The following is a 60,948-nucleotide window of genomic DNA, read 5'->3' on the forward strand; positions in this document are numbered from 1 at the left end:
AATTTTTCCCTCAGGCGTACGTCAGTAGAGGTGATACATGGGTGGTTTTTCCATTAAGGGTAGTAGTGCATTTAATTTTTCCCTTCAAGCTTTAAAAGTCACATAAAACTCCGAAACGGGGCAAAATGGGAGCTAGTTGCAGCGAAATTCATTCAATCCAAATATTGATGTTTGAACTTGAAAAAAAATACAATACAGGGAAATTGAGTAAACTGAAACATTATGTTTGAAAATGAGTCGTTTAATTTTGCGGTCACTTCATAATATTATTAGATTTTTAAATTTAAAAACATTTTACTTGCCAGAGTCAAGCCAATAAATACACCCTGGCAACATTAATTGCCGAATGACTAATTAAGTACAAAAATTCCTTTTCTGTGCTCAAAATAATTGAGCCTAGGTTTGCGTCAAGGTTTTATCACTTCTAAGAACAATTAGAAGCATCTTACGAACCCGGAAAGTCCAAAATGTCTTCAGTTATACACCTGTTTTGGTATTGATTAGTCGTTTTCTTAGAGTATCCGTATTTTATCAAATTTCGTTAGAAAAAAATAGTTATTGTTGCGTTATCTAAAAAATTTTGACTTTTACTTATAATATGTACACAATTACGTATTATATAACAAAATAACTTAAAATTTTTTTTCCATACATATTTTGTTTGACTATTGACCGGGTCCGGGTGACAGACAGGACTCGGCAATGACAACACCTGGTCACTGGTCAAATAAAATATATTTGGGAAAAACTGTTTATAATATTTGTTATTTTATTATTTAAAATTCAGTTACACTAAGAAATGTAGGTGCTACAAAAATTTAATAAATGAGTAATGTAAAATATGCCCTTGGCACGTGAAAACTCAGTTAGGGCACATTTTTGTAATCAGTAATTTGTAATATTGTATATGATAAATATATTAATCAGTTAAAATAATTCACAAATAAATTCATTCTATCCGAGATAATCTTAGATCGATGTAAGAAAAAAAATTAAGCTTGAACATATATTTCACCTATTATTTTACGTACGTACAAAGTATACCAGGATTTTTAATGAATAACTGAAAGATGAAGAAAAGTTTTTTAACATGATAAAGAAATATTTAAAAAAATTTGTATCAGTACGGTTTAATGGCGCCTCACGATCAGGAACAGTACTGTAGGTCGTATGCTCATAAAAGGGCTTCGATTTCGACAAAATTACAGAAATTCTCAATGGGCTCCTGATACGGTAAAAGTTTTCCTGTTCAGGATCCAATAAAAATGTAAAACATCCCCTACCTGCAGCCCCATGACTATATAGACCTCTCGAGTTCTGGAAATTCACCCCAACATTTTAAACGGTACGTGAAAGGGGTTGGATATTTACGGTTGAAAAAGTGAAAAGATTTCATTAACAAATTGTGAAAGGTTTTTTCGGAAACCTATTGAAAGTAATGAAACTTTTCGGAACGATCTCGTTTATAGAGTAATATATTCTTAAGCGTGCAACTTTTTTCGTTACATGCACTCTATTTTCTTCTTTTTTGTTGTTGAAAATCTGCACTTTATGGTGTATAGGGCACTATCTCGATAATGCATAAAGACAGGGTGATTTAATAAATGACAGTGGAAACTACTTATATTCATTTTTATCCCACTGGAAATTGAACTTGGAACCACCAGTATAGTAGACAAATGCGTTGACTACAACACTACGAAGTCGAATAAAGTTTCACCAATAATTGCGTTTATTGGGAATACGATGATAGATCAAAGGCGACCGATTGCATTATTATATATTTTTTTATTTATTTCAAATAACTTACATTTAATACGTTACCTTTATATATACTCGTTTTTAATAAAGTTATTAGGGTTTTGTATTTTTTTTAAAGATTTATAAATAACAGAAGTATTTGGGAAATATGATGTTGAGGAATAATTTCACTGATAAAAAAATATTTATTCAAAAAACGTTAGACATGAGAAATAAAGGCAATTGAGATAAATCGGAAATAGTAAAACAAAGGCAAAACGTTAATTTGGAAAATCTTTTGCTAATGACCAAAAAATTATAAATCAAATCATATATTAGGTACAAGTGAAGTATATATTAATTCCTTATGTGTATATAAACGTAAAAATACTTCCTTTTTGTAAGGTTTTCGTAACTAATACAAAATGGTGAACAGTAAACTATTACATCTTCACAAATGTTTTTTTTTGTTTTTTATGATAAATTGATGAATTAGTACTTAGACGACGTAAAAATGATGCATGAATAAAGCTACTCACTGAATCGTAAAATATACGAATATAGAATTTTTTATTTTATAAATCGTTAAGAAAATGTGTTTTTAATTTTTATTTTATTGAGTAGACCAGTCCACCCAGTGAAAGAATGTTTCTGCCTTTGTTTTAAGAAATAGTGGTATTTAATAAGTGAAACTTAAATAAACCAAGGTTTGAGTCAAAAAATGTTTAAAATGAAGGTAACACTTATTTTTATACCACTTGAGATTCTTTATGGCAACTAGTTTCGGAAGCTAAGCTTCAATCTTGAGGTCTGAATAATAACTAATAATAGTTATTATGCAGACCTGAAGATGGAAGCTTAGCTTCCGAATCTAGTAGTCATAAATAAACTCAAGTGGTATACAAACAAGTGTAACCTTAAACATTTTGACATGTCTTACCACAAAGTAAATGCCTAAAAACAAATAAAATAAAAAAAAATGGTTAATGGTGACTGTATGTTAGATATACGATAATTGTCATAAATATAATTATTAAAAAAAAACTTACAAACGTACAATATAATAATAAAACCCTTATCCGCACCCCAATGGTGCATAGGGCACTGCTTCATGTAAAGACAGTGTTATCTTGATCGTTTACACATGAAGGAAAGGTGATCAGCCCTCCGCTTCAGGTACCAGTCCAGGGTAATATTGAATAAATATTACAGTGAAAAAATCACTTATATTTATTTGACCCCCCCTGGGAATCAAAACCGGGACCTCCAGATCGGTAGCCGGGCGTGCTGACCATTACACTACAGAGGCGGACAAACGTATAAACAAACTTTTGCTAGTAAATTTATAAAATGACTATTTAAATTTTGTAAACGATAACAGAACTCCGCTTTATCGGGACTTTAGCCACGTGATCTTCAACACCGGTTTACCATAACCCTTTAACTGCTGCCCCCACCCTCGCTGTATACTAGTAAAGCAGACGGTAAAGTTTTGTAATTGGTTTCGGTTCGGGCTCCAATGATTTAATGATTTCTCGGTCGGGATGGGAGGGTTAAGGTGATGTACCGGCATACTAATTAGGGACACCGTCGGAAAATTCACTTTCAAAATCAATTTGTAATGGCGTATTGTTCTCAAAGTGTCTGAATATTCAAAAATTATTTTGAATATTTAGACATTTTCAGGCAAATTGATTTTGAAATGTCTAAATATTCATATATATATGTATTTATATAATAGCATTTTTAGTGTGTTCACAAAATCTGGATTATCTTCAATTACAAGAGTTATTTTCATATTATTTTTTGACATCTCATCAAATATGAAGAAGAATATGGAAGTCTGGGGATTTACGGGGCTGACGACCGTCATAGGCTGGTTTAAGTGATCACTTTACACACGTGTAACATTCACCAATTTTACCCATTATTGACAACCACACTACTCAAATTCTTGGAAGTTCTATATATATGAACCAATTTAAAAACCTTGTTCTTGAATCACTAGAACTTCACTAGAGACATCCATTGGTGAGATGTTCATATATATATTTGGAATATTAAGACATTTCGAAGCTTCACGGCAGTAGAAACCAATAAGGGGAAATTGAACAAAGTAATGTTTTGAATATTGAAAGCATTAAGTATATTATTTCGAGAAATAAAAATACTTTGTGTTCTGATCCACTCACATTATTATTAACCAACTAGTTTCGGCAACAACCTGTTGCCCTCTTCAGGGTTTAATAAGAAATAAATTAAACCCTGAATAGGGCAACAGGTTGTTGCCGAAACTAGTTGGTTAGTAAAAATGTGGATCAGAACACAAAGTATTTTTATTTCTCGAAATAATATGAACAAACTAAACCTATATTTGACGATAAGTCATTTATTGTTGCGGTAACTTCATAACACTATAGATTATTAAATTTAAAAACATTTTAACTGACTAACTAACTTACTATCACACATATTTACTGGCATAATTAATGTCATCACAAAAAGTCACATCCTTGGAAGACCACTACTGGACTCTGAGAAGGTGAAGCTCTTACCACCAAGACAGGTCGTGAGTTACATGACTCATGTAGGTCTTGGCAGTGAGCTGTAATACAGAGGGAAGTCACAATAGACCTAATATGGTCGCTTTGACATAAAGGATGCAAGATCCCTTGACCAAAAAAAAAACTTGCTTTCACCCAGCTTCTTCTCAGGCAGAGAGAATAGAACGCCATACACTCTGTCTTTGCAAACATACTTCTCTTCTTCCGAATTCATACATCTTCTCATACATACCCACTGATGATTCCAACTCCTGTATTTAACAATAAGCAAGTTTAAGCATTCCAAGGCTAACGACTTGGCATTTTGCTGGATTAATTGATCACTTTGTTCACATATTTAATCACTGTACTAACATCATTATATTTTTCTTTTCAAAGTTATTGATTTTTACAGAATAAAAAACAGGAAAGCAGTACCGACATTTCTATTAGTTAACCTTAAAAAAACATTTGAATTTTGTTCTGTAAATCCATAATGGCTTTATGGGCATTGACATTACACAACATACTCACACACAGGCGTTCCTTTCTTTAATACCACGTTTGTGTCAACTCTGATAGGAATATCTGTACGCTAATAAAATTCGATTTACGATTATCTTCCTTGTACTTAAAAAAATGTTTTATGTCTGAGATTTTTAGCAAATGTTTACGGACTAACTAACTAACTAACTAACCATCACGCCGCTTCGTCGCAGGGGTAGGCAGAGAGAATAGAGCGCCACACCACTCTGTCCTTGCAAACATTCTTCGCCTCATTCACGTTCATGCATCTCCTCATACATACCCGCCGATTGTTACGACTCCTAACCTGACCACTTTCATTATTTTACGGACGAGATTAAATAAAACACATTATTGTAAAACATGTATTTATGGAGTGGAAGATTTTACGAAACATCTTTTTTCATTTCTACAGTATTTAAAATAATTTGTATTAGTAGTTTTAAAGAGAGATTTTAAAATTTATGTATTCAAGTCTTTCCTGTGGATGAAATAATTAGTTTCTCTTAGTTAAGGGTACTTTCAAAGAATTTTATAATTTTATATAATTTTATAGAATTAACGAGACGAAAGAGTCAAGCTTATAAACTGCTGAAACTTTTCTTTTTTGACATGAATATGGACATCATATTTTCGCATAGTCCGGGATGGACTAAAGCACTTACGAGCCTGGCAGGGTACTAGGGTGGGGCGACCGGAACAGCCATTATCGTCAAATTGGAAATTTCCTATTTTGACAGTTAAAAAAACAATTCTATTCTATTTTGTAGAAAAAAAGTGACCATCAACATTCACAATTTATTTTGCTTTATTTATTTCATTTACGTTCCGTATTTATGAATGAACTTACCAGTCATAATATTTGTCGAAATGTTCAATTACAATTTTTCATATCAAAACTATTTCGTAAAGCGACCGTCACACATTATAAATAAATAAAAAAATACAAACACAATATTATACAAGTTTGAACATGCATGTCCTAGCCATTTATGATATTTTCCGTGTCTTCTTATTATCAAATCGTACTCACTAATCTTCCTCCATTTCCTTTTCCATATAGCAGTACTACCATCCTGACCACAAGAACTCACATCATGTAGGTATCCTTTCAAATATATTGCACTCCTAGATCCAAGAATCCGCAGGATAAAAATTAAAAGTTACCTTCACATTTATCCGATGCAGTAGTTTCTTTAAATATTTTTTTTAATTCTTTAAAATTTTTTATGGTTTCATTATTTTTTATTTATTTATTTTTATTATTATATTTTATTTAACGTGTATGCCATGTGAACCTTAGAGGCTTGCATACTTCACTAGGAATAAAGATATATAAATAAATGACCATTTATTATTTGGTATTATTTGGCATATATAAGAGTCAGAATTAGAAATTGGAAATGGAAGGTATATATTTTTTAAAATTCTATATATAGGCATATTATAAAAAAATTACTTTTATTAAGTTTTGAATATTGAAAGCATTAACTTTGTGGATCATATTGATATATTATTTGGAGAAATAAAAATAATTTGTGTTCTGATCCACTCAATTTTTTTTATTAACCAACTAGTTTCGGCAACAACCTATTGCCCTCTTCAGGGTTTCATTTATTACTCTAATAAATGAATAAGTAATAAATGAAACCCTGAAGAGAGCAATAGGTTGTTACCAAAACTAGTTGGTTAATAAAAAAATGTGAGTGGATCAGAACACAAAGTATTTTTATTTCTCGAAATAACATACTTTTATTATATTACATATACAATCCTTCAATGCAGTTATTGCGAGGGATGACATACATACATAAAATAAACTATAATAAAGGCAGTAGAACCTTAATTACAAATAATAACTTTACAACAAGCTTTAAGTGTCATTTTTTTGTGCATCGTTAAACAACAATTTTAGATTATTTGGATGTTGAATCTATTTAAGATTATACTAAATACACATTTACATAAAGTTGTATGAAAAACCATAAAGAGAGAAACGAGGGATGAAACCGATATTCATTTTTAAACCCTTGTAAAACTTGCTATTGGCTTGAGATTCGCAATATTAGATACTGATATATACGTTACATACATATAGTACTAACTCAAAGTTTAGTTTATCACAGCCATATTTTGGGATTCTCTCAAACTCTAATTCAGTTATCAGGGAGATGAAAACTTTCACGGTGTTTATAATTTAAGTCGTTTCAGAAATCTGAAAACAAAAGCAATACGACTGAAGAAAAGTTTAACTAACTCAATTGTAGCCGGTGTAAAAAGAGCACAGCGTCTTCCCGTCCAGAACCGGGAAGATAAATTAAAAGATAGCCGAGTTCTGGGCTTAGTTCTGGAATTCCAGAGACTTCCCCCTGGAATTGTTTTAATCCAAAATTAATCTTTTCAGTTTTCTGCCACCCGGGGCAACGGTCCGCTGCCACACTGTTGGAGTACTGTGCACTTAATTAAAATGCAGCTGAAATATTATATACGTGAATTCTACTTTGAACTGCAAAGAAAGATTTTTGTCTACTGCGGAAACCGGACTGATTAATTCGTAAATAATTTTAATTATCATGTTTTCAAACTTCTCGATCTTCACTGTTGTTTCTCCGGGTGATTGTTTATTTATTTATAAAGCCTCGTATACACATAAAAGCACATCGGTGGGCTTGTTGCTATACTTATTGCTATATCCATATATTTCAAATAAAAACAGATTGTCGATAGTGTCCAAGTTCGAATCTTTACTACTGTTTGAAATTAATGGGCAGATAATGCTGGTAGACAAGTGTAAACGGAAAAAATGCAGTATGAATGTCATATGAGTATAATTTTGTTACATGTTCTCGTACAATCGAATGTGATATAGAATTTTCGCCTTCATATTCGGCTACAAAACACCGATAATTTTGTTAATTTTTTTTTTATAATGAGCAATATATTTTGAGGATAAGTGTTATCATTACATGCAGGAAAAGACGGCCCTACGTTAAACGCAACGAATATCTGAAAGGTTTTCATAAAATACTAAGGCTTCCTTAATTCAAATTTTTGGCATTTGTTTTTTTTTTAATATATATTTTTTTAATTCATGCAAAGTAATGTTATTTTCTTACCTAGCCATATCTACTGTCTTCATGGAGCATATGAAGTCCACAAACTGCCTCTAGGTTCATCTGTCGACTGGCAGCTACCTTGCATCCTCTTAAGTCAAATCCGCGTCTAATAAGGAGCTTTTTATATTACGATACAACAAAGTCAACAATGCTTTTAAAATACAAAATATGTATCCTAACATTTTCTCTGCAATCCTCAAATCTAGAGCGCAGAACTGATCACCTTGTCCTCGTGTTATTAAAAACTACCTGTGTTGCAAGAAAATCAAGTCAATGCTTACGAATCCTTAATTTCAAATCCCGATATGTATGAGTGGCTTTCAGGATAATAATAGTAGTTTCTTTATGTGAACTTTGGTATTTGTGAACGCTGAAAGAAAATTTATGATCGTAATAACAAAATATGAACGTTAAACTGTTGGGTAATATTTCACTGTCACTCATTCTGTTTTATGAATGTTCTATTTACTATAATACGATGTTTTTTAAACAATCCGTTTAAAAAGCAAAACGTTTAAATTGGACAAGTGCTTCAAACCTAAAAGCGAAGCCTTTAAATAGAGTCTATTCGTTGGAAAAAAACTGGAAACAAATATTCAATTCACAATGAATTTTAATTTGGGAATTCGATACATTTAATAATATACTTATATTTAAGATATTTATTTAAAAGGCATGGAGTTGGCAAAAGAAGGATGAAAGCAGACTGAATGCAGTCGAAATGCGATCCCTCAGACGAATGTGTGGCAAAACGATGTTTGATAGATGTTCGAATGATGTTCGAATGATGAAATAAGGAAAGAATGTAAGGCTGAGATAAGCATTATCGATAAAATTAAGAAAGGTGTGTTGAGATGGTTTGGACATGTGGAGCGTATAAGTGAAGAAAGAACAGTTAAACAAATTTACGGGGCGAATGTAGTTGGAAAAAGAAGCAGAGGACGACCGAGGAAAACTTGGCACAATCAGGTATGTCAAATACTTAAAAGCGGCCGGGTCAGGAGTCGTAATAATCGTCGGGTATGTATGAGGAGATGCATGAATGTAGAAGAGGCAAAGAATGTTTGCAAAGACAGAGTGGTGTGGCGTTCGATTCTCTCTGCCTACCCCTGCGGGGAAGCGGCGTGATGGTTAGTTAGTTAGTTTTTATTTAAAAGTGGTTCTTAAAATCATTTGTTGTTTTGTATTTGAAATGTTTTTCAAATGAATCTGTGAAAATAAATTAAGTGAATAATTTTAATTTTTCTTATAACACAATTATACGTAAATTATGCTTTTCTTCTTCTTCTTATTGGTGTGGGCCTTGTGGCCTGTTTTTAAGGGAGATTAGCTTCATACGATGTTGATTCCTAGCTGTCAGGCTATCTCTTTGGTGGTCTGCCCGGGAGTCGTATACGTAGGAGTATATATGTAGGAGAGTCTGGATGGTTACATTCTCCTCACATGGTATGCGCACCATTGTCTTCTTCGTTATCTTCGTTATCTTCTTCATCCAACGACGTCTTGGATCTCGCATAATTCTTATTATGGTGTTCCTTATTCTATCTCGTAGACTCTTCCGTGTCTGTCTGCTGTGCTGGTCAGCGTCTGTGTACCGGCTAACGTTGGTTCGGAATCGAATCTAGCTGACTTATTGAACTAAATACTAATCCCTTTTACTGCCTACACCGGGGTACTTCTAGAAATTAGATTTACAAACTTGTATTTATTTAGATTGGCAGTGATAGGTATATTGAAAGCTTTTAAATGTAAACTCACAGTTAAATCGGGATAAAATTTAATGTTGTTTCACATTTTCAATAAATTTCGCAACTTAGTTTAAAAAAAATTGCTTTGCAAGAGCAGATCTGTCAGGAAGCCTAGATGCTTCTGTATCAGATCTGGGCATGCGGTGGGACAGCTTTCAATATATCTCGAAGACTGTTGCCAGATATGTATGTTCCTTAGAGTCTATAGTCTCCTTGTGTTATTTAAATTAAACCTGAACCTATTTTAAAACATATACCAAATGTGATTTATTAGTAAAATTGGTATGTCAAACATTTATCTTTATTTCTAAAGTGAAATATTTGTAAAATTCAAATATTTACCTTTAACTCTCCAAAGGTAAAAATGGTTGTAAAATTGGTATGTCAAATATTTACCTTTATCTCTCCGAAGGTGAAATATCGGTAAAATTGGTATGTCAAATATTTACCTTTAACTCTCGAAAGGTAAAAATGGTTGTAAAATTGGTATGTCGAATATTTACCTTTTTCTCTCCAAAGGTGAAATATTGGAAAAACCGGTATGTCAAATTTTTACCGTCTCACAAAATGGCCACCAGTGATACTGTGTTCACACTGTATCGCGGTGCACGTTGTCGACTTGGATAAATTGATATTGAACGTCACTCTAGCGACGTAATAGATGAAGTTATCCGATACCTCCACAACGCTTCACCCTACTCCCTTATGTTATCCTGGTAGATCGATTTGTCGTACGAGAAATAAATTGATGGTTATTCAACCGGGAAACCGATCTTAAATAAAGCTAACTCAATATTTATTGACTTACTTTTTATGTTACTCAGTTGACATGACTTCCAAAATAAATAATTTTCAGTAAAAATTAAAATACGAATTATTTATTTATCTTTAATCTATACCATGAAGTGGAAATAAACAAGTGAACATTCTTAAAATAAAGGTTTAAAACTATTCACACACACACACACACCCTCTTACACACTTCACACATGCACATTTTTTCTCATAAATACGTGTTCATTTGCTAGTTCTACACTAAATATTTTGTACTAATCATTATGTTTCTGTTATCTATATATGTTATACTATATGTTTATGTGGTTATCTATAATTGACTTGTTTAATGTATATTTTTTAATGTTTTGTTTTACATATGTTGCTGTTATTAACCCAAAAAAAACGACTGCTTTATGTATTTGTATTCATATTGTTATCTCCACGAAGGAATTTAATTTTATGTTTTTCGACATCTCAACGTAGATGAAGAAGAATATCGAATTCTGGGCATTTACAGGGCTTACGTCTGTCATAGGCTTGATTAAATGATTACTTTACACACGTGTAACATTTACCAATTCCACCCATGATTGACAACCATACTACGTAATTTTTTGGAACTTATAGATCTAGATATAATGATAACACTCGTCACACAGTATGTACGAGTTCAAAACAGCCGTCTATTTTGGAATTTTTCCTCGTGGAAGATTATGATTATCGATTTCTGATGATCAAGCGTCAAAAAGTATTCCTGTGATTTATCACGCACCTCAGCGACACTTTACTATAATTTGTACGAATTTCCCGAGGATTACGCTTTTCTTCCCCTTTCGGAACAGCCCTTATAATAATGTCGTTAAACTTTGAGCGATTTAAGCCGAACCGCGCAGTCCAGTCCTGTGCTCATTCGCAAGGAGCCATTTCCTTTTAAAATGTCGGCAACGTCGCCAGTGATATTTCATAATAGCATCGCAGATGATGAACGACCGTAGCATCGCTCTGTTCGGCCCCCTGATCATTATTCCGGTCATGCGAGATACCGAGTATAATGTCTGTTTCATGGGATCCAAAAGTCGCGAATTCGAAAGGAGTGTAGAAATTTGCTAAAGCGTTTTGACTCGGCTGGAAAGTCGGACGTGTCCTGGGGAATATAAGGACAATTTTCCGGAACCCCCGTTTAATGCCACTTTAACTTACAAACTTTCAATAAGGGTCGGGAACTTTGATCTTTGCTTAGTATTTTTTATAGGAAAAATTCTCGAACATTTTTAATATTGTCTGCCTCTGTTGATTAATGGGTAACATTTTGAGGGTATACTAGCAAAACGCATTCAGACATTTTTCATTCGAGTTTTACATGTACATGAATACCACTATTTCTATGTATTTACTAAGTAAAACTTGCATTATTATCTTGACATCTCAATATAAATGATGAACAATATGGAAATCTGGGCATTTACAGGGCTTACGACTCTTTTCAAAAACCTTAAATTTAGTCACATTTTAATTTTACTCACAATATTCTGCTCAATAAAAAGCTTCTCTCAATCTCACCATAGATGTCTCTAGTGAAATCCTATTGAATTCAAACACTTTGTTTCGAATTTGAACAATATATAAATAAAAATTCCCAGAATTTGAGTAGTTTGGTTTTCAATCATGGGTAGAATTGGTGAAAGTGTGTAAAGGTACTTAAACCAGTCTATGGTGGTCGTAAGCCCCGTAAACGACCAGACTTCCATATTCTTCTTTATCTTTGTTGAGATTTCAAAAAATAATATGCAAATTACAATAGTTCAACTGTATACAAATTATTTCTTAGAAATTATTTGTATGCTAATTTCGTGTTTTGGAGATCATATCTTATTTTTTTAAGTATTACTTTGACAGTATCATACAAATGCCTTTTATATAAAAGATATATACAAAATACAAATATGCTAATATAATTTCATCATTTTCGATAATTCATGAGTAGGTGGGATTAGTTTACAGAAACCATTCAGCGTGAATAACGATCAATTTCTCCACAGGTGCGATGTTTCTTAGTAATTACGGCCTGTTATTACGAGTTATCTCCAATAACAACATGTTAACCAATTCAACAACATATTTTAACCTATTCAGCTCAACTTCTATGTTATATGAATTTGTTTGAAGTTACTTGACACAGGTAAAGCTTTTCTCAATCAATACAACGCTTTTGAAACTTCACAAGTGTTTTCAGAGTTTCAGGATATCAATTTTATTGATGTCTAAACTTGATATGAAATATATATAGTTTTTCGTTTGGAATAATATAAATGTCTGAGCATCCTAGGGCTTACTACCTGGCTTAATTGATTTCTTTATACACCTGTATAACGTTCACCATTCAGACCATTATTAAACGTCCATATTACATTATGCAATTGTAGATTCCTTTACAATTACGTATCGGGTTGTGGTCCCGTGGTTAGTGTCTCTTTTAAGTCAGAGATTCTAGGTTCGAACCCACTCGACCACAATTTGATACCTGTTTCTAATAATGAGCCGCCTAGGCTCACAGAAATAGTATGAACTTGAAATATTTTTGTAAATAATAAAAACACAAATATTTCTCTTGAATTCAAAAAAAGGTTTGCCAAGAGTCGCGCCATCAGTTGAGAAATTTGTTTCATAACTAATATCAGTTATAAAACTTAACTTAACGGTTTGTGATACAAATTAATTTCTGGCGAAACAATATTCGTAGTGTATTTAGTTGATTTCGACTTTGTTTCTCTTCGGAAAAAATAAATGTTCATCTTTTACATTTTTGACATAGCAATAAAAATGAAAAAGAAAACTGAAGTATGGGTATTTTTACAGGGCATACTACTTATTAAAAGCTGGTTGTAGTGATCACTTTATACACGTGTAACATTCACCATTCTACCAATTGTTGAACAAGATTTCTGAACAAAACAAATTCGTGAACAAATATTTGTATACACTCAAAATATTGTAGATTCATCTTAGTGTCGACTCTTGAATCAGAGTTTCTGGGATCGAACCCACTGTACCTCAATTTGATACCTTTTTTTAATTGATTTTTTTTGTAAATAATAAAAACAAAAATATTTATCTTAAAAAAAAAAATATTCGGAAATTACCTTATTCTCGGTATATTATTTCGAGAAATAACAAAAACTTTGTGTTTTGATCCACTCACATTTTTACTAACCAGCTAGTTTCGGCAACAAACTGTTGCCCTCTTCAGGGTTTAATTTATGACTACTTTGATGAAACTAGTTGGTTAGTAAAAATGTGAGTGGATCAAAACACAAAGTATTTTTATTTCTCGAAATAATATATTATATATAGGGAAATATGCGAGATCGAAGATGTCGTTAGGTGGGGAAGGCAACGAAGAAGACAATGGTATGCGCACGTGAGGAGAATGGAACCATCCAGACTCCCCCACATCGCATTGTACGGCCAACCCCATGGTAGACGACTCCCGGGCAGACCACCAAAGAGATGGGCCGATAGCTGGGAATCGACGTCGCAGGAGGCTAATCCCTCTTAAAAACAGGCCGTAAGGCCTACAATAAGAAGAAGAAGAAGAAGAAGAAGATGAAGAAAAAGAAGAAGAAGAAGAAGAAGAAGAAGAAGAAGAAGAAGAAGAAGAAGAAGAAGAAGAAATAATAAATCAATATGATCCACAAAGTTAATGCTTTCAATATTCAAAACTTATTATTCGGAATTACATGAGGTTTCAAAATCCCATAGTCGTAAGATATTAACGGCCAGAAGTTATGTTAAGGTTATCCCAAAAATTAGATTACTCTGATAACTAGGTTTGAAGTAATCACATGTAAGTTCGCTCGGTTTCTGCGTTCCGCAATTTCTAAAGTGTATTAATCCTCGAATAGTTTTTCGATTATTGCGCTTCGTACACATTATATTACAATTTCTTCATTATAACACGATGTTTGCCTATTTCCCGACCGCCGTACAATGAGAGACTTCTCACACAATGGCGGAACTCGGTTATATCGTATTAAAGCTTTTAAATTGAGAAAGTTTTCAGCGTTCTGGTGGCTCCGAGAGGTCGACATTTTCTATACACGTAGTTATATGTCATATGTATATATATATACTAGGTACGAGATACTTGGCACGTTGTCCTCGGTATTAGGAAGGTACTTGGCATTAATCTAAGCCTTTTCTCCCATCCTATACCGCAGAGTTCCAGTAGAAGGTTATACTGCTAGAAATATAAAATAAAACAACCCTTATTTGATGTGAAGGAGGCGAGGAGTGTGTCAGGACAGAATAGTGTGGCGTTCAATCCTTTTTGTCTACCCCTGCGGTGAAACGGCGTGATAGTAGTAGTAGTTAATTGATATGGGCGGCTTCGAAATAAACTTAACTACTCATTGCATATCGAAGGATTCGCATCTCCATTTTTTATATTATATTTATAAATATTATGAAATTTACAGTGATTTTAATAATGCTGCAATGCCATACCTATATGAATAAAAACATCAAGTGTTTAAAAAAAAATCAAAATTCCAAATCTCTAAAAGTGATTCGCCGATCGCTTTAAATTATTAACTTTTTGAATGCGTTTGAAGACGTGCATGTTTTTATATCTATACTTTTAAATAAAAATGTTAATATTCGTTTGAACAAAAACCTAAATCTTCTAAAGTTATTCACGGTTTTCTTCGAAATTTTGAACCAACAATGTGTATATTTTTTAAAAATAGTTGTTATCGGGTACATTTTGCTGTGGCCAAGTTATAAAATAGAAAATGAATAAAATAAAAAGCCCACTATATTCCTCTCGATCGTTTAATTTCCCTAAACTAATATGAACAATGAAAACATTTAAAATCTATGAAGAAACGATGCAAAACGAAAATATCATGTGGTAGAACCCGTCGTGAAGTAGGCTGTTCGACCTTAGCAATGGTTAGTATTACGTGTATTACTGTCACGTTCAACAGATGGCGCTGCCATGACAGACAAGATTTTTTTTTTTTAAATATGGTTTTACCTGTCACAGAAATGCATATTAACACCGGTCGCTGGTCGCATATAAAAATACACTTATTCATAACACGCGTTCGTAACGTTATGTAAAAATTTTAAAGCAATCCGTGAATATTGACCAAACGAATATTTGCGTTTAATTTCGTAAAGTTCACAAAATGTGACACAGTATGAATCAGCAAAAAAAATTATAATATTTTTATTGTCTGCAAATTTCAATAAATTTTTATCCAATAATCGATACTCGGCCATTTAAGTTAAATTCACTGTCAACATGACATTTCGCTTTGCTGACAGGATCAGCTGTTGGCTAACCTCTCAAAATTTGATTGGATAAAATCCTGATCCTAAAATCGGAAATTAATTGAATAACGGATCGAGTAGGAACGAATATCTGCCTCACGGAGAGTCGTTAGGACTCGTTATGCCGTTAGAATCGTTATAACGGGCAAATAACGAACCTTATGTGGTTTCAATTAGTTTCGTCTAAATGTGCGCTGTTCCTATAAAATTGGTTTGTATACGTAACCAATACTCTTTAGCCAAGCTCATTTTTACTGATTTTATTTATTGAATTGGATTTTTTTTTTAAAAATAGTTGCCTAAGAAAATTCTTCTTCCCTATTATTTACAAGGATGGATGGCATATTCAGTTTGTATATCTTAAAATGATAGTAAATGTGTATGGGAATAATTAGCGGGTGTATAAAAGAAGATAAATGAATGTGGAAGAGGTGAAATTTGTTTGTATAGAGTTTTCTCAATTCAAATTTTGTGAACTCATGTGTACTGTATCTGAGATTGATTGTATATATCTAGGAATTCAATTTTTTTTAGTAATCTTGCGAGTGTAAAGTGATCACATAACCGGCCTTTGACTGGTTATAAGCCCTGTAAATACCTAGACTTCCATATTCTACTTCATCTAAAATTCTAATCTTCTTTTCTTGAATGTTTTTCGCAGGTACTTTGTGGCACATTTTATGAACTTTTTAAATGAAACAACTTTGTTTTAACCACTTTATTTTAATATTATTAATAGTATACAATAAAAATAATATTAAGGAGCTTTTCAATCATATTATCATATGGTGTACGGAGTGTGTGGAAGTTTTTGGTAAGGGAATGTAATTAACCAAGAGTATTTTTATGTTTTTTAGTATTTTAGTGTATTAGAATTTAATAAACCCTGATGATGACAGGGTTCATGTTGAATCCGGTGGGTTAAAGTTTACTAATAATAAAATTAAATAAAGTGGTACAAACAAATTTGTGATCACTTTACACACATACAAGATAACTCAAAATTTCGAAACATTGTGCTTTAATCACTAGAGACATATATAGATACAATAGATTTCTTCTACATTTGAGATGTTAAAAAATGTTAAGGTAATGCCCGAATGGAGAGAAACCCAGATTTGTGAACACACTCAAAATGTTGTGAATTTAATCTTGCATACCTACATATGATTAAAATTCTCATTTTGTATTCAACAAAACGCGGTATTTGATTTTTATTCCAAATTCTCTGCTACAAGTCATTTCGTGTTTTCATATAAAATTTAAGAGTATTTTAATTTCATGAAATGTAAAAACGTTTTCGTTTTTAAATTAAGTATCAGTTCAATGGGTATATTTTTGCCCACAGGCGGTATAAAAACATATTTTCATTTTATTTTTAATGCTATACAGTGACTTGCTTGTCAAAGCAATTAAGGTCTGATAAAAAAAATAGAGAGAAAAATCTCAGTAACCGTTATGCCGCTTCTCCGCAGGGGCAAGCAGGTAGAATAGAACCCCACACCAATCTGTCTTTGCAAGCAATTTTTGCTTCTATGCATCTCCTCATACATACCCACGGGTTATTCCATCTCATACACGACTACTAATGTGTGCAAAATCATTGTATGACAGAGTTAAAAACGAAGATATAAGAAAGGAATGTAAGGCTGAACGAGGAATAATTGAAAAGATTAGGAAGAGTTCTTTACAGTGGTATGGACATGCAGAGCGAATAGATAACGAGAGAATGACTAAGAAAATATGTGCGGCGAATGTGAGAGGGAAAACAGGACGAGGACGACCGAAAAAGACTTGGCACGATCAGCTCAATCAGAACCTAAAATCTGGCGGTGTCAAATGTCTGCGTAATCGGAGGGCATATATGACTAGATGTATGGATGTGAAGGAGGCGAGGAGTGTATGTCAGAACAGAAGAGTGTGGCGTTCCATCCTCTCTGCCTACCCCTGCGGGGAAACGGCGTGATTGTAGTTGTATTGGTAGAAGTAAATGACTACTACTTTCAAGTATTTGAAATATTTTTATCATGCTCTTATATATGAAAGCGAAGCATGGAACCCCGATATGAGGAAATAATGCAAGGCATTTTCGATAAGTTATGAAAGGTGTATTGAGGTTAAAAGCAAAAGTGCATAGAGTATCTTTCTTATTTACAATGTGTTCTTACATTTTGATATAAAATTCAAACGATGTATAATATATGTTCGAATGATGATATAAGGGAAAAATGCAAGGCCGAGATAAGCATTATCAATAAAATAAAGAAAGGCGTGTTTGGGTATATGAATTTAATGAGCAAAAAAATATTGTAAAATAAAATTTTGAGGCAAACGTGGTTGATAATAGAAGCAGAGGAAGGCCGAGGAGAAAAAATACTTGAAAATAATGTAGTTAATTATCGTACTACTTATATTCCATTTTTTTCGATTTAAAATGACTATTCTCCGTCGATAAACAGGAAACGACTCGGAAAAACAACTACGCAAAAAGGAAATGCTATAAAAAATACCCTTTGCAAGGAAAATCAAGATAATGGCTACAAATTAAAACGATAGCCTCGGGTTATCTTGTCCTTTAAATAAGGGTGGGGTTCGAAAATACTCTGAAAAAGCACTTTCAAGATCAAATCGTATTTGAAAAGCTTGTAGGTCTCCGTTTAGGTCAGATTTAAACGAAAATGGAATTTTGACGATTGATACTCAGAAAATAATATTTATTAATGTCCAGATTTTTGTTCACAAATCCGGGTCTTGTCCACTTAAGGGTTATATTTTTTTATCGTATTATTTTTTGACATCTCAACATAGATGAAGAAGAATATGGAAGTCTGGGTATTTACTGGGCTTACGACCATCATAGGCTGGTTTAAGTGATTATTTTACACACGTGTAACATTAACCAATTCTACCTATGATTGACAACCGCACTACTCAAATTCTTGGAAGTTTGCGTGTTGCTAAATCGCTCACTCTTTTCAACAACGTCATATATCAAAAATCGTAGATTTTCAGTTGTGCGTGTTTTCGAAATGTCCAGAAAATGTACTATATCCCAGCAAAAGCGGCATATTTTTAACTTAATATTTACCCGCTACATGCCACAAAGTGTTGTTTTTTTATTTTGAAGAATAGGTGTTGTTTAATTATTTTTTTAAATAAAGTTAAATATTTTGCAAATGGAGAGACATCCCTTCAGCTTTTACGTAAAAAGATCTGTTGCACAGTAAAAAGTTCAATAAATGGCTTGATATTTATTTTTAATACATTTCATTTTATGTTTAAACTTAAAAAAACGATCTGCTGAATAATTAAGTTTTTTGAAATATGACGTTTTTGAAAGGAGTAAGCGAAATGTCCAAGTCATCAATAATATTCACAAATATATTTTTTTAATTAATTTTTAGTAAAAAACAGGAATAATTTTTTTGTAAAAAAAACAATCTTTTTTACTCACTCACTCAATCACCCAAGGAATTTTCATTAAATTTTAGTGAACTTTTTTTTGCTGAAAAAATTCATTAGCAATTTTATCACACATGAATTTGAAACATAAACGGTTAAATCAAGAAGTGAAACATTTTATCTACTGATGCTGTAATTCGCATGAAAAAATATTTCTTTTTAACGTTCTTTATAATTTAATTAACTGAGGAGATAGGGAAATTTTGTTTTTAAAGAATATTCCGGCAGAAAAGCTCTCGATGAAAACTCTCGTCGAATAAAGTTGAAAATATTCATTGAATCGCCAATCAAAGACTCATTCTTGATCAACTTTTATTCCCACAGCGCCAAGTGGTGAACAGCATATAAAAACCTTTTTTATATAAATGAAACTCTGAATTTGAATGAATAAAAGAGAGCTTTAAAAGCTTTCTTAATTGAATGTACATATGTATGTATTTTATTTTTTTATTTTAACTTTATGTACAGAAAAGAAGTACATTGGCGGGCTTTTTGCCAAAAAGCAATATCTTTCAACCAACCAAAAACAGACTAATGATATTGGTCAAAACGTTTGATACTATGTATAGGTGTTAGAAATCAGAGGGTAAATAGTATTTGAGCATTGAAAAAAAAAACAAATTATAAATTGATGATAATATGGAAGGCAAAGGAAAAAGGGAGTTTAGGAAAGGAAGAAGAGGGAAAGATTAAGGGAGGAGGTTTGATGGACAGTTAGGAATCTAATGAACTCAATCACAGATCACAATTTATTAACGTTATGTAATAAAATAAAATAAAAATAAGTAAGGACTATAAAACTTTATAATTCCATCGTGCTAAGGATGTAAAAATCGCGCGCGAAGTCAGACGTCGACGTAGTATACTATTAAACAAAACCCTAGCTTTGGATACAGAGCGATTGAAGGTACTGTACAGACAAAAGTCGAGGTCCTAAAATTTAATGTAATACGTTTACAAGAATTTACAGTTCCAATTTCCGACTGGGTTAGTACAAAAAAGGAAAACATCATGTTTTATATTGATATTGACACCCTAACAAATCGAATACGGTAAAGAGCTTTTGTCAACAAAAAAGGAAAACTTATTGCATATAAAGACACAAAAATAAGATTTAAAATTAAATCAATTTACTGTCACTATTTCTCTTTTCCTTAAACGTTTTGGTGCATTTGCTGAATTTGCAGTATTAATAATTAAGGTTTATCTTACTGTTTATCTAACTTCGTATTATAAAGAGTAAGTGCAATTGTCTACGATACTTTAAGTCCCGGGTTCGATTCCCAATAAGAGCTCAAAAAAATATATTGTCATTGTAATGATTAAAGAAAACACTTGTTTTAAACCATTTGAGTTTTATTAAAAACTACATGTTTCAGAAGTTAAACTTCCATCATTCAGGTCTGTATAATAACTTGGTTTGATCTTGGTTGATTTGATCTTGAAAGTGCCTGTTCAGAGTATTTTCGAACCCCCACCCTTATTTAAAGGACAAGATAACCTGAGACTATCGTTTTAATTTGTAGCCATTATCTTGATTTTCCTTGCAAAGGGTATTTTTTATAGCATTTCCTTTTTGCGTAGTTGTTTTTCCGAGTTGTTTCTTGTTTATCGACGGAGTATAGTCATTTTGAATAAATAAAAAGATTATAAGTAGTACGATAATTAACTACATTATTTTCAAGTTATTTTTCTCCTCGGCCTTCCTCTGCTTCTATTATCAACCACATTCGCCTCAAAATTTCATTTTACATTTTTTGCTCATTAAATTCATATCCGCAAACACGCCTTTCTTTTATTAATAATGCTTATCTCGGCCCTGCATTTTTCCCTTATATCATCATTCGAATATATATTATCGTTTGAATTTTATATCAAAATTAAAACAAGTGTTTTCTTTAATCATTGTAACATGTCTTACCACAAAGTTAATGCCGAAACAATAAATAAAATATCTGTCATTGTAATATTTATTTAATGCACACTGTCACTCAAATCGTAGTATTAATCAACTTGAATTCATGTAATAATTTATTTGACACTGCAGTTATCAAGTGCGATTATTTGTGTGCTACGTTTGAGGATAAAGGTTACATTTTCAAAACATTTTTGAAAGGCTAGCATGAAGCATAAGCTCGTCTGTAGTTGGAAAGTAAACATAAGGAAGGTTAATATGAAAAATTCATCTCATACACACTGTTTAATTGCAGTTTCGTAGTCGATCGTCTATCCAATTATATCTTTTAAGTGCATGATTTCAAAATGAACAGCGTAGTTTTTTTTCTACATTTACACGCATGAATTACATGCATTTCAAAACAATATGTTCACGTGTACTTGGAGAATTTAGCGGAAATAAGTTAGGCTTTATTTTACTTTCCAAATGTGGTGAGGGTAGAATTGTAAAGCCTTATTCCTGATAATCTCATTTCAGTGCGCAGGTGTTTTGTCTCGACTTCAATTGAATCTGAACAAAGATTTCGTATTCCCCAAGCAAACTCTTATTTTTTTTTCTTAAAATGAGAGCTTTCTGTTTTGAAAATATAATCCTAGGCAACTGACACTTTATTGGTCCAAAGTATTTATAAACTGCTCTTAAGTAAACAGGTGCTCTAAATGGTAGATGGTGTTCTTCTAAAATGAGATATTATTCTTAAGATTTTAGGATAATTCCTTGTTGATTAATGCCAAAGATGGTTGGTTATTACCACAACGTTCTTTAAACTAAAAAAAACTAAACTTTTCCAAAATAATATTTTCTTTTCTTGAATTTCTTTGGCACATTTTATAAACTTTATAAAATAAAACAACTTTGTTTAAACCACTTTCTTATTGATATACTTTATCCAACTGGTTTCGGCCAGAACCTTGTCATCATCAGGGTTTATGTACTTCGTTCTACAACCTTGAAATACTTATATTTTTTTCACAATTATGGGATTATTGGATGGGATAGTACGAGTGATTCTCTCTTTTAAATGGTGTTAATGTTTCATAAAAATCAGTAATGAAAATAAAACTAATAGATCCGTAACAGAATTCTACAGATGAAGTATTTAACAAGTCACTACTCATGACTGTCAAAAAACTAAACATTACATCAATCCTTTTGTTTGTATTTAAGAATTACCCACACAAATCACGAGAAAGCAACGCCCAGCAAAACAACACACAAATTACTAGTAACATACTATATTTAGCTCAAAAATACAAAATGGAAATAATTATATACTAAATACATTTGAGCAAAGAGACTTGGAGAGTAACCCAATAAAGCTTTATAACCTGCTTACATTATCCGTAAAGTTATTACGAAACTATCTGTAAAGGAGCTTTTAACAACTAAGAAGTAGAAGAAGAAGAGTAGATTTGAATTTCATCCTATTATTCAGCCATGTCATTTATGCTTCCATGATTTTCGATAGACAAATAACTTAATTAAACAAACATTGAAAATATGCCCTCGGCCTGGGAAAACCCAGTGAAGGCACGTTGTTGAATATATTTACTATGAATAATAGAAAAAAAAATATTTAAAACATGTTTTGATCTTCTGTAAAATTGGCCAGTTTTTAGATGGCTTGTGTAGCAATGTCATTAACATAATATACTTAAAGCTCTCTAAATTTTGTGAAAGCACCCGTAAATGAGTAAAACATGTTTTTTCCTTACCCATCTTAACTTATTCCTGTTTTTTCTTGATATTTTCATATCCGTATAAATGGTTTAGTGGATCAGTTCTTGCGTTATCTTGTATCAATTGAAGTAAAAAAAGAAAAAAATGTAATGAGAGTGTCATTCTTCTAAATAAAAATCAGAAGTTTCACATCAAATAGACATCTAAATTTGTCAATAATTAAAGTGAAATGTGTGAAAAGGTTGTAATGTCTCCATAACCAAACTTTAAAAGGCTTTTTGAGCTAAAAGTTTGCTGAGTTAGCGAGTTAGTGTGTTGAGAAAAACACTCAACAAAACTTAGAACCATTTTGAAAGCTTCCACCTAACTAGGTGTTAACCCGTCTGTTCCGTTAGCTTATTTAACCCCGTTTATTTTTCTACTTGAATGTGGCTATAAAATGGTGGTTCCAGATCGTATAAAGCTAATGTTTTTCATTTTTTATTTTTAATATATTTATTTTTAAATACTGTTAATTTAAATTGAGACTCTATATAATTGTTATGATAAAGTAAGCCATAGCATAGAGTAAATTTATTATATATTTTTTTCTTGTAAATGCAGATGAATTTGCGGCAAAACGATGTTTGATAATGTTCAAATGATGATATCGCAGTCATACAGGAGAAAGTGACCAAGTGCATTGTTTTGCAAAAACGTGATCATTGACTATTTGATATTATACTAGCTTAATATTGCCCTGAAAATTCCCAAAGGATTTTCAACTTGGAAGTATAATATATTGACTAGTCAAAAATGACTAACAGCATTGGTGTTTATTTTCTTGTCAAGCAAAGTGACTTAAATGGCCCTCCTGAATATTTCACGTTTTGGTAGTTGGTCGCTTTCTCCTGTACGACTACGATATAAGGAAAAAAGCAAGGCTGAGGAGATAAGCAATATCGATTAAATTATAAATGGCGTGTTGACATGGCTTAGGCAAGTGAATTGAATGAGTGAAGAAAGAATATAATAAATTTGAGGCAAATTTGGTTAGTAACAAAAGCAGAGAAAGATCGAGAAAACTAAGCATGATGTAATGGTAGTAGGAATAATCGATAGCTCATAAATTAATTTTCCTTAAACCCAGGTAACATTTAGCGCAAATTTTTATTGTTGCTTAAAATACCGTTCTTGTATTGAGAAAATAAGTTTTTCTTCGGAATAAATATAAAGCTTAAAAATGTTGTTGACATGTTAAGAGTTCAAAACATATCGCTCACTCCTTTCAAGAACGTCATAAATAAAAATCGTTAATTTTCAGTTGTGAATTGTTTCGGAAAGCCTAAAAAATATACCATATCCCAGCAAAAGAGGCATATTTTAAACTCAATATTTACCCGCTACAGGGCAGAAAGTGTTGTTTTTGCATTTTGAAGAAAAGGTATTGTTTAAATATATTTTTTAAATAAACTAAATATTTTTCAAATGGAGAAAAAAACCTTCAGGTTTTACCTAAAAACATCTGTTGCACAGTTAAAAGTTCAATAAATGGCTTGATATTTATTTTGAATACATTGTATTATATTTTTAAACTTTTAAAACGTTCTGCTGAAAAATCAAGTTTTTTTTAAATGTATGACGCTCTTGAAAGGAGTGAGCGATATATATTCTAAAAATATCAAATTTCAATATGTATTTTAAAATAATAATTGTTCGCGGAGAACACGTATGGCTTCTCAGGAATTCTTCTCGTATATTTGAGAGTACACCCTTAAGTTAAGGCACCTGGAGGTGACATCAGGGCCTGACGGGTTAAGGCTGATCACGAGGGTAAATTAAGCGACGACCAACCCCGTTAACAGTACCGCGTGGGGTGGAAACGGCGCGGAGAACCGCAACACGCCTTTCATAATAAACAAGAGTATTGTTTCAGTCAGAGGACGTAATAACGCAACTGTCTAACTAAGCGGTAACATTGACCCTTTTAACTATTGTCATAAATAATGTACACAAAGTACGCAACAGTATTCAAACGGGAATTTACTAATTACAATGGCATGCTTGTATTCATTTTAACTAGGAAAAACGGACAGAAATTTCCCCATTTTCAGATGTCTAAATGGATGTTATAGTACATCTTTTTTCAAAGTTAGGTTAGGGTAGTTTTGGTAAGGCTAAAGATATTTCATCAATATTTGAAACATCTATCGTTCACGTTCGGACAGAAATTTCCCCATTTTCATATGTCTAAATGGAAGTTATATTACATCTTTTTTCAAAGTTAGGTTAGGGTAGTTTTGGTAAGGCTATAGATATTTCATCATTATATGAAACACCTTTAAATGAAAGAAGATGAAAGTCTGAGCATCGCAGAGCTTACGACCTGGCGTTTGGCCTCACGGATAGGATGCTTTGTTGAATTTATAATGGGTGATCATTAAGTAATGGACGATTTATTTCATGTAAATCTCGGTAGGTAACTGAAAGAAAAACACTCTAAAATTGCTGTACACCTCCCTTAATGAATATCTCAGAATATAACTCAATAATATGGATCCCTAATTTTACGATACATTTACATATAATTGAAAATATTATAGGTGTCTCAACTTGATGTGAAATATCTATTGTTTTTCTATATATAAAAGAAGATGGAAGTCTGAGGGTCCCAGAACTTACGACCTGGTATTTGACTGGCTTATCGATCACTTTATACATATGTGTAACGTTCAATTTTTTGTCCATTATTAAACATCTATATTGCCTCAATTCTTAAAACCTGTACATATGCAATGATCTCAGGATCTTTCACATATTTGTATGATTTTTTTCTAAATGTTTCGAAATATGGCTGATGGTAGAGCTCTCAGTAAAGAAATTGGTATGAAGTATTTATTTAGTTTTTTTTTCTCCTTTTGAACATAACATAATATCGACATCTCATTCGTAGGGTGAATAATCCAATGCCTGATATAAAAAATATTTTTAATACGGTTTGGTTAGGTTGATAAATAATGAACAATTTGAACAACGAACTCAACCATATATGGTACCGTAAACATATGAAGGAACATATGTAGAAACGTGCCAATTTAAGGATCAAGTATTTCCAATACTTGAATGTAGTCAGTTCAGGAGACGGAATAATAGGAGGGTATGTCTGAAGAAATGGGTGAATAAGGAAGAGGCGAAGATTGTTAGCAAACATAGATTGTTATGGCGTTCTATTACTTTCTGCTTACCCCTGGGGCAAGCGGTGCGATTTTTAGCTAGTTTAAAAAAAAACAATAAATTTGGAAAAATAAAGTTGTATTTCACAAAACCAAGTTTTTGGGGATGTATTAAAAAAACAATTTGAAACTCAGATAAACCAGAGAAGTGGAATCTTTATTTAACTTTTGTTTAGAGTTTAACGGCAAAACTTTGCACCGAATAAAATATCTCTGGGAATATTCAAAGCAAGTTTCGGAGCATAAATTAATCAGTGCGCGAAATCAGAATACCTTCCTTACTTCCGACATCCTTCCGTAAAGATAGTTGCGAAGTAGGATGTCTTCACGACTTTCCGGTAGGCTGCTAGTGGGCGCTTGGTTCTGGGTATTGGGTAGCTAGGTTCTGCGTAGAGATGTGACAAATCGGTAACTGTTTCGGTTACCGATCACGATGGTATTTGCTACTTTTCTCGGTTTATATTTTCATTCCGGCTTAAGTTTTTGATGTCAAATTTTCCAACTTATAAGGAGCTATAGATAACGAAACAGAATTTTTGCACCCATAGGCGTTATTGGTTTAAAATAAAGCAGGTATCAACTTCTTTTACCTTTCCCGACTGATCATTCAAAAGTTACATGTGATCCGAAGGAGGGTACCAAAATTTCACATTTGTATGGAAATCGTAGTGCGCAGCTCGTTGCAATCATCTTGCCGCCAACTGAGTCATAGGTCTCACGTCCGTCTCAACACGCTTTGAGTTGACGACTGAATGCGATCATCCGATAAGCGAGAGGCTGAATCAAATGAAAGCCGAGTTCCTAACGTGTCTCGCTCTATCGTTATGGCAGTACAACATTTAGTAGTGTGAAAGAAATAACATGTCGCTGGCAGACAAAAAAATAGATTGGCGATAAATTACTACGACTTATTGTGTTAATGAACATTTAACGATTTGAAATAAAAAAAAACAAAAACGGTATATTTTCTTTATCTTACTATCAATCTTATTTTTTAGGTTTTAAAAATATGAAGGAAGTATATTTTATAATACCTACTAAAATTATCGAATTAAAATTCATATATGGGGGATTTCAACCCGCCTATAAGATTCGGGTTGAAAAAGTAAAAGAATGTCGCTTTTTTAAATTCGTTTGCGCATGTTCAGCATATGTAACTAGGAAATAGGCGATCGAATTGAATAATAACATCATTATTTAATAAATCTAATGATATTACTAACCTCAAATACTAAAATGATTATCGAGGATCTTCAAAAACGTCGAAGGCTTCGTATTTGGGCGGAAGTAAGTGGCGGAAAACCTTAACCAAGGGGAATATTCCAGTCATGCATCAACAATTCACAACAATTCCTCCCCGTCAGGCTCGCCATTTGGGTCAGATTTCAGAGTGGATTTATAACGGCGCACTTTCTGTAAACACCGAACTTATTCACTGCGGCAAGACGGCCTTTATCAGCGGTACAAAACGTGTAATAATACTTAGCTCGAGAGCTTTCCCAGAAAGCTCGGCAGGACAATACAACGCCGCTGGTATTTTTATGCGACTGGAATAAGCGAACACAAAGGAGTAATCACGATTTTTTTAAATATGAAAAATGAAAATGTACAAACTATGTACTACTAACAATAAAATAATAAAAATATGCATACAATAACCACTCTTCATCTTCTATTCATCCATGTCTTCTCTTTAGACGAAGCAACTCCAAGTACCTACCCCATCACGGGCTATTTCCTTGACTTCCTTTTAGCATCCCAGAGTTGACGATTACACATATCGTAGTCATACAGGTGAAAGTGACCAAGTGCATTTTTTACTAAAACGTGATCATTGACTATTTGATATCGTACTAGCTTAATATTGCTCTGGAAAAAATCCCAAAGGATTTTACAATTGGAAGTGTAATATATTGACTAATTATTATGATCTTTTTATAATAAAATGTGTTTTTATTATTTACACAAATATTTAAATTTCATAATATTTCTGTGAGCCTAAGCGGCTCATTATTAGAAAAAGGTATCAAATTGTGGTCGAGTGGGTTCGAGCCGAGAAACTTTGACTTAAGAGTCCGCGACACTAACCACGGGACCAAAACCCGACACTATAATGTAGAAATCCTAAAAATTATTTCTAAACTGCAAAAAAACAAAGTTTTTTTAAAGAATGACATTTGTTTGAAAATGCCATAAACTAGGCAAAACAAATGTTACAAAATTGATTTTTTGTGTTTTTTTCAAAAATAAAATACAACTTAGTAGACTCAAAAAATCTTTGTTTAATTTAACATTTAATACATTTTAAAAAATAGCTCCTGCCCCCTCTTCATTCTTCAACGTCCCAAGGACTTAGCTTCACATACGATTTTTGCATCGAAACACTTGTCACAATAGACAATAAGAATCAGTGGTAAAACTTTAATTAAAAATGGATAGATATTTCCACAAAGTAACTCGCGAATCAACTAATAAGATTTTATGATGATGAGCTTAGGCAAATGTTGGCGACCAGTGATTGCAATCGCCAGGAACAAAAGATCCAGGATAAATTATTTTGGACAAACGCGAATAAATTGAGTCTTCCCGCTAATTAAGCCTGTACGTCTTCCAACGTGGCAGAGGAATATAAACTTTACGATCTGATACTTAAATATAGGCGTGCATCCATCTAGAACAGTACTAAACGGCTCCATTTGCCTTGCGATCGGAATGGGGAATAAATTTGCTACGTCTGGAAGGCTATTTGTAGCGATTGGTGGGGTGGAATTAATAGCTGAAAACGACTTAATCGATATAAATAACGTCAAGGTACTGAACAGTTAATATATCTTCTTATTAGGTTTATTTCTTCGATACCGATCTCAATAAAAAAAATATGTAAGTAAAGATTGATATCAGTTGTTAGATAAGTGAACTCTTTCTTCTCATTCTTCTTGTTGTAGATCCTAGGTATCTGTTTGTGCCTCCGTATGTCGCTCTTAGGATGTTGACTCCCAGCTGTCTTTCCATCTTTTCGGAGGTCTGCCTGGGAGTCTGCGTCCTTCAGGGTTGCCTTGGAGGGCGATACGTGTAAGTCTGTCTTCTGACATTCTGTTTATATGTTCCTTCCAGTATCGCCTTCGTTGTTGTCCCCACCTCACGATATCCTCCGTCTTACACATGCTCTGGGTGCCGGTATTTCTTACTCGGTCTCGCAATATGTTTCCGGTTATGGATCGGAGAGTCTTCATCTCGGAGGTTCGAAGTCGAGATTTTGTTCTGGAAGTATCTGCTCTTGCCTCAATCCAATAAGTGGCTATTGGTATAAGTGAAGTGATAGGATAAATTAAAATTTCAAAATTTTTGTATGGACTAAAAAAAACTGATTAAAATGTGCATTTTGATTCTACATACCCAATGACTTAGACGAAACTTCGATGTAATCATTTTGCCTATCAAATATTTAGATCTGAAAATTCAGTATTTTGATAGCTACATTAAAAAAAATAACTGTTTAAAAAGATTATAGGCAAACTTTTCATGTGTTATCTTATAATTTATGAAATATTTATATATGCAATATTAGAATTCCTCTACAAAGCTGTCAATTGAAACTAAGTTACAAAAAAAAAGTCAAAAAGAAAATGTAGGCCTTTATTAAAAATCAAGGTGTGATTTGGAATAGATTTGAGCATAAATACGAAATTTTAAAAAAAAAAGTAAATCAAAAGACATAAATAATTTATTTGGGTATAGAAGAAATAAATAAGATAAAATTCGAGTAGTTTACAAAACAAAATATATCATGATATTTGGGGTATTAAAAGATTAAAGTTAATAAATTATGATTTTTTCAGATAAGTTAGTTTAGGTTAGAATATATTACATTAGTGCGGTAAGAGTTCGAATTACATAACTTTTACAATAACTTAGATAAAGGGATGAATGTAGGGGTAGAATTAAGCTCGGTTATGTTACAATAACTTGGGTTTAAAAACGTTACCTTATATTTCGATAGGAAATTTGGGAGAGTTATAATATCGTGCGTGTACTGACAAAAAACGTTAACTCGAAAATATGCAATTTTGACATAATGATGCATATTATAAAGTTTTCGACGTTTTGTAAACTTACAAAATACACTTAGTTTGAAATGTCATACATATATGTGGTTTTAAAAGTAGATTCAACTTTAAATTTAGTAGCTAGTATTTTATTCAGGCTAAAAACTTTAAGTAACAAACAGTGATTAAAGAGTTAACGTTTTTTGTCAGTATACCCACGATATAATGTAAGCGTTTATGGAATTAAAATTTTTATCTGGCTCCTTTCATACCAATGTAGTGCATAGGGTACTACATCGGATCGACGTGGTTTTAACTAGCTTATTAATTTATATCTCAACGTAGAGAAGAAGAATATGGACGTCTGGACATTTACAGGGGTAGCGACCTGTCATAGTCCGGATTAAGTGATTACTTTATACACGTGTAACATTCACCATCCTATGATTTGAAGAAACTCTAGTGTTTATGTAAAAAAGGGACATCCATGTTGCTTCTCAAAGATTTTTCAAGTACTTCATATATATTGTAAATAAAAATTCTTTGTAGGTTATACATTTTGTTATTTGGTCCCGTGAAATTTTAGACAAAAAGCTTTTTTTGTAAAGTTCGCTGCGCAAACAGGGTTCTGACGTAAATTTGCGTTAACTCTGTTGGCCGAACGTAGATTTACCGTGGTCGGGACATGATTCACGTTTCGGAGCGGCATGTGAACGCTTTCTGCATATTTCGGCAGCTCAAACTATTCAAAGTCAGTTGCAGGAACCGCACATTTATCCCGGAGGATATTCTACTAAAGTCGTACTCTCTAAAGGGGACTTCTGAACTCTATACTTTGCTTTTTATGGCCCTATTCTAAGCGTTATGGATACTGCATTAGATTGATTGAGTGTGTTAACTAATGAATATAAGAATTTAATTGAAAAAAACCCTCAACTGTGAAACTAATATCTAAAACCAAAGATTTCAAAAAATAGAGAAAGAAATTTGTTTATTTATTATTATATATAAATATGAAGTTCTCGATGTACGTCCGATGATTACATGCATTACCTTGACTTACTACCTTCTTTCGTTTTTTAAATACATTATATTTATTGTAACTTTTATATTTATGTGTGTGTATGTGTGTGGGTGTTGGTGTGTGCGGGTATGTGCGGGTGTGAGTAAATAAATTTCTTTATTGAGTTTACCGAAAGTCTCATTTAGTTAGACTCAATAGAAAGTTCTTTGAATTAATTTACTTGGCTTAGTAAGCCGTGTACTAAGCTTTGAAAATAGGTGTTTGCGGAGAATCTTAGGTGTGCGGTGGTTTGACTTTGTGAGGAATGAAGAGATAAGGCGTAGGACGCAGCAAATCTTGGTCACAACTGTCGTCAAGAAAAGGCGATTCAGTTGGCTTGGCCATGTACTCCGCATGCCTCCTGAGAGCCTTAATCAAGCTTGCCTCTTTTACAAGGCATCAGGTTCGCGCCGCCCAGGACGACCACTGCTGACAATTCGTCGGCAGTTCTCGTCAGAACTTCGGGACGCGGATCTGACTTGGGAGGATGCAAGGGAGCTGGCAGCCGACAGAAAAGCCTGGAGACAGTTTGTGGACTCCATATGCTCCACCTAGGGAGCGGATATGGTTATTATTATTATTAGTAAGCATACGAGAAACTTAAAATGAAACGTTTAAAACTATATTTCAACAGAATCATTTATATTTTTTATTTTTATTTTCTAGGATGGTTCGATATGTTTATGACATAACCATAGTTTCTCTAGAACAACTATAGTTGCACGGTGACATCTTGTGGTCAAACCTGGAACATTTCGAATATTCATTCCTGAATAATTTCCATACAATATACGTAAAGAGCATAGTATTATATGTACAACTCCATAGAACGCATATCAAGTATTGGGTTGGAATCTAAGTCTTTTCAGATTTCACTTAAAGGTATTTTTTACTTGTATATTTATGTGTGTTTGCATCTTTGCATATATCGCTCACTTCTTTCAAGAACGTCATAAATAAAAAAATCGTCAATTTTTAGCTGTGCAAGTTTTCAGAATGCCCAGAAAATGTACTATATCCCAGCAAAAGCGGCATATTTTTAACTTAATATTTACCAGCTATAGGGCAGAAAGTGTTGTTTTTACATTTTGAAGAAAATGTTTTGTTTAATTATTTTTGTAATTAAAATAAATATTTTTCAAATGGGAAAAAAAATCAGGTTTTGCCTAAAGAGATCAGTTGCACAATAAAAAGTTCAATAAGTGGCTTGATATTTATTTTTAATACATTGTGTTTTATGTTTAAACTTTAAAAACGTGCTCCTGAAAAATCAAGTTTTTTGATTTATGACGTTCTTGAAAGGAGTGAGCGATATAAGATATTTTGATGTTATATTTGGTGCTTTAGTAAACATTCAGTAGTAAGGTTACATTGGTCTGCTTAATAATTTATGCGTAATAGCTAAAATTTGGAGAATCGAAGGAAACATTTTCGTCACATTTAGATTTTTTTATTTACATATGTGACAAAATATTTAACAAATACCCTGACTTATTGAAAACAAATGTTTCTTGAATTAATTTTTCGATTGGCAGGAATTGAACCCGCGACTCGACCCAACTACATCACACAACCTACCAAAGTACATAAATGACATAATAAAATTACAAAATATACACGTATAAAACAAATCCCATTATGGACTAATTTATCAGATTTTTTTATCTTTAACATTTTAGACGAATCATTTGTCTTCAATAGTTTCTTTGAGAGTCTGCATTATGAGGTCTAGTTCTTCATACTTTGCATCTTGTTCGGCTGGTTTCTTCTCTTGGTCTCTGATTCTCTTTGGCAAAAATCTTCTGACGACTGGACTGAAGTACTCCAACTTTTCTCTCGACGAGTCGAGAGGCTTAGTCAAGTAACTGACTGGTAGTCCGACCACTAATACGGTCAGAGTACCAAGGAGAGAGTACCACATGAAGGAAACTTTGTGCACGAATAACACATCATCAAGTCCACTGTCGTTATGCCTAAAAAACATGAATTTAATTAAATTAGTTAACATTACATCCATACCCGCCGATTAATTTGACTATTAACCTGACCGCTCTCAAGTATTTGGCATACCTGATCTTGTTAAGTTTTTCTCCGTCTTCCTCTGCCTCTTTTTTCAAAAACTTGGCACGATCAGGTATGCGAAATACTTGAAAGCGGTCAGGTTAGGAGTCGAAACAATCGGCGGGTGTGTTTGAGGAGATGCATGAACGTGAAAGAGGCGAGGAATATTTTCTGGTGTGGCGTTCTATTCTCTCTGCCTACCCCTGCGGGGAAGCGGCGTGATGGTTAGTTAGTTATTTTAACTACTTTTTATTTTATTATAAGTACACTTTAACCAACCGGTTTCGACTAGAACCTTATCATCAGGGTTTATTGAATTCTAAAACATTAAAATACTCAAAGTTAATTACATTCCCTTACCAAAAACTTCCACACACTCCGTACACCATATGAAGATATGATTTTAAAAATATGATTATGAAATATGATTTAAAAATTCCTAAATATTATTTTTATTGTGCAATGCATAGCAACTCCAAATAACAACTACGAATGGAATCGCCCAAAAACAGTATGAAGCCGCGCGCGCATACGTAAAGTGGAGCACACACACAAAAACCTACAGTGCGGAATTTTCCTTCTATTAAATTAGTTAACACTAATATTCTGAGAGCTTTCCGAGACTGTTGTTGCAAAAACAGAAGGATTGGGCTAGCTCTTTAAAAACATGTATCACAATTCATTGTGATGTTCATAGCTCATATTTGAGTTTAGAAGTAAGCAAAAGACTGGATATTTGCTTTAAGTTATTTTCAGTGACGTAGAGTTAGGTTAGGTTTGGTAAGGCTAGGTTCGGTAAGGTGAAGTTTTTGTCTTTAGATGGGAGTTGCAATTATAATTTACCTTTTTTATATACAACTCTCCTTATCATTCATCGTTAACTTAGAAAAGTTTACTAGTTGTCACTTTCTAAGTGGTATTACACAAAGTAAACGATGAATGATAAAGAGATTGTTATTATTTATCTTGCTTATTTTGTACAAGGTTTATAGTTCATTAAATGGATTTGTGCTTCTTCTATTTTCTGTTAATTTATTTTTTATTTCAAACTGTGTTGTTATTTTATTATTATTTTAAACCAGAGGAATAATCATTCTCAACATTTGCTCATTGCTATGAGAAAAGCATGTAAAACTTCTTAGAAGAAACCGAGCTATTGACTGCCGTCAACAGGCCTTCCGTCTAACTAAAAGAGAGAGTTAGGTCAGGTCAGGTAAGGTTTGGTTAGGTAAGGTTAGGCATAAAATTGACTTATATGGGATTAAGCTAGAAAATATTGCGATAGATTGTTTATTTGACATTCAACGAAATGAATTTACGTTTTTGACTCCTATTCACAACCAAAGGGTGTATAGGGCACCGAATTGTTTCAATGCGGTAAAAAGCAATGGTTAAACATTCGGGGTTGCATACCCGTGCTCTAACAAGCTTAGATACAAGTCACTGGGCAATTGAACGACTCTCTTGTACTTATACGAGTATGGTTAGTAACTGTAAAAAAATAAGATACCTTGTAGAAAACTATATCGATATTAGGTAGACCAACTTTAGTGGATGTATTCAAAATATTCTATGGGTGATTCGTTGACCCACATGGATATCCATAAACTTTTAATGAAGCGCTATAAAAATTGATATTGTTCCTGAACCCTTTTTTATATCAGCATACAAAACATAAAGATATCAGAATAACTTTCATATTTTATTTTATTTTATCTTAATTTATCCTAAGATATAAATACGTGTATTGAAGGAATATACTCTTTTATATGACAGGCCTGTTTACGTTTGTTTTATGGCCCATAAAGACGTGGATGTGCAGCCCTATTGTAGTTTTAACTAAACTATTAAACTTGATGAAAAGGAGAAATCCACTTACATTTATTCCTGGGAGAGGGATAATAATATAAAATATAAAGCAAGAACTCACTCGGCCGTGAAAGTATTGGTAATGTTTATGGAGGAGTCGCATTGATCCATGGAGAACGGTTTGCTGGTATATGTGATAGCTCCGCTCTTTATGGCCATCGAATTACCATAAAGTACCCATGCCATAAATATGACACTAGTAAACGCTCCAATTATAGTACCCTGGAAAATGCAGTTATTAAATTCGATTAAAATTGATTCATGCGCAAAATTGGGTATTTTTGTGTGATATGGTTTTATAATGGGTAGCACAGCGAAGTGCTACTACTGATACATAAAGTGGAACATGGAATTGGCAAAAATTGTCAAAAGAAATATTAAAGCTGAGTGAACACAGTTGAAATGCGTTTCTTCCGACAGACGTGTGGAAAATAAATGCATAATATAATTAAAAATGAAGATATTAGAAAAGGATGCAAGGCTGAATTAGGAATGGTTGAAATGATTAATAAAATTTCATCAATGTGGTTTGGAGATATGGAGGGAATGGATTCCCTGAAAATGGCTAAAAAACTACATTTGGCAAATGTGAATGGGAGAACGAATAAAGGAGGGCCAAAAAAAGTCCTGATCAATATGAATCTAAAATCTGGTCATATTAAAAGTCTACATAACAGAAGGGTATGTATGACTATATTATGGATGTGAAGGAAACTAGGAGTGTATGTTAAGACACATAAATGTGGCATTTCATTTTCACTACCTACCTCTGCAGAGAAAAGGCATTATGGTGGTAGTACATAGTAGTTATTTTGTAATTATATATTTTTTACCTTAGAATTCGCTCTTGAAAAAAGCATTCCCATCATGAAAGTTCCCAACATGGCTCCATTTGTGATTCCGCTGAAGCTGATCAATAGCTGTAAAATACTTCCCAGTTTTTCAACCAAAGACACCATGAATATGCTCATGATTCCGACAATGACCACCACAAGTTTCATTATGGTGCTGGCGTTGGAATCAGAAGCAACATTTGGGAAGAACGGGCAGACGAAATCCTTATATACTAGTCCAGCAATGGTGTTGAGAAAAGACGACATTGAACTGTGGAAATCGAAACAAATCAATTAATGAAGGAATCAATTCAACATTCTACAAAATGCATGAAGGTATTGTTTAAAATAATGAATGTAATGCTTTATAGAAACAAAAAAAAACACTATTTATTGTAATATTTTGTACATTAACCTTTTCCGTACTGATAATCTAAAAATTACACGTAATCCAAAGTGAGTTACCAAAAACCATAGTCCATAATTGTATGGAAATCGTAGTACGCAGGTCGTAGCAAATGCCAACTAGCCGCCGACTGAGTCATAGGTGACGCGTCTATCCCAACGCGCCATCAGTTAGCGACTGAATACCGCCATCCGAGGTCAGAAATCGGATCAAACGAAAGCCGAATAGTCTAGTTGTCTCACTCTCTTACATAGTATATCACATTTATTAGAATGAAAGAAATAACATATCACTAGCAGACAAAAAAATAACGCGTTAATATATACATTGATATAAAAAATACGTAGATCTTGCGGTAGGTACCGACTGATTGTACCTTTTATCAAAAGGAATATTTCGAAACATTTAACGATTTGAAATTATAAAAACCAATGGAAATTAATTACCTTAGAGCGGCACTGAAGACACCTGCCATAAACAAGCCCGGTAAACCTGGGATATTTCGGGCAGTATCCATAAGGTAATATGGTAGTATCTGGAATTTAAAAAGAGGTAGATTAAAAACAAAAGACGTTATAAATACTTAAACTAACATAAATATGCATTGAAATTTACTTGATCAGATCTTGTTATTACTCCAGCAGTCAGTGGATCACACCCATGATATTTTGAGAACATTATCAATCCGCAAAAGAGACACATTGCTTTGATTATAGCAATGGCAACGCTGAAGATATACAAAACTCTGAAAGGAAAAAGTCTTATAAAATAAAACCACAAGAATTCAATAATTGCAAAGGGGGTGTATACCAAAAGTCATGAAATATATTGTATTTTTGTACTCGTATATTTAAAAAAAAAAATTACGATACCGGTTAAAATTGATGATAATCTTCAAAAAACTTTCCATGAATTTCTACATATTTTTTTCCAAAGACTCCTCCATTCTCGGTACACCTTCTAGATGATCAAGATAGGAACCTCTCTCAGAATCATTGTCACAGTTGCTTGGAAATTGTCAATACTATGAAAAAATAGTGCAGTTTTAACCCTCGAGAACAAAAAAAAATGGCTGAAACTAGATCACAGCAAAATGAATTTTAGTCTGTTGTAAACCTTAGGGTCTTTCTCACCTCACTTAACTAATTCAAACACGCTTTGACCACTAAAGGTGAAATACATTTCATGACTTTTGAGACACAACATGTAAAAGAAAAAAAAGAACAAACTTTGTGGCATCTTTCATTGTTGGAACGGATAGAAATCTTTGGATGCACAGTTGATTTACTCCCATAGAAGAAACCCAACCAAAGCACATCCCCACAGTAGCAGTCCAAAATGTTATACGTTTTGTTGGGTCTAAATCCATGCTAAAAAGATGAAAAACTTAATCATTACACATTTAGTTTTTATTCAATCATTATCTTAATATTTGTTTCTTTAATGTAAAACGAGCCTAAGCTCTTAAACAGACTTTAGGAGAGGAAACTGCAACAAAAGTTGACTGAAAGCTCCCCTCTTTCCTCCTTCATATTTCCATTCCTGGTTATGACATTTTAATTTTTTTGAAGATATAACGTTTTTTCCATCCTAGTCAAGGTTCATAAATGTCAAATGCAAGCTTACTTAGCAATGCGATTTCATGATATTCTAATTAGGTACTAAGTTTTCAAAAATCGTTTAATTATTAGGTTTAAAGTAACAACACTTTTCATATCTTTCAACGAACAATTTCTTTCTTGGCGTGTATTTTGGTCATTTACTTTCTTGATTTGAATATTACTATTGATTACCTACTCAAAGAAAACGATTCTCTCTTGTTCATCAGAAACTGTCCATATTTTAGAAACTCCTCCTCCGTTATAAATGCCGACAATAAGTACAACAACTATTGAACCATTCATTGTAATAAATTGGATTGTGTCTGTCCAGACTACAGCTTTTAATCCTCCGATTGTAGTGTAGAAGATACACACGATGCTTACAATTGGCGTTATGTATTTCATATCCATTCCAGTAACTGTAATGATAAAAAATACTTTCAATTATTAAACGTTGTTTTTCTCTTCCATATTCATGCATCCCCTAATACGTACCCGACGATTATTTTGACTTCAAACTTGACCACTTTCAAACATTTGAAATACTTGGTAATACCTCGATAATATCTTGGTAATACCTTATTCCTCGATCGTCTTCTACTCTTATTAACAACTACATTCGTTTCATAAATTTGTTACCTTTCTTAGTTTTATCAATAATGCTTATTGTAATCTATTAGAAACATCTCTTACCTAGATCGATTGCCATAGCAGAACACAAATAACAATAGAACAGTAACTATGTAATATATTAGAAACATCACTTGCTTAGAAAGAATGCCATAGCAGTATGGTTTCTAGTTGGATACCACTTTAATTTATCAGAAGGGAAGCAAGATGAAAGCGGATTACTTTTTACACAAATTTATTCAGTTCTATCAAATTACAATCAAGAAAATACTTAAGAATAATCGCGTGATTCTAATATGAGAACAGTTGAAGTACGTGTCGATCTGAGGACGGGCGGCGACGAAGTGTAACGGGCTCGCTTCCGTTCGTTGCGGGCTTCGTGTAGGGAGCTCGCTATTTCACTCGATTTGAGTTGCCATAGTCGATGTGTGGGTTGCCACAGCAGGAACACACATAATAATAGAACAGTTACTATGTAATCTATTAGAAACATCACTTACCTAGATTGAATGCCATAGCAGGAACACACATTACAATAGGAACAGTAACCACGCAATCTATTAGAAATATCAAGGAGGCCATGTGTCTGACATTTTTGCAAAATCTCATTTCGAGATATTCGTAACTCGATGTGAGTTGAAGGTCATAAAAAACTGGAAAAAAATGTTGGTATGATACTGGCGTTCAACAGTCTGTCAAATGTGTCATTATTGATTCAGATAATGCTCGAAAATATGTTACCTGGTAGAAAAACGAATCCAATGATGATGCTAGCAAATATACTGCCAAGACAAGTTGCAGCATACTGGGTTCCATAAGTATATACTTCGGCTGGCATTCCCAAAAGTGTTACGGCAGAAATATAACTGAATAATACAATAAAATAACTGGGATTCAAAAAAGTGGCATGTAAATAAGTATATTTTTTTTGGTCATATTGATAATTTTTTATTGAAATGTAAAATAAAATATTTGTTTTTAAAATAAAACACCACCCTAATGACACACCCATATTATATTTTTGTACCACTTATGCCACGTAATCAAAGAAATAATAAAAAATCATTTTAATTGTTTTAACTGGTATATAAATTATTAATTCGACATTGACTTGTTAATGTTATTAGGTGTCGACACTCCTTATCATTCAGTGGTATTACATAAAGTGAATAATGAATGATAAGTAGAGTGTTATATTACCATAACCAAAAAGTTAACAATGCTTAAATTTTAACAAATCATAACGTTTTCAGAAATGTTACGGCAGAAATATAACTAGCTAATGAAATAAAATAAAGTAAGTTGGTAAAAGTGGTGCGTAAATATAAGACAATAGGGCGCTTTGGGAATGTTTTTTTGACGTACTGTAATCAGAATTTTTACCTGGCAGCTAAAGATGTCGCAATTGGAAAAATTCCCATGTTTTTTCCTCCCAGAAGGTAATCTTTTGCTGTGTTTTGTTTCTTAATAACTCCAAAGTATATTCCAACAAGGGCTGAGATTACAAGCATCCCCGCGAAAAAGAAATAATCGTATAGCGTGAATGTCAGGTAATCGAGCTTCATCCCCCTGTTGTGTTCTGTACTGTTCATCATTGTGATTTGGAGTTATCTGTAATAAATAAATAAATAAAAATATATATATTACCAACGTATTACCAAAAAAATAAGGATATACCAAAAAATCTAGGCCTACCGACGAAGGTGATAAACCCACTGCGTACTCTAGAAGTCATTAAAGGTGTGTTAAAGACCCCGGAGGAAAATGAGAGGACTAGGTAGTGGGATATATGTTTATATTTTTCTTCCACCCTCTTTATGAGGGGGTATTTTAACAATTTTCCTTCACCCTGTCAACAAATTTTCTTTTTAACAATTAAAAAAATATATTTTTCTTTATGGTATAGTAATAATATATTATAAATTTTGTATTGTTAATGAAAATACTAGAAGCTATAAAATAAAACTATATTTTTAACCACCATGGTACATATCAATCAGGGTGCTTTTTAAAACCGGTTGGAAAAAAGTACCAATTCAAAATCTTCGAACAAATATAACCTAACTAACTAACCATCACGCCACTTCCTCGCAGGGGTAGGCAGAGAGAATAGAACGCCACACCACTCTGTCTTTGCAAACATTCTTCGCCTCTTCCACGTTCATGCATCTCCTCATACGTAACCGCCGATCATTACGACTCCTTACCTGACCACTTTCAAGTATTTGGCATACCTGATCGTGCCATGTTTTTCTCGGTCTCCCTCTGCTCCTTTTTTCAATAACATTCGCCTTATAAATTTGTATTACCGTTCTTTCCTCACTCATTCCCTATGTCCAAACCATCTCAACACAGCTTTCTTATTTTTTTAAAAATATAACCTTATATTAATGAAATTAATCTGGACGTACCTTATATTATATTATATGGGATATTCGTACTGACGTGTAGTTGATTTGGTAAGCATACGTATGTAGATAAACGATTCCACAATATACCATTGTTAGATTGTTGTAGATCACAACTGTTTTCGCCTGTGGTCCAGCTTACGAAACCAGCGCTTTGAGTGACTGTAATGGACTGTTTAGTAACTGCGAAACTACGTAAGACCATTGTACGTTGAACGTATTAGTGTAGGTACTGAACGTATTAGTGTGTCATTGTGTACTCTTGAGATGTTCCACATGGTTCCGTAACTCCGACCGTACTTGACACCAGGATAAAAGTCATTAGGACATCTCGGTTATCGGATTTTCGGGAGCAGATGTACTTAATATTATTCCATCTGATATTTATTTATTTTTATTTTATTTGTTCGGGAACTGTACAGTTTTACATTTAAAAAAGTAAATAATAAATAATAGTTACATTAACAATAATAAACATAACATTATATTAACAAAAATAGTTACATTAATAAAAACAAAACCAATTAAACAATTCCACATTTGTGTTATAATAAGTATTAAAAACATTAAGAGATAAAAAAATTATTGTGAAAATATTTGTTTATTTATACCTTTCGCGTTATATTTACTCCGATTTTATCAGTGTTTTGCTAGTGATATTGGTTTCTTTTCACAACTTTTTAGTAAATAAATTATTTCTTTGTGCTAAGTTCTTTGTTCTTCTTCGTGCTAAGTGAAAAAGAACAACCCGGTACTTCTCATGGCAGAAAACGGAAGGCAGAATTTCTATCGCGACTTACAGAAAGACATTTTTTGGAAAAACTACCACGGACCGAAAAAAATCATCCCCGACTGCGAAGTGTATTGTGTGTACTAGCAAAAAACTAAGAAAAGAGTCTAGTTATAGGTGTAAATAATGCAAGATGTTATAATAAGTATTAAAAACATTAAGAGATAAAAAAATTGTCCTTGATGAAAAATAATACATTAATTATTATCTTAAAACAAAATTCTTTTTTAAATATGTTTTATTCCCAACATTGTGAGTGTGTCCAAATACTTGTTCACAAATCTGGATTATCTCTGATTATAGGAGTTATTTTTCGCTTCTCATCAATGATGAAGAAGAATATGGAAGTCTGGGCAATTACAGGGCTGACGATCGTCATAGGCTGTTTAAGTGATCACATTACACACGTTCGATTCGGATTTCACACACTGATAAAAGATTTTCTGCTCAATAAAAAGCTTCTTTTCATCTCACCAATAGATCTCTCTAATGAAGTTCTAGTGATTCCAGAACAATGTTTCAAAATTAATTCATAAATGTAGAACTTCCAAGAATTTGAGTAGTGTGATTATCAATAATGGGTAGAATTGGTGAATGTTACACGTGTGTAAGGTGATCACTTAAACCAGCCTATGACGGTCGTCAGCCCCGTAAATACCCAGACTTCCAGATTCTTCTTTATCTTTGATGAGATGTCAAAAAAATAATGCTTTATTTCGTTTATAATTTTTTTGACATTGTATTATATATTTTCGTGTAATTATATAAATTTTGCTGAAATTGCTTCAGGAAATATTTAAATCCTGTGTTATATGAAACGTTGAAGCTCACTAAAATCATCACGCTACTTCACTGCAATGATAGGTTAGGTTAAGTTAGGTTTTATAAATATTATAACGAATACAACGCCACACCATTCTGTCTTCGCAAATAATCTTTACCTATTCATTATTTTTGCCTATTCTCATTCATTCCTGCCAATTATTCCGACTCCTAATTTGACCACTTGTTTACTGCAGCTGTCTTATTCACAAATGTCAAATATAATAGACGTACGACGCTTTATTATTTATCGATTCGGCATTAACTTTGTGGAATGACATTTTGATTATTTTTTAAAAATTAAGCACTTGTAATAAACCACTTATTGAGTTTTATTTTTATTATACACTACGACTGCACCTATAGATGAAAACATCTGCAAGTTTTCAAAACTAGTGGTGTATAATAAAAATAAAACTCACTAAGTTTACAAGTGTCAATTTTTTTAAAATAATGACGTACGTCGCCATTTGCAAAAATTATAACATATTCTGATACTGTGATTAATGTTGTACCACCTGTACAATAAGCCCCAATTTTCGGCACAGAATTGAACTTAACAAAGCACCTCACCTTGTTTATAAAACAAAGATTGTGTAATTAAATCTCGACTTACCTACCTTAGTATCTTGAGTATTCGATGAAAATTATTAACTTTTATCAATAAATCACTTGAACGATTATTTAATACATATAACAAATATGATAAACGTGTTAATAATTGTAATATGATACATTTTATATCACATTTCATGAACTCGTTCTCGTCACATGTTTAAACTGTTTAAAATGTATATTTTGCCTGTTTCAACAGTACTTGATTTAGTTATTTACTCATCTTCTGCGCGATGGCAAGATAACGGTTTTAGGATGACGTTGATTTATAATATTTATTTCAATATGAGGTTACGCATGCAGACGAAGACAATCAGATAAAAGGAACAGTTTAATTTTTAACTAGACTTGTATGAGACTTACACAAACAAATCAAATATGGAACAAAGGCAAAATAAAAGAATGGGTAAATGATCAAGAGTTAATTCTATGAAAGCTGCAAAATAGTTTATATTAACTTTTTCTCTCTTTTTGTGTATATATTAGGTTAAAATGGATAAAAACAATAAAAAAACGTATTTAAAAAGAACTCCACCGATAAGACACACAAGGTGGCTTGGTGGGTCTCTGAAAAAAATATTTTAAATATGTTTATAATTGTTCTTTAAATAGATCGTGAAATCGTGAAATGTCTACGTATATCGTAGTCGTACAGGAGAATGTGACCAACTAACATAACGTAAAATGTTCAGCAGGGCCATTAAATCACTTTTGCAAGGCATGAAAATAAACATCAATGCAGTTAGTCATTTTTAACAAGTAAATATATTATACTATTCTTCCAAGTATAAAATTCTTTGGGATTTTTTTCTGGGCAATATTAAGCTAGTAAGATATCAAATAGTCAATGAATACGTTTTTGTAAAAAATGCAATTGGTCACTTTCTCCTGTATGACTACGATATAAAACCGAAAGGTATGTATAACTTAATGTATGCATATAGTGAAAGCTGGCTAGTAATTTGGTTGTCAATCATAAGTAGAATGGCGAAGGTTGTACGTTTGTACAGTGATCGTTTAACTAGCCTATGACATAAGCCCTGTAAATACCCAGATTTCCATATTTTTCTTCGTCTATGTTATGTTAAAATGTAAAAATAATTTATATGTTAAATGCTAAAATCAAACACTGATTTTTAGAATCTCACAAATCGTGTTTTGTTGTTAAAAACATATTTAAAAAAAATGTTACCGTTTTTTCGCCTTTTGGCATGGCATTTTTAACCCAATGGTTGCCAGAGACGAGATATCTCGGCAAATGGCGGAGTGCCCGTATTGCCAGAGACGAGATATCTCGTCAGTACTTTTGATGACGTATTACTCCGCAGTTTTAACTCATATTGACAATCTGTCAAAAACGGAACATACATTGCCATCTGTTGAAGTTCTCACAAAATATTTTATAAAGTTTTTAAATACTTTTAAGTGATTTATCGGTATCACTTTCAGCTGACAGTTGACAGATGTCATTAGGGCTACCACTCAAACCACTTGAAATATTGATTATTTTAATCGATTGTTTTGAACGCCAGGGGTTTTTATTTTGCTCAATTTTTTTGTGTTTTTCTTATTATTTTAAAATATTATTGTGAAAATATTTGTTTATTTATACCTTTCGCGTTATATTTACTCCGATTTTATCAGTGTTTTGCTAGTGATATTGGTTTCTTTTCACAACTTTTTAGTAAATAAATTATTTCTTTGTGCTAAGTTCTTTGTTCTTCTTCGTGCTAAGTGAAAAAGAACAACCCGGTACTTCTCATGGCAGAAAACGGAAGGCAGAATTTCTATCGCGACTTACAGAAAGACATTTTTTGGAAAAACTACCACGGACCGAAAAAAATCATCCCCGACTGCGAAGTGTATTGTGTGTACTAGCAAAAAACTAAGAAAAGAGTCTAGTTATAGGTGTAAATAATGCAAGATGGCTCTTTGTGTTATACCGTGCTTTGAGAAGTACCACACAATGGAAAATTACTAATTTATCACATTTCTAACTAAACTTCATTCTAAGATACCTGATAAATAATAGTTGAGTGTTAATATTAAATTTACTATTTTTTTACATTTCAAACTATATTCCATTGATAAATAATAGTTTTGTGTTAATATTAAATTTAATAAAAACTTGCGTGTGCGACTCAGTGTGACAACCCTGTCTGAGATGAAAATTTGAAACTGGTTTAACTTCAAGAATAAAACTCTAACAATCGATGCGGGATATAATATTTGGTAAGTAAATTATAATTCAATAAAAACAACAAAAAAAATTCTTTAGACAACTTTTTTTTTTCAAAAAAATACTTGGCCTGTTGAGCACTGCGGCGTAATTTATTTGCGGCTATGAAAAGGTTAAATTGATGTCTATTTTCAAACTAACATAAGTTTGAAAATGCCATAACAAGGCGAGAGAATTGTCACAAATTTTATTTTTATGTGTTTCATAACAATCAAATACAATTTAGTAGACTCTAAAAATCGGAGGTTGAATTTAAGATTTAATATGTAAATTAAAATGGAGTTCTACAAATTAAACGTTAAATCTGTATTTTTGGTTTAGTTGTCATTTTATACAGAACGTAGACATAGGTTGTGTGTATGTTTGGTGTCGTATTAAACGTGTGATTATGTATAATAAGAGAAAAAAAAACTAAACTTGTGACATGTCTGAGTTTGTTAACAAGTTATATGATTTGTGATTATGTTTAGTTTGTGATAATGTGAACTAACTGGCGAAAACCTGCTTTATCATGAAATCATTTTCAAGGGAAGGGATTATAACTTACAAAGTACATATTAAAGTAATATGTGTCGATTAGGAAATATCGTTGTAGTGATGTTTTGATGTTAACCTTACCAAAAATATTGGGTATTTATTGATTTGGCGTTTAATTTGTGGAACTCCATTTTAATTTGTTTATTAATTTTTTGTCCAAACACAGATGTCTTCAGTCTACTAAATTGTATTTTATTAAAAAACACATAAAATTAAAACTGTGACAATTGTTTCGCCTAGTTATGACATTCGTTTGAAAATGCCACAACTGGGCGAAACAATTGTCACAATATAAATTTTCATGTTTTTATAAAATACAACTTAGTAGACTCAAAATATCTGTGTTTGATTAATATAAAGTACTTACCTCTTTTATTTCAAAAACAGAAGAAAAACGTTCTTTTACATGTGATAGGTAAGAAAATGCTTAAAAAGAAAACATTTTAGAGCAGTGGCAGCACCATCGATTGAATATAAAAGCAAAACACGCAATACTTAATATTACTATGGCGGACAGCGTGCTTCTTGACATCTGGTGTCACCAGGCATATTCAATATTTTCAATTGCATTGGTGTTTCATAGATTTTGAATATCGTCCTTGTTTCACAAACATCGTGAAAAGAAACTTTTCAAAAATATGTTCTTTCTATTTTCTTTATTTTCCCTTTAACCAGATTGAGTCACAGCAACGCTCGGCCGGGTACACGTAGATATACAAATTCCTTATAAATAAATTTAACTTATTACGTTTTACAATATAATATTTGAATACGCATTATTTCTCAGTGCCTTTATTAATTTCATTTAAAATAATTTCGACAGATTTGTATTGCTCGCCAATTGGGTGACTTGCTCTTTCTTGTTTTCTGATACTCTCAGGAAGAAACCTCTTAACAACAGGACTAAAATACTCAAGTCTCGTTTGCGATGAATCAGGAGGAGTAGTAAAATAACTAATTGGTAAACCTATGAACAGAAGTGTTAAAGTTCCGATAAAGGAATACCACATAAAAGAAATCCTGTAGAGAAAGAATACATCTTCGTTGGATGATGGAACTGTTGATCTAAAATAAAAAGAAAAAAATGTCAAAAGAATCGCTCACAACAAAAAAAAACAGAAGAATAAAGGTACTAAGTAGGTAAAGTATTATGTAATGTTGTATCATACTCAAATGATGATGAAGTGGAATTGTAGGATGCTTCACAAGTTTCCATCGAGAACGGTTTGGTAGGATATTTCAAAGCTTTATTTGATAAAGCTCTCGAGTTTCCAAGCATCATCCATGTACATAAGCTCACGCTGATAATTGCGCCGATTATAGTACCCTGGAAGTCAGAATATATCTGATTAATCCTTCGCACAGTCATATCTCATGCCTTCTCGAATGCATATAGCATAAGATCAGTTTTTTTTTTAATATTATTTTGGTATTGTTCCATTCCTCGTCATAGCACACCATTCTTCAGTAATTCCCTTTTTATCTATTCGGCTAGATTATGGTATGAATTACTTCTTCACGTGAAAAATACGCCATTTCAAAAAATTAAAGACTTTCAATAAATGCCCATCACATCATTCTTCTTTGGTTTTGTCTACCTTTCCTCCTTTAACTATTTCCCTGATTCTACTTTCTTATTTACATCATTTACAGTTTGATTAATACATAGTATTGTAATTATTTGTTCGTTTATATCGCGTTTAATTTAAATTCATGTTTTTTCGTTTTATATGTATGTACAAATCCAAGCACTATCCTTTCATTGATATCAAATTGCTGTATAAGGCTTTGTTTTGATCAGTGTCATAAGTCCGTTTATTTTCGGTTAGAAGATATTGCTTCTTAGCAATAAGCCCGCTACACAAATACTCTTTAAAAGAAATAAAATATAAAAATAATTATTGTCAATGGTGTTTCTCGTCAGTCAAGCATTCATGGCAATCCGTTCACCATTGGTTTTTGGTCACAGATCAGAAGTTGCGAAAATTAGTCTGCATCTGTCATACGTCATGCCGTTTCGTGTTTTCGTTATATCTATCAACAATTCACTCCGGTTAAAGTGTATCTGTAATGTAGCCTGGTTGAAATTCTCCTATATTTAATATCCATGGTCCACAAATTCTTGAAATGGCGTTGACAGGTGCAATTTTGAAAATACTGGGTCGTCTACCATATGCATAGGTAAAGACGCTCTAACATGCGATTGTTCTGTTCAAAATATGTGCATCTTTGTATTATTTAACAACCTGGGATTTTTAATGGGTGAAAAGCCACAAGACTAATAACTTACCTTGGAGTTTGCCCTTGAGAACATCATGCCCATTATAAATGTGCCTAATACTGCTCCTGAGGAAACGCCAGTAAAGCTAATTGTGATTTCCAGCACACTTCCTAGTTTATCAACCCAAAGTGCCAATAGCATACAGAATATCCCAATAACTACAACCAAGAACTTCATTGTGGTACTGGCCTTATCTTCCGAAGTATATTTCGGAAGCAGAATGCAAAGAAAGTCTTTATAGATGATGCCACAGGCGGTATTCAAAAGAGATGACATTGTACTGAAAAAGACGTATCAACAGTTTACTTGGAAATCAAATTAATTACTTTATAAGTATATTTGGTATGCATAGCTATTAGTCTCAGAAATTGTTTATATTTATCTAGGATGCTGAATAGTTTTAATAATTGAGTCACCGCGGTAGTATTTACCAAGTAAATTTCAAATTATAATTGCTGAATAACGTTACATATTTACTGGCAAAATTAATGTCATTAAAAAAAGTCATATCATTGGAGGACCACTACTGGACTCCGAGAAGGTGAAACTCCTACCACCAAGACAGGTCGTGAGCTACATGACTGATGTAGGTCTTGAGACTGAGCTATGATACAGAAGGAGGTCACAATGGACCTTGTATGGTAGCAGTGACATAAGGGATGCAAGATCCCTTGATATATATATATATTTTTTTAAAGTCATCAAATTTGATCTGAGGTAAAACGTATAACGATAGGTACCTTAGAGCAGCACTAAAAACACCAGCAATAAATAGACCAGGTAATCCAGGGATATTTTTTGTGGTATCCATCACATAATACGGCAATATCTGGAATAAAAATATTTATATTCATAGATAATATGAAAGATTCAATATGGTAGATTCTTGTAATTTACAATGTTTTTGGGTGGATTGATGTTCAGTTTCTCATTTCAACAATATTTAAAGAGATTTTTTACTTATGCGTACATTATAAGTGTCTCAACATAAGACGACACATCAATCGTATTTGCGATAAATAAAATACCTTAAAATACCTCAAAACACGTGTCATAAAAGATTTTAAGAAATAGTGGTACATTTACTAAGTAAACTACAAACAAAATACATGTTTTGGCATCCCAAGGCTTACTACCTGGCATTTGGCTATCTTAAGCGATTACTTTATACGTTTGTGTAACATTTACCATTCTGCCCATTTAGGAACAACAATAAAACGTTAATTTCTTACAATTATTTCTTTACGATGTATTACCATTATGAGCGTGTCCAAATACTTTTTCATCTCACCAATAGATGTCTCTAGTGAAGTTATAGTGATTCAAGAATGTTTCAAAATTGGTTCATATATATAGAACATCCAAGAATTTGAGTAGTGTGGTTGTCAATAATGGGTAGAATTGGTGAATGGTACATTTGTGTAAAGTGATCACTTAAACCAGCCTTTGACGGTCGTCCAGACTTCCATATTCTTTTTCATCTTTGATGAGATGTCAAAAAAATATTAAGATGTATTATTTTCATTAGGTTTGTTTTGAAACTCTACGTTAAAATAATGAATTTAATCGAATTTAATTCTACATAATTTATCGGTCAAAAACTGAAATTATACCTGGTCCGTCTTTGAGATGACTCCAGCAGTGAGAGGATCACATCCATGGTATCTGGCATACATGATCAAACCAGAAAAGAGACATATCGCCTTAATGCCTATGATGAAGACACTATTTATATACAAAACCCTGAAATAGTATGACAGTAATGTGAAATAAAACTTCTTACAACAACAAAATAGCCCAAATAAATGTTACCACGACAAGGTTCTATTGAATCACTTTTGAATAGCAAAAGCCAATTAAAAATGAAACCGCAAACAATGAAATTGAAATCTTCAGTGCTGTTTTTATACCGTGCATTTTCGTTTGTTATCGTGTATAAAATATAACAATACATTTCTGTGAAACCTCGGACTTTATTTCTAGAATCAAATGTAAAGAGGAATAAAGGATCATGGCTTTTATATCTCCACTAAGGATTGTTAAAATAAAAAAAACTGAAATTACTCCTTAAATGTATGTATGTATCATTCTTAGTAGGTACTTTGTTATTTAAATAATGGCACATTAACTACGCACCACAAAGAATTTATATAAATACTAAAATCACTCTCCAAATCTATATATGTTTCCAAGTAGGTACTAAGTTTTCGAAAATCACATAATTTTTAAAATCATGGGTTAGGTTAGGTTAGGTTAGGTTAGGTTAGGTTAGGTACTAAGTTTAGGTACTAAGTTTTCGAAAAACACATAATTTTTAAAATCATGGGTTAGTTCACAAATTAATACTGAAAAGTAAAAATAAAATAGAATAAATATTAAAGGGATTTTCATCACCTACTGTAGTCGGCTGTCCAAACTTAAAAAACAGTAAGGGACATTTTTTGTAGTACATTTTTTTTTGCATTTTTTGACTAAGCAGAATCTACTTAGTCCAAAAATGCAAAAAAAACTTACTACAAAAAAATGACCCTTACTGTGTTTTGAGTTTGGACAGCCGTGTAACGTTAAGGGGTAAAAAAATTTAATACTGTCAAGGGATAACTAGAGAAGAGTCATTGCATTGATAAGGGTCACAACCCTCAGTAATGAGGACTAAGACGAAGAAGAAAGAATTTTAACGTTTGAAATCTCTATGTAACATAGCGGTTTGCTTCTTTTAAATACGTACATCGCATAACATTTTGGCGAGTTTTACAATAGTTGGCGCTGATTATGAGTTTCATTAAACGGCCACATATTGGAATGCATGCAGTAGGGGAAAATCATTATATTCCATGTCTGTGAGTTACATGCAGTAATAGTTATTTTCATTGTAAAGAAAAAGATATGGGCTAGAATCTATTTACTATTTTATTATTATTATTAATAAAAAATAAATAATAAAAACCTTAAACCAATGGTGCATAGGGCACTACGTCATATAAACGCAGTGTTATCTTGATGGTTTACACATGAAGGAAAGGTGATCAGCCCTCCGCTTCAGGTACCAGTCCAGGGTAATATTGAATAAATATGACAGTGAAAAAATCACTTATATTTATTTTACCCCCCTTGGGAATCGAACCCGGGACCTCCAGAACGGTAGCCGAGCGTGCTTACCATTACACTACGGAGGCGGACATTATTATTAATATTATTATTAACATATTTATAATATATATGTACATGTATACTTTATGCTGGTTGTTCCATATATGACCCAATCTTTTCTCGGTCAAAATACAAATGAAATATTCATCCAGACTATGTTACATTAATATACATATTTAACCTTCGGCTTAATCCGAAAAATATTTTACTCAATCTCAATCTGATGTTAAGAATAGAAAGAAAGAGTATTGATATACGAATATGAAATTAGTGTATTATTTATTGATTCGGCATTAACTTTATGGAATGACATGTTGATTATTTAAAAAAAATTAAACACTTAAATATACCACTTAATTAGTTTCATTTATATATACGACTAGTTTCGAAAACTTACAAATGTTTTCATCTTCATGAAAACATCTGTAAGTTTTCGAAACTACTCGTATATATAAATAAAACTCATTAAGTGGTATATTCAAGTGTTTTATTTTTGTTAAATGATTTTAATGTAAATGTTTTAAAATATATTTAGGGCATGACTTACTTTTTGGCATCTGATAAAGTAGGAACAGATAAGAACCTCTGGATGCACATTTGATTCACGCCCATGGATGATATCCAACCGAATCCCATACCGACAGTTACTGACCAAAATGATATTCTGTTGTACCAACTAGGGTCGAAACTAAAAAAATGGTCACTTCATTACATTAGAACCCTTTTTCACAAATTACATACGATAGTGCAGTTAGTATTGACAGTTTTTAGAGTGATATAGAATAATAAAATGACCAAAGTAAAAAAAAAAATATTTTTGCATTTTACATCTCAACATAAGTGAAATATGGATGTGTGGGTATTTACAGGATTTCTCATAGGCTGGTTAAGTGATCATTTTACACATGTGCAACATTCACCATTCTACCCATGATTGACAACCACACCACTCAATATTTTGAAACTACATTTACTCGTATTATAATATAAATTTCACGATAATTTGTGTGCGAGTTCATTGTTTTCAATAACAAATAATAATAAACCCTTATCCGCACCCCAATGGTGAATAGGGCACTGCGTCATATAAACGCAGTGTTATCTTGATCGTTTACACATGAAGGAAAGGTGATCAGCCCTCCGATTCAGGTACCAGTCCAGGGTAATATTGAATAAATATTGGAGTGAAAAAATCACTTATATTTATTTGACCCCACCCTGGGAATCGAACCCGGGACCTCTTGAACGGTAGCCGAGCGTGCTGACAACATTGTTTTTAACAGCTTTTATTTTTTGTATTTTTTTCCAACTGGTTTCGACAGTCACTTTGTCGTCTTCAGGGATAGATATGTACTATTAAAGAATGGGATGGACAATACAAATCCATCACTGAAGATGACAAGGTTCTTGCGGAAACCGGTTGAAGAAAAGTGATTAAAAACAAAGTTTTAATTTTATTTTAAAACGTTTTATAAAATGTGCCACAAAATATCTGCAAAAAAAACATGAAAACATATTATAGACTTTGATCATTTTATTGGTATATCCATAATGATACTTTAAAGACCATGAAAACCTTTTGCATTATCGTGTATTTAAAATATATAACAATTCTCTTTTACTAACTCGAAGAAATGAATCCTGTCAGTATCTTCAGCTGTTTTCCATATTTTAGCTAATCCTCCTTCGTTTGGAACACCCAAAATCAAAATAGCGATCAGTGCACCATTCATAGTTAAAAACTGAATGGTGTCCGTCCATACAACAGCCTTCAATCCTCCAAGCGTAGTGTAGAATATGCAGACGAAACAGACGATCGGTGTGATATATTTGATATCAAGTCCGCTCACTGCAATGAGGAATCATCTATCAAAGTTGTGCGGTGACTCGTCACTCAGTTACGAGTAGGTACCTAAACATACAAACAAAACCGAAAGGTTGGCCTCACTGGTAAACCAGTCAGGTTGTTAGCCCTGCGTATGGAACGTGGGAGAGTCGATAAAAACCCGCGCGCACGGGAAATCTTTTTCATTCTTCATCACCGTCTAAGACACTTGCCGCCAGCAACCACGACTCTAGCCTGACAAAATTATTGTCAAATAGATTCAGTGATTTCTATTATTCTTCAAAAATAGTTTTAGAGTCCTTATTTATACATTTTTTTAAACATTTAACCATAGATGAGGAAGAATATGGAAGTCTGGGCATTTACGGGGCTTACGACCGTCATAGGCTGATCACTTTACACACGTGTAACATTCACCAAATCTACCCACGATTGACAACCACACTACTCAAATTCTTGGAAGTTCTAAATACTTATACTATCCAATTTTGAAACATTGTACTTGAATCACTAGAATTTTCACTAGAGACATCTATTGGTGAGATGGAGAAGCTTTTATATTGAACAAAAATTATTTTAGTTGTATGTGAGGTCCGAATCCTGGATTATAAATCACATTCATGAAAACGCCAGAAAATATCATTTTCAATTTATTATTTTAGCGTTTAATTTAATCATAATTATATTTTCTTATTTATATTTTATTTTACAATCTTCTGTATGTGTCATGTTACTTACCGCTGACGACGAATATAACTTGAGAGTAATTATCCTTGTCTTGGACAACTCTAAACAGCGCCTCGATGGTCCTGATCCCCGTCTAATCTCGTATATTCCGGAGCCAAGAGATCTGTCTTCTGTCCACACCTCGTCGAACCTCTATTTTACCTTTTATGACTAGGTGCAATAGCTCATACTTCTTTCCTTTTAGCACATACCCCAGATAGGACACCTTTCGGACATTGATATCAGTCAGCAACTGTCTCCCTGTTTTTGCTCTTTGGAGCACATTAGCGTTTATGACTTTGAATAAATAAATTTTGATCTGTGATCAAGTAAGTACGTTTTCCATGTACTTAAAGTAATTTTCAGGCGAGTCTAAGAGAGCTAGGTATTCTCACATCACATCACACATAGAATATTTAACACTCCAGTTAGATTTTTATAAAACAGTGGTATTTAAATAAATTGATTTATTTTACCTAAATTGAAAGCCAGGGCTGGAACGTACATTACGACAGGAATAGATAAAACGAATCCAAGAAGGCATAGAAATGACACCATCAGACGAACACTCTTGTCAAATCTGTACTCCAAATATTCAAAACTGGAAGTCACTTGGAGTTCGTAGAAAACTGAAACAAATTCTTCATATGAAAAATGCACCATCTTTGATAATTTAAAAAAAAAACACCTCACACATCTCTATGTATCCTTGGAACCCTATCTGTCCATCATATCGTTCTTCTTTGGTTCTTTTACATCACCCTCTCAACTCCTTAGCTGCTTCCTACATCCTACATTTGCCTTCCTTGTTTTAATCAATTGATAGTTTCGTTAATACGTAAAGTTGTACATATTTCCTAATTTATTTTGCGATTATTCGGAATTTGTTTTTTCTTCTTCGTTTGTACTCAATTTGAAATGGCTGAATAAGGTTAAAATATTGACCAGTATCTCAAGTCTATTTTTGGTTAGTTGGCATATATTATTACTTAGGAATAAGCCCACTAATGTAATATTAATAACCAAATAAAGTAACATATTAAAATTGTAAAAATATGTACGATATAGAATGTCAGATCACTTCTTCTAATCCTTATCTCCACATAATGTTGCATAAGGCACTGCATTGTGTAGAAGCATTGTTATCTTGATTATTAAATACACGAAGGAAAGGTGATCAGCTCTGCGCTTTTGGTACCAGGGTAGTATTTAATAAATATCAGAGTGAAAAATCACTTAAATTTCATTTCAACCTCCCTGGGAATTAAATTCGGGACCTCCAGCACGGTAGCCATATGCGTTAACTAATATTACGGAGTCAAACGAATAGTTTTGTTTTTTTCTCCATTTTCTTCAAGATTGGCATATGAATAATGCAAACTTCGAGATGAACAGTTGTTATCAGATTGTACATGTGTGCTTCTATATTAGGAGTACGTTCATTACATATTTGCTCATTGCAACACTAGCCCACAGTAGTTTAAAAATGTAGTATTTACAGCCGTATCGCAGGCTTCATGACACGTAGATAAGTGTTGTTTATTACGATAGTACAAAGAAAATTATTCATCATGCCACAAGAAAGAAAAATCGGTTATAATATACATATACGACTCCTATTCATGTTGCAACGTTTGAAGTATCGCGTTCTATAATTGTATCGAGTTACGAGAAACTTATAAAACTATTGCGTTATTTTAAGGAGAAACTAGCAAACTTCAAATTCAGAATGCGAACGGCTGCGCTAGAGGTCGGACGTGTTTTCACGCGCAATTAAAAAAATAAAGTTGAAATTTTATTTTTATTCCTCTCTTTTTAATATTTTTTTCATTTTCAAAATCATATATTTGGTCGTAGAGAACTTGAACATATTTTAAACCAGGCGATCACCATGGATCTTCATCGAAAGACATCTAGAGGAAGACCAAAAAATTCATGGATGCTGCAAAAACAGAGCATGATTAGAGTTCTATTCCCAAGAGGGTGAAAATAATCATTAGTGATTTTTAGTTTGATATTTATTTAATATCACCTTGGACTGGTACCTAAAGCGCAAGGCTGATCACCTTTCCTTTGTGTATTTAACGATCAAAGTAACACTGCTTCTATACGATGCAGTACCTTATGTACCATTGGGTGCTAATAAGGGTTAGAAAAATAAGAAGCACCATTGGGTATAGATAAAGGGCAGAAAAAGGATTTTAAAGTTTGACATATTTTCTTTAATCCTGAAAATATCACAGCAATGAAAATTTTCTGAGATCCTGGAATTACATTTTTTTTTAAATCTTGTGTCAATTTCCACAAGGGAAAGCATAAATGATTGCAGTTTTCATTGAAAATAGAGAGAGTCAGATAGTTATTCGTATTTCCTTTATCATTTTCTCACCTCGTGTTTTTCCGTGGCTGTCGAATGACATAAACTTATTTCAATGCTTTATTTATTATTTTTTAAACCCTTATCCACACCCATGGTGCATAGAGCACTGCATCATATAAACGCAGTGTTATCTTGATCGTTAATACATGAAGGAGGGTGATCAGCCTTACGCTGCATGTACCAGTCCAGGGTGATATTGAATAAATATTATAGTGAAAAATCACATGTATTTATTTGACCCCCCCCTGGGAATCGAACCCGGGACCTTCAGTACGGTAGCCCAACGTGCTGACCATTACACTACAGAGGCAGACATTTAATATCTTATTTATTAATACAAAACATTTTGAGTGTTTGATAATGTCATAAGAAGACGAAGCGCGTCACATATACATAAATAAATGTAAAATTCAATCCAACAAACTTTGTTTTATTTTGGATATACTTATAACCCAACAATACAAAACATTTTTACTTTAAAATGTTGTTTTTTAAGAAAAACAAGATTTGTTTTATTATTATTTAATAATAAATTACCAGGTAGAAAAGCTTTTCCAATGATGACTGCCGCAATGATTCCACCAACACAAGAAGCAGCATATTGAGTTCCATAAGAGTAGACTTCGGCTGGCATTCCTAGAAGCGTGATGGCAGAAACGTAGCTGAAAATATAAATCAATTTTAATATCAGTATTTTCATTAGATATTAATATATGCAGAATATTTTCATTGACCTCGTTTTTTAAGACTCAACATACTTTTTATTACTTTTATTCAGAATTCAATTTGTTTTTGATGAACGAGTGCTTACTTTGTGATTTTCCATTTTATAAATAACAAAATTACGATTTAAAAAAAACTTTATTCCTATGTGGATCGGTTCAAAGCAATTAGTTTCTTCTATAGGAATAATGAAAACTAAGAACTACCTACACAAAAAAAATTATTATATTTGAGAATGAATCTTTTTGCTTCAAAATAATTCATATTATATATAATAATAATAATAATTTGGATAATTTGTATAGCGCCATTTTTGTAAAATAATACCTCAAGGGCGCTTATAAATACATGGATAATAATAATAATAATAGGATGACGATGATAATGATATACAAATAAATAATAATAATAAATGCGTCGTCACTCGGTCTCGGGCCGTCGAGTCTGGAGCGGGGAAAGGATGAGCCGACAAATTAAAACGCCTTCCTCTTGATCCCACGGGCTGGAGAATGGTCAATTATATATTTTGCTTTAATTTACATTTGACTATGCATCCTACAATGTTGTATATATACGTATTATAACTGCAGTATATTAATTACAACTAAAGTTCACAATTTTATCCTAATTGAATACAGATGCTTTTGTTTTTTTCTTTGTTGGTAAATATCACTATATCTTAAGATCTGTTGTGACACGTATTTTAATGTATTCAGCATCCTTGGTTGATTCCGAATGCATCAAAACACTTGTAACAATAGATTTTAAGAAAAAGTGGTATTTACTAAGTAATTTAAAAATTGAAAATAGAATAATATTACCGCAATGTGACTATCGAATGTAATAATGAAAATATTATTTTTCTGTTAAGTTGTTGCGTTAAGGTGTTATAACTAACTATTATAGTAAATACATTTTCATATCACTCACTTCTTTCAACAACGTCATTTATCAAAAATCGTCAATTTTCAGTTGTGCGTGTTTTCAGAATGCCCAGAAAATATACTATATCCCAGCAAAAGCGGCATATTTTTAAGTTAATATTTACCCGCTATAGGGCAGAAAGTGTTGTTTTTGCAGTTCGAAGAAAAGATATTGTTTAATTATTTTTTTTAAATATACTAAATATGTTTCAAATAGAGAAAAAACATTTAGGTTTTACCTAAAAAGATCTGTTGCACAGTAAAAAGTTCAATAAGTGGCTTGATATTTATTTTTAATACATTTTATTATATTTTTAAACTTTGAAAACGATCTCCTGAAAAATCAAATTTTTTGATATACTATATGACGTTGTTGAAAGGAGTGAGCGACATTTTAAATGTGTTTTAACAGATAATGGTTGTTTTAGGGATTCATAATTGTCAAAGGAATAATGTAACATATGATACGTTGAGGGATAATATAGATTCTATATTCTCTTCTGACATTTTTTTAAAAATCTGGGTGACATACGCCTTAATCGATTAATCTGAATCATTTTTTGCAGAAAACCCCCAGTAATCCTAAGCCCATATGGCGTTCAAATGGTTTTTTGCAAGACCCTAAGTCTGTGAGTGGTTTTAGAGTAGTGAAAATTCACTCAAATACATATACTGTAAATCAAATATAATTTAATGGCACACTTTACCTGGCTGATAAAGAAACAGCCACTGGAAATACTCTCATGTTTCTGCCGCCCAAGAGATAATCATTCGCTGTATTCTGCGTCTTGTAGATTCCAAAGTAGACTCCAATTAGGGTGGAGACTACCAGCATCCCAGTGAAAAGGGTGTAATCCAGGGCAGAAAATGTTAAGTACTCCAATTTCATGATATTTTTTCCAACTCCGTCGGCATCGAGGCTCGCCATTTTTATTTTTGGCTGATATGCTATTTTCTTTTAAAATATATTTAAATTAAAACAGGATACAATGAATGATTGGCTTAAAAATAATTTTTGGAGCTTACCATAGAACTATTATATTATCTTTGGCATTTCAACATAGATGAAGAAGAATATGGAAGTCTGGGCATTTACAGGACATAGTGCCAGCGAGTGTTTTTGCCTAGAATTTTCACTCAGAAATTATATGAAATCATAGTAACTTTAAACATAAAAAGAGTAAATCCACTCACGAGTAGGCAAAGGCTATAAAACTTAAAAAGTTGAAGCCTGAGTAGGGTCATGACAAGCGGTGTTGCATAAGCCGTAGCTAGATTTCAGAGCGAGTTGGATTTTAGGTAATTGAAAAAAACGGACTTACTCCGTCATAGTCTGGTTTAAGTAATCACTTTACCACACTACTCAAATTCTTCAAACTTCTAGATATATTATAAATATCATACTCGTAACGCTGTATGCGCGAGTTCACTAGAGACATCTATGGTGGGATAAGGAAAGCTTTTATGCGTGAGTGTTACACGTGTAGATCTTTTAAACCAGCCTATGATGGTCGTAAGCCTTGTAAAAGCCCAGACTTCCATATTCTAATAATAACTCCTAATTGGATATAATTTAGATTTGTGAACAAGTATTTGGACACACTCAAAATGTTGATCTATTATCATACTATAATATATGTAAATATATGCTTAAAATTTCAGTTTAGTACTGGCATTGTACACTACAAAATTAAGAAGTAAAAAGTCGTACAAATGGCCTCTTTTTTGGCAAGTCCATATTTTTAGTAACCTACCTGATTCGTTTTCAAAAATCTTGTTCACTTGATTGAGTTAGATATGTATGTCAGCAATTTGAGATTGAATCTAATCTCGTACTTAATACAAATACTACTCAGACACATGCTCCATCACTAGAGACGTACAACAAAATAGTAAATATATTATGGTATTATCTTCAACACTCTCTTAACACCTCACGGATAGGATGCTTTGTTGAGTGTATACAGGGTGTATTAGTAAGTAATGAAAAAGAAATTTTAATGAATAACTCGGTAACTAAGGAAAAAAAATATTTTACATCTTCTTTTTGTAGTTCCTAGGGATCTGTTTGTGCCTCCGTATGTCGCTCTTGGGATGTTGACTCCCAGCTGTCTTTCCATATTTTCGGAGGTCTGCCTGGGGGTCTGCGTCCTTCGGAGTTACCTTGAAGGGCCATACGTTGAAGTCTGTCTTCTGACATTCTGTTTATATGTTCATTCCAGTATCGATATCCTCCGTCTTACACATGCTCCGGATGTCGGTATTTCTTACTCGGTCTCGCAACGTGTTTCCGTTTATGGATCGGAGAGTCTTCATCTCGGAGGTTCGAAGTCGAGATTTTGTTCTGGAAGTATCTGCTCTTGCCTCAATCCCATAAGTGGCTATTGGTCGAACACATGTTTTGTATATTTTCATTTTACTTTCTATTTTCATGTGTTTGTTCCTCCACACCGAGTTTCTGAGGCATCCGGATATAACTGTAGCCTTGTTTATTTGTTTTCGAGTCCAACAAAAATATAACAATGATTAATGAGTTTATAGAATAAAATAAAAACTTTGTTTTAAATACATTTTTTGTCACTTTTCTCAAACTAATCTAAAAATCCACTCATCTTCAAGGAGATAATAATATTCTTATCGTAATCGGTTGGATAAAGGTACCAAAAATAAAAAAAAGGTTTAAAAGAGTTAAAAATGGTGTAAAAATGTTGGTTTTATTTCATGAAGTTTTATAAAATGTGCCACAAAGTATCTGCAAAAAATATATTTCTAGTCTTACGTCGGGGGGACCCGACACGACACTTAAAGAAGAAGAAGAAGTGACATTTAATATTTTTATCTTTCCGCTTCGTCACTGTGAAAATTGCTGTGGCCCAAAACAAATTAAAAAAACAGAAAAAAATTG

General features: G+C 32.7%; 2 protein-coding genes across 4 annotated transcripts; both read right to left on the minus strand.

Annotated features, from left to right (window-relative positions):
* Positions 1-32,303: 32,303 nt before the first annotated feature.
* LOC148306931 (sodium-coupled monocarboxylate transporter 2-like) lies at positions 32,304-43,426 on the minus strand. Of its 2 annotated transcripts, none has more exons than XM_088264196.1 (11): positions 43,244-43,426; positions 39,987-40,214; positions 39,345-39,469; positions 39,104-39,256; positions 38,170-38,392; positions 37,602-37,742; positions 36,988-37,117; positions 36,819-36,907; positions 35,967-36,237; positions 35,195-35,355; positions 32,304-33,176 (listed from the first exon to the last, which is right to left on the minus strand). In XM_088264196.1, the coding sequence occupies exons 2-11, from the start codon at positions 40,196-40,198 to the stop codon at positions 32,888-32,890; spliced, it is 1,794 nt and encodes a 597-aa protein (XP_088120322.1). In that variant the 5' UTR covers positions 40,199-40,214; positions 43,244-43,426; the 3' UTR covers positions 32,304-32,887. The 2 variants fall into 2 exon arrangements, with proteins under 2 accessions (XP_088120322.1, XP_088120320.1); XM_088264194.1 differs by lacking the exon at positions 43,244-43,426 and adding an exon at positions 41,015-41,148 and having other exon boundaries at positions 32,737-33,176.
* A 3,254-nt stretch (positions 43,427-46,680) lies between these two features.
* On the minus strand, positions 46,681-59,933 carry LOC148306932 (sodium-coupled monocarboxylate transporter 1-like). 2 transcript variants are annotated; one of them, XM_088264193.1, is made up of 11 exons: positions 59,798-59,933; positions 58,751-58,991; positions 56,935-57,059; positions 54,494-54,646; positions 53,072-53,294; positions 51,993-52,133; positions 49,909-50,038; positions 49,036-49,124; positions 48,305-48,575; positions 47,184-47,341; positions 46,681-47,079 (listed from the first exon to the last, which is right to left on the minus strand). In XM_088264193.1, the coding sequence occupies exons 2-11, from the start codon at positions 58,969-58,971 to the stop codon at positions 46,791-46,793; spliced, it is 1,800 nt and encodes a 599-aa protein (XP_088120319.1). In that variant the 5' UTR covers positions 58,972-58,991; positions 59,798-59,933; the 3' UTR covers positions 46,681-46,790. The 2 variants fall into 2 exon arrangements, with proteins under 2 accessions (XP_088120319.1, XP_088120318.1); XM_088264192.1 differs by having other exon boundaries at positions 58,751-58,998; positions 59,798-59,929.
* Positions 59,934-60,948: the final 1,015 nt, after the last annotated feature.

This window comes from Brachycentrus maculatus, unplaced genomic scaffold, assembly GCF_059751285.1.
Source record: "Brachycentrus maculatus isolate JH-2025_06_01 unplaced genomic scaffold, ASM5975128v1 h1tg000220l, whole genome shotgun sequence".
Classification (NCBI taxonomy): domain Eukaryota; kingdom Metazoa; phylum Arthropoda; class Insecta; order Trichoptera; family Brachycentridae; genus Brachycentrus; species Brachycentrus maculatus.

Excerpts from the sequence above, each read along its gene's own strand:
- LOC148306931 (XM_088264196.1), bottom strand. The coding sequence starts at position 40,198 with ATGATGAACAGTACAGAACACAACAGGGGGATGAAGCTCGATTACCTG. Across the intron at positions 38,393-39,103 it reads TGCTATGGCATTCAATCTAG|TTACTGGAATGGATATGAAA; the intron begins GTAAGTGATGTT and ends TTATCATTACAG. Across the intron at positions 35,356-35,966 it reads TTTCAAGAGCGAATTCTAAG|GGTACTATAATTGGAGCGTT; the intron begins GTAAAAAATATA and ends TGCATTTTCCAG.
- LOC148306932 (XM_088264193.1), bottom strand. The coding sequence starts at position 58,971 with ATGGCGAGCCTCGATGCCGACGGAGTTGGAAAAAATATCATGAAATTG. Across the intron at positions 57,060-58,750 it reads GCTGTTTCTTTATCAGCCAG|CTACGTTTCTGCCATCACGC; the intron begins GTAAAGTGTGCC and ends TTATATTTTCAG. Across the intron at positions 49,125-49,908 it reads TCATCTCAAAGACGGACCAG|ATATTGCCGTATTATGTGAT; the intron begins GTATAATTTCAG and ends TTTTTATTCCAG.